The sequence below is a fragment of the Scardinius erythrophthalmus genome (assembly GCF_964197995.2).
Source record: "Scardinius erythrophthalmus genome assembly, chromosome: 14".
Lineage (NCBI taxonomy): Eukaryota > Metazoa > Chordata > Actinopteri > Cypriniformes > Leuciscidae > Scardinius > Scardinius erythrophthalmus.
The window spans coordinates 11,624,306-11,696,394 of NC_138234.1; positions in this window are offsets into that span (position 1 = coordinate 11,624,306).

The window sequence follows — 72,089 nt, forward strand, 5'->3', positions numbered from 1 at the left end:
ACTAAGATCAAGTAAAACTAGTATTGAGATACAGCCTTGGTCAGAAGCTAAAAGTAAATCATTTGTGATTTTAACGAGCGCAGTTTCTGTGCTATGGTGCGGCCTGAAACCAGACTGAAACTTCTCATAGATATCATTTTCTTGCAAGAAAGAACACAATTGAGCGGACACCACTTTTTCTAATATTTTAGACATAAATGGAAGATTTGAAATGGGTCTATAATTTGCTAGGTTATTATGATCTAATTGTGGTTTCTTAATGAGAGGTTTTATAACTGCCAGTTTAAATGTTCTTGGAACATGACCTAAAGATAAAGACGAGTTAATAATATTAAGGAGAGGCTCTTCCACTACAGGTAACACTTCTTTCAGTAGTTTAGTTGGTATCGGATCTAATAAACATGTTGTTGTTTTAGAGGAAGTGATAAGTTTATTTAACTCTATTTGTTCTATAGTTGTAAAGCACTGTAATTGTTCTTGCGGGGTGATAATTAAAGGAGAAGTTCACTTTCAAAAAAACTTTTGCTGATAATTTACTCACCCCCATGTCATCCAAGATGTCCATGTCTTTCTTTCTTCAGTCGCAAAGAAATTAAGGTTTTTGATGAAAACATTCCAGGATTTCCCCCCATGTAATGGATTCTATTGGGACCCAAACGGTAGAAGGTCCAAATGACAGTTTAAGTGCAGCTTCAAAGGGCTTTAAACGATACCAGATGATGAATAAGGGTCTTATCTAGCGAAACGATCGGTCATTTCCAAAATAAATAAAAAAGTTTAAGTTTTATAAGCACAAATGTTCGCCTTGCTCTGTTCTGTGATGCGCGTTCGTGACGTCACGTAATACGCAATTACGTTGAAAAGGTCACGCTTGAAAAATTTCTGTCCTGAAGAAAATGTTCTTTTTGGCTTTTTAATATTAAAACACCCAGGATACGCACACGAAATGGGCATTTTAAACGATAAACTGACACAAATACATTTGAAAATGTGTATATGGTCCTCCTCCTGCACATTTGTAAACACGTCAAGCGTGACCTTTTCAACGTAATTGCGTATTACGTGACGTCACGAACGCGCATCACAGAACAGAGCAAGGCGAGCGTTTGTGCTTATAAAACTTAAACTTTTTTATTTATTTTGGAAATGACCGATCGTTTCGCTAGATAAGACCCTTATTCATCGTCTGGTATCGTTTAAAGCCCTTTGAAGCTGCACTTAAACTGTCATTTGGACCTTCTACCGTTTGGGTCCCAATAGAATCCATTACATGGGGGGAAATCCTGGAATGTTTTCATCAAAAACCTTAATTTCTTTGCGACTGAAGAAAGAAAGACATGGACATCTTGGATGACATGGGGGTGAGTAAATTATCAGCAAAAGTTTTTTTGAAAGTGAACTTCTCCTTTAAGGCTGAATTATAAGGCGCAACTGAAGATTGAACGTTTACAATTGTGGTTCTGATGCTTTCTATTTTCTCAGTGAAGAACTTCATAAAATCATTACTACTAAACTGTAACGGGATATTTTGTTCGGGTGATGTCTGTTTATTTGTTAGTCTAGCCACGGTGTTAAATAAAAACCTTGGATTATTTTGGTTATTTTCTATTAGTTTGCGGAGGTGCTCAGCCCTGGCTGCTTTTAGGGCCTTTTTATAACGTGACATACTGTCTTTCCACGCGATTCTAAAGACCTCTAAATTAGTTTGTTTCCATTTACGCTCTAAAATACGGGTTTCTCTCTTTAGAACATGCGTAGTATTGTTGTACCACGGTGCTTTAATTTTCTCTCTGACCTTTTTTAATCTAATAGGTGCAACAACATCCAATGTTCTAGAGAGAATAGTGCTCATAGTGCTAGTTAGTTCTTCTAGTTCATCTGTTTGTTTGGGTTCAGGCAGCAGCTGAGACAGATCAGATAAGCAATTTGAGAAATTATCTATGGTGGATGGAAGGATTGTTCTGCCTGGTTGATAACGCGGCGCCGCATGACATATTACAGCAGTACGTAATATGCAAGTTACCATGTAATGGTCAGTGACTTCATCACTTTGCGGTATAATATCTATATCGGTTGGATCGGTTCCATGTGATATAATTAAATCGAGTGTATGATTAAGACGATGAGTTGGTCCGGTGACATTTTGCTTGACCCCAAATGAATTTAATAAATCTGTAAACGCAGCCCCTAACGCGTCATTTGGATTATCTACGTGTATGTTAAAATCTCCAACAATTAATGCTTTATCGACATTGACTAATAGGTCTGAGAGAAAATCTGCAAACTCTTTTAGGAAATCAGCGTAAGGCCCAGGCGGTCTATATACGGTAGCCAAGGCTAGAGATAATAGGGATGTTTTTCTAACATCTAAGAGCGTAACATTTAGTACAAGTACTTCAAACGAAATAAACTTATAACCCGCTTTCTGAGTAACATTGAGAATATCTCTATAAATTGTCGCAACACCACCGCCACGACCAATCAGACGGGGCTCATGCTTATAGGAGTATCCAGGAGGAGCAGACTCATTTAGACCGAAATAATCATTTGGTTTAAGCCAGGTTTCAGTTAGGCAAAGTACATCGAAGCTATTATCTGTGACTATTTCATTTACAATAACTGCCTTAGGTGTGAGTGATCTAATGTTTAGAAGACCTAGCTTTAGAAATTGTTTTTGTTTATTAATAGCAACATTTTCTGGTTTAATAACAATTAGATTTTTCCTAGATCCTGCAGTAGATTTGTTATTTGATCTCACTAAACGAGGAATAGACACGGTTTCTATGCAATATTCTACACTAGTATTTATATCAGTTAAATTGGTGCAGCAGAGACTATGATTTGGACTTTTGGTTACTAGTCAAAAGGTATTTAACATTTTGGAGATGTTATCCGACAGAAGATCTGCTCCGAATCTGCTTGGGTGTAAGCCATCGGCACGGAAAAGCCTAGGACGCTCCCAAAACAGATTCCAATTATTTACAAAGAGCAGTTTCTGCTCATTGCACCATGACATTAACCATTCATTTAGCGCAAATAATCTGCTAAACTTTTCATGTCCTAGTCGGTACGTGGGAAGCGGTCCTGACACTATGATCGTTGTTTCAGGCGATGTGCTGCGTACCGTATCGATCAGATTCCTGAAGTCTTTCTTCAGAATCTCTGTCTGGCGCATCCTGATGTCGTTCACTCCCGCGTGCAGGACAACAGTTCCGACGCGCTCGTCACCGTTCAGAATCTCGGGAACGTGAGTAGCGATTTCAGAAACACGAGCACCAGGAAAGCAGTGACTGTGCACCTTACTTTTACCTAACGTTGCGCGTACGTGCCGAATGATGGAATCGCCGATGATCACAGCATCGCGTTCTGTTTCGCGAAGAGGGGAGAAGCGGTTTTGTGTGGATAACTCGAAAACCGGGAGGGTCGGAGAGAGTCTTGGTCTAGACCTGACTCGCGTCTTCCACTGCGGAACCACCCAGGCTTCGTGGTGGCGTGTTGGAGCCGGAGTGAACGAGACCATGGCTGATCGCGACCTCGGCGCTCGGGACCTATGTTGAGAAACGCACGGAGTAGACGAAGTCGGAGTCAGCGGGTTAGTAACGTTAATCTCTGATTTGTGTGCATCGGCGCGTGATGTTTCAAGAGCTAACCGCCGGTCTATCAGCTCGGCTTGTCTCAATAAAAGGTCGTGGATCTGTTTCTCAACAGCTTCCAGCTCAGACTGCAGTGCGTGCAGCTCAAATGTGTCCTCACCTGCACCAAAAGGTAGACTACTTTCATCTGATATATTCGCCATTTTAACAGATGGACAGTAAGTTAGCAACGAAGCTACCAGTGATGCTATCAATATTAATACTAATTTATGACTGAAGTTTTAGATATAATCCGTCTTTTTAGTGGTACGGGTGTAGAGTAGACGCACGATAGGCGAAAAATGTTTGTAAGTGAGTGTTGAGAAGACGCGTTCAGCCGTGATCCACGGGAGTAACCTATAGGAGTATCCAGCGTTGGATCACTAATAGGCTTGAGACGCGTCTGCTCAACAGTCCGCGTTGTAACTATGAGGGTTGAGCAGTAGTGCTTCTCAGTGAGGTAAAGTAGAAAATGTTTGTTGTAAGTTTAAAGAATAAAATCAAGATTTATAAATCAAATCGATGGAGCTCCAAAGACAACAACGCGTTCAGACGCGACGCATGCGCATTCGAAAACAGGAAGTCAGAGAGAAAACCTGGAGAAACGTAAGCTCACCTGGAAGGATCTTTGGGAGATGGAAGGGAACAGACTGAGCTTCATCATCAGAGCCACCTACGATGTTCTTCCCACACACAAGAACATAAACCAGTGGACTGGAGAAGATCCATTATATCCTCTCTGTTAAACCCCAGCAACGCTAAGGCAGATCCTCGTCAACTGAGACAAGCTGAGACAGATCTTTTCCAGCCTTACACCTGGAGGCACAATCAGGTCCTGGGGCAACTGGTGATTATCCTGCAAGGAAGGAGAACCACCACCAATGTCCTTCCTCCTCCAAAGCATGGATTCTCAAAATCCACTGCCTTCATAAGAGCAGGACAACTTCCAGTGAAGCCAACAAGCGTGCCGCACAAGTCCTAAAAAGTGAAGCCAAAGTGTCTCAATCGCCCCCTGGTGGCTGGTCCCAGTATAGGTCAGGATATCACAGCTAAACTTCACGCTCACTACTGAGCAGAATCAGGTCCCAAATCAGTGCAAGATGTCAGCGCTATATTAGGACTTTGGCGGCTTCACTTTTCACCAATGAAAGAGAGTGAAGGGATGTCGTCCATCTTTTTTTATAGTCTATGGAACCCAACAACAAAAATTTAATTGACCCTACTGGACGCTGCCCGGGAATCAAAAATATGAAAGTTAACCAAGACGGGAAGCTCAGTTAATCACAACTAACCTCAGGCCGGACCTGATCCTGTGGTCAACCTCGCAAAAGTCCCTGTTCATTGTGGAATTAACTGTGCCATGGGAGGCTACAGTTAGTGAAGCGAATGAACGAGGCTGAAGTACTCAGACCTAGCAGCCGAAGCAGGACAACGGGGCTGCAAAACCCAGTTGCTCCCAGTAGAGGTTGATTGCAGAGGTTTTGTAGCTACAGGGTACTGAAGGGGTTCAGTCAGAGGACAGGCCTTCCGACAAGCTGTTAGGTCACTGTCAGAGAATGATGAGCAAAGCAGAAACCAGCTATGGATAAATCGGAAGGATCATGTGGATCATACAAAATGACCAAGAGAGGTAAAAGTCGAAGGTAGTGCACCTGGGACGCCAGTGTTGCTTTTGAGCCCTTTGGAGGTGTCGTGAGCCTATCAACGAAAACACCAAGGAATGAGGGTTCCGACCTGATGGCCCCAAGAAGTGATTACCCCTAATTAAGTGATTACCCCTACCCCCCACACCCAAGGTGTTAAGAAAGTACCAATTTTTCAAAGGGATTGTACTATCAAGTTCTAAACGCTCAACACACTGGGTTGAGTTTGGACTGAGTTGAACAGCTAGTTGGCTTCTACATTGATCATCAGTTGTATGATATCGCTTAAACTGATAAATGGCTCCATCTGGGGTGTTTTTGAGGAACAGCATCATCACTGTGAGCTCATCAGGAAATGAAGTTCCTAAACGCAAGTTAGGGAGGAGTGAGCCCATCTAATCTTTCAATCAACAGCCTGAGTATATAAGCAGCCGCTTACCTCTCTCTTGCATCAGCTGTTCCAGTATCCCTCCACCTCCCCAAACTCCACCTTCATCTCAGGTACCTTGCCCTTCAATTATCATATCCTACTTTTAGCCACTGGGGGGGTATATCAAAGCTCGAGTTGAAGCTGCTTCATCGAGCCCCTCTTCAGTGGACAGCAAGCCAAATAAGTTTAACCTAATATCTTAAAGATTTTATGGGCAAACAAACTCGTTAAACACTATTATACTGATGATATGTGTGACCAATCAGGATGTGCGTCCAACAATATATTTACATGAGTTAGGGCTTGAGCTTTACACTTGGAAGTATGATTTTGAGTATATTTTACAAGGAAATACTAATTCTGTCATTTCTAATTTATATTTATCTAAGTTATATGCTGATTATTAGTTTTTATTTATTTAGTATTTATTTATGGCATTTACTATCAATTTCTGAGTGAAATATAGTTTCAAAGACAGTTTCGGCAAAGGCAGCATTAATCTGATTGATTATTGGATTGCTATCAAAATACTAAAGTGTATTTTAACATTCCTTAAAGAAAAATGCAGTGAATGACTAAATTACACTTACTAACAACAGAAACACTGAAGCTCTTTATGATTCTGCTGTTGATCTGTAGTTTATATTCTTATAGTCTGTGTTTCTGGTGTTTGTGATGATCAGAGATCCAGTCTGATGATCCAGCTTCAGTCTGTAAATGTAACACATGCAAACAAACAGCAGAAGATCATCATTTATTCACACTTTCATTCTCAGATAAACATACATATACGTCTCATGATCTTGAACAACTTAATGATCATTCGACACACATCCTGATTTTTAAGCATCAATCTCTAGATAGAATGTGAAAGACTGTGTTTTTTCTTTACCAAATTGATATAAAATGATACATTTTTCAAACAAAAGAATAAATAACTTTTACAGACTAAACTTGTGAATGGCAGTGTTAAATATGATCATTGTGTTCCTATTGTTTTTCTGTCTCTGTAGATTAAAGTTTAAAGCTGTTCATATAGAAGTAGGACAGGAAGAAACTCTTCACCTACAAACTAACACACACAAACACACACACATACACACACACACACACACACGCTTTGAATTCTCACCTACAAGTTGTCTGTCCACCCAGTTTACACCAAATAACGAATAAAATCCCCGACCCCGCAGCAGGTTTCAGTTTGACTGATAATATGAGATGAGATATGATTAAATATACACAACCATTTTAAAATCATTAGAGTTATGCTTTTAGCCATTTAACACAGTTACAACTACTTTTCAAAAATGTATGTTAAATGCCAAAAATAAAGAATATTTTCAAACATTGAGAACAGTTAAAGTCTTAATAAGAGCTTGAAGAACATTATATCATATGCAAATGCAGCGAGTGAAACTATGAGGGCCAAACTGTGTTCTGGGAGGATTCACACATATAGACTGAGTGTTTTCAGTGGATAGTTTCATCATACACTGAACTACTGGAGAAAATGTTTCACATGTTTTTCACATGCGTTTTGTTCTGTCTGTGCTGGTGCCGTATGATTGGTAAGTTAGAAACACATTTTTATGGTTCAATTTTTTCCCCATTTCAGAGTAATACAGTATCTGCACAGTCAGAAAAAAAGGTACAAAAGCTGTCACTGGGGTGACACACTTTCAAAAGGTACTATCACAATTTAGGAACTAATATATACTTTTAAGGTACTAATATGCATCCTTTAGAGATTAATAAGTGAAAGGGTCTCGCTCCAGTCACAGCTTTTGTAACTTTTTGTCTGACAGTATCTGTTCAAATGAGATTATTTTCATATGCCGTTATGTTGAGATGAATATTGAATATTGTGAAATCTACTGACTTTGAATTCAGGGCTCTGTTCAGAATTTTAAATTGAAATTCCCAGGTCTGGGACGGTCATAATAATAATGGACATTTCTACAGCGAATGTAAATGTCTCTATTTTTTCTCAAATTTTTTTTTTATTTTTTAAATACTTCTGTAGTGATCATAAACTAAAGTCATAAAGTTCATCAAAATTAGTCAAAATGTGCGGGTGTCATTTATTTAAAATAATGTATTGAAAATATCCAGCACAATAAATTTATCATTTCAATCTGCAGTAATTATTTGCATTTTTTTATTATTTGCATTATGTAACTTTATACAGTAAATTGATTTTCTTCTAAAGCAGATCATTTTAAGACAAATTAAATATTAAGGATCTGTTGCTTTAATTTAGATTTAATCAAGGTTTATCTAATTATCGGCTACTGTTGCACCAAACTTTAAACTTTCTTTAAAAAATTACAGACTAACATTTAAACCATAATTTTTATCCAGGTTTTACTTTATTTAAAATATATATTCTTTAAACAAAGATATATTTCCAAGCAATCCGTAAGCGCCGCTGCAATGTTTTCTCTCTCTGCTTGATTCTGACAGTCTCTCTGTAACAGTAGAGGTTTATAAACACATTTTACACATTTATTTTTCTGTATCTGCAAAAGCTACTGATGTCAGAGAGAAGTTTCTGGTAAAAAGGAAATTGAATATTAACATTGTTGATGTTTAATTATAATGGTGAACAAAATAAACTGTAGATGAATAAACAAAATAATCTGTAGATCTACAAAATAAACTATAGATCTCGACTTCACATCTAAACAAGAATAAGCGGATGTCATGCTTTGTAAACCATCAGAAGTATTAATCTGTATAAATCTGTCTGTTCTCCAGGTGTGTTTGGTGATTCAGTGTCAGTGATGGAGGGAGATTCTGTTACTCTATACACTGATGTTACTGAAATACATGAAGATGAAGACATACAGTGGAAATATGGAGCTGAAAACTCTCTGATAGCGGAAATCAGCAAAGAGAACCGAATCTCCTCCACATATGATGATGTTCCTGATGAGAGATTCAGAGACAGACTGAACCTGGACAATCAAACTGGATCTCTGACCATCACAAACACCAGAACTGAACATACTGGAGATTATCAACTAGAGATAAGTGGAGCGACACTGACATCAAAATCATTCAGTGTTTCTGTCTATGGTGAGTCGAGATCATTTGTCCAAACGTTCACATATATTCTATTTACATATTCAGAAGTTACATCATTAGATGACAGACACATTCAGTGACCATCAACACACACTCCACACAAAATGCATTACATCGATTCACTACAATTCACAACGTTGAAAATAATCTGATTGTTGTGTTTATATTCCTCTTATTCTCTCATTTTTCAGCTCGTCTTCCTGTTCCTGTCATCATCAGTAACTCTTCACAATGTTCTTCATCATCAAATTGTTCATTGGTGTGTTCATCAGTGTTGAATGTGAGTGATGCCACTCTCTCCTGGTACGCAGGAATCAGTGTATTGTCCAGCATCAGTGTGTGTGATCTCAGCATCAGTCTCTCTCTACCTCTGGAGGTGGAATATCAGGATAAAAACACCTACAGCTGTGTGCTGAACAATCCCATCAGCAACCAGACCACACATCTGGACATCAACACACTCTGTCACACATGTGCAGGTACCACAGCACTGATGATATATGTGTGTGTGTTTACTGACCTGATCTCTGTCTTCTGTTCTAGATCAGACTGATGCGTTCACTCACACTAATGACTCTCTCCTTCAGTTCCTCCAGTCTCAGTGTCTCTGATAGTGTTGATCTCTGCTGGATCTCTGATGATTGTTGCTGGATTCGGGATCTTCTGGATCTTCAAGAAACACAGAAAAACTGATACAAAAGGCAAGTGTTTCCTACTGCTTTTAACAAGCATTATAACAAATAACAATAATAGCAATTATAATTAAAATAGACTCTTACAGCCCTAAAAACACATTGTAAAAAAATAATTTGAGTTTTGTAGTTTTTAATCTCTTCCTGTTGTTCAAACAGTTCAGATTCGTGAAGATGAGAAAACTTCTGCTGTTATGTTACTTCATCCATCGTTCTATGAAAGAAACACACACACATCGGTAAGATCATTTATCATTAGTTTCTGTTGTGTGTGTTTGTATCATTCAGCAGTGAGTCAGATGGAGATCAGTGTGTGATTGTGTTTCTGTAATCATCATCACGCATCAGATATTTTCTTTCTTTAATGTAGATCTTAAAAAAGCTAAATATAAATCTTAAGTATTTTATTATATAAAGATAAGATATTTGATTAAAAGTGACAGTTGATTTATTGTCTTGTGGCTTTGATGTAACAGAGATAAATACAAATAGTCAGATTATTTTACTTTCATATTGTGATTGATCACATTACATATTACATGTTTAGCAAATGGTCATTTGTACTGGAATTCATTTTTTAAAGCAACTGAGAAACACTAGAAGATTGGAGGATTTTTTAATATTATAATAAATTAATAAAATGTTCTAAAAGTGTTGCAGACAGCAGGGAAATATTAATAAAATACTAATCGTATGATTGTGCTAAAGAACAATAAATAAATAAAAACTTTTAAAGGGAGGAAGAAACTCAAAATGTATTCAGACACAAATTCCTTCATAAAACTCTTCAGTTCAGGCTAATATTAATATAACATTGGTCACACTTGTATTGTTATTTAGGCATTTACAAAATTGTCAATTTTCTCATTCATCTTGTGTTATGGTTATGATTTAACACAGTTAGGCCTGGGCTGCGTTTCCCAAAAGCATTGTAAGAGTAAGTTTATCATAGAGACCATTGGTGGCAATTGTTCTACGATCAATAGGCTTACGATGCTTTTGGGAAACACAGACCTGTGCAGTTTATGCTAATATTATTACATTGCAATATTTTATTTTATTATTTTTAATAATTTTATTATATCTTGTGTAATGTCATTTACAGAGAGCTGAAGAGGAGAGTATTGTGGAGTATGTGTCTGTCAGCATGAGAAGATGATTCATTTTCAGCAGGATTGAGTCTTTCCCTCTAGTTTTCCTTTGAGAATAATGAGAAAATCCCAGCGGACAAACAGCCGGATCATTCTGACGGGTTTGAAGTGAGATATTCAGAGATTGATGAAATGATCTCCTAAAACTTCAGGAGACTTTGCATTGTAACACAAAAACTTTTAACAAATTATGTAAATCTTATGGCCCACCATTTTCATGTTTGACTCTTAATTCAGACCATGTGCACAAAATACTCATCAAAAGAAGTGAAAGAGAGCCCTGAAAACCTTAAAAAATGATCTGAAATCAACTGTGATATTACAGTGAATTATGAAAATATTAGGCTTATTGATATTCAAAGGAATACATATATTCATTATCTTATCACGCTTTGATACGCAGTGTTACTGTAGTTTCAGTAGATATTTCCAGCAAGAGGAGCAAAGCTTCATATATAGCACACTATTTTTATAAAGATTATATCCTGTTTTTGTCTGTCAGTGTCACTTTAAGAATAAATTCAATGTCTGACTCGCTGTTGTATTATTTATGGCATCATGCAGATGATCAGTGGCTGTAGTTTTCATCAGTTTTGGGGAGTAACAAACTAAATGGAGAAACGCTGTTAATCTACACACTACACATTTTGTAATTTAATTTAGTTAATTAAGGCTGTGATCTATTCTGTGACAGATGAGTTTTGTTCACGAAACAAATCCACCAAAATTCAATAAAAACAAACACTACCTGCCAGTTCTTACTCTTTCGTCTTTGGCGTGTGTAGCGTGACTGCAGTCGTGAATGTCACGTGACTGATCACGTCATAATAAATCTCCGCACAAGACAACTAGGCCTACATATTAAAAACATTAAAAAGAAATAACCAGGAATTAACCTTTCAAAAATAAGCTCCATCATATAAGTTGGCAATATTAAATAAAAAGCAATTAAAATTACAGTTGATAAGACACTCATATTGCTAAGGACTGAGAGAACAACCTTTAGTATGTGAAAGTGTGTGTATATATGTATATATATATATATATATATACACACCGATCAGTGATACCATTATGACCACTAACAATTGAAGTGAATAACACTGATGATCTCTCCATCACAGCACCTGTTAGTGGATGGGATATATTAGGCAGCAAGTGAACATTTTGTCCTCAAAGTTGATGTGTTAGAAGCAGGAACAATGGGCAAGCGTGAGGATTTGAGTGAGTTTGACTCCTGGGTCAGAGCATCTCCAAAACTGCAGCTCTTGTGGGGTGTTCCCGGTCTGCAGTGGTCAGTATCTATCAGAAGTCACAACTTACAGGACTTAAAGGATCTGCTATTAACATCTTGGTGCCAGATCCCACATCACACCTTCAGGAGTCTAGAGGAGTCCATGCCTCCACGGGTCAGAGCTGTTTCAGCAGCAAAACGGGGAGCAACACAATATTAGGATGGTGGTCATAATGTTATGCCTGATCAGTGTATAGCAAATATCAAAATACCAATATGAAAAAAAAAAAAAAAAAACCTTTTACAGACTAAACTTGTGAATGGCAGTGTTAAATATGATCATTGTGTTTCTATTGTTTTCTGTTTCTGTGTGAAGCAGTTTCTCATCATGTTTCTGTAGATTAAAGTTTAAAGCAGTCTCACATATAAGATGTCCGTCCACCCAACTGATCAAACAAAAAGAAAGAAGAAAGAAAGAAAAAACTCACAGCAGGTTTCAGTTTGACTCAGAAGCAATGAGATGCAATGATAAATGGTTTTAAAGTTGTTCTTTTCCCCATACGCTATAACTGAGAACTGAATAAATATATACAACAATTTTAAATCACGAGTTACTCTCTATTTTACCATGAAATGTAGTGTTTATATGACATGTGTATATGTAACATGTGTATACGTGTGTGTGTGTGTGTGTGTGTGTGTGTGTGTGTGTGTGTGTGTGTGTGTGTGTGTGTGTGTGTGTGTGTGCATTAGGAGGGTCAGACTCTGTCAGGGGAGGATTCACAAGCTTGTGTTTGTTAAGATCTGTTGTGCGTTCATTGATAGTCTTATTAGATCAGGCGTTTCACTGAACAGCTGCAAATGTTTCACATGTTTGTTTTGTTCTGTTTGTGCTTCTGCCGTCTGATCGGTAAGTTATAAACATATTTGTGTTGTTTATTCACATATCAGAGTAATAAACTCCTGCGGCGGCTCAAATTAGATTATTTTCATCCACTGTGATCAAATCTCTCTTGTTGGTTTAGGTATTTTAATTTCAATGATTACAAATGCAAATCCTCCCATGAAATGTCTAAAAAATCATTTAAATAATTTTAAATACTTCTGCAGTAATCATAAACAACTACAAAAGTCATGGCAATTCAGTAATTAAAAATGTGTTGAATATATATAGCATATTTAAACTTGTACTTTCAAGCTGTATTTAATTTATCATATAATTTTTATTTGATTCTTCAGCAGTTCATTTTAAAACACATTAAAAGACGAAATGATTGATTCTCTCGAGTCTGCCTGTTCATTTATGTGACTTTCATTTAGTTTGGTGTTTTTGCTGCTGTTAAAGCTTACAAACTGAATTCAGGCTTTCTACACCAACAACAGCATTAATTAATCATGTCAAATCTGTTCATCAGGAGTGTTTGCTGCCGAAACAAATGAAATACAGTCGGTGTCAGTGATGGAGGGAGATTCTGTCACTCTAAAGTTTAAACACTGAAATACATGAAGAATACAATGCTGTGGAAATATGGAGCTAAAAAGTACGTTATTGCTGAAATCAGTAGAAAATATGGAATCTTCTCCACATATAACGGCACTGATGGGAGATTCAGAGACAGACTGAAGCTGGACGATCAAACTGGATCTCTGACCATCACAAACACCAGAACTGAACATACTGGAGTTTATCAACTAGAGATAATAGGAACTAAACTGACATTAAAATCATTCAGTGTTTCTGTCTATGATGAGTCGAGATCATTTGCTCAAACATTCACATATTATTTTTGTGGTTCAGTACAAATCAAGAAGAATCCACAGCATATGTGTTATAATGTTGATTTCCACACAAATTATTTGACTCGTCAGGAATTGAAAAGAAAAAAATTGAGGTTACGTTGATCCGCTTACAATGGAAGATAATGAGGTAAAAAAAAGATATAAAAGTAGAAATGCTTATAAATTCATAAAAACACATACATCAATTCTTCTGTCAAAACTAGTGTATTATTTGAGCTGTAAAGCTGTTTAAATCGTTTTAGGGTTCGCAGTGATAAGACAAAGTTAAGAATGTAACTTTACACAGGACCTAAACAGTATTTTAGTGTTTACAAATTGACGTCCATTGTAAGCGCCTCGCACTGTAACCTACATTTCTTCTTTAAAAAAATTATAATAATTAAAACAAGGAGCGAGTCATAATTACTTTTGTGGTAATCAACTTCATGCATCACAAATGCAGGTGACTGAGCTTAATTTGTACTGAACTCTGAATATTCTATATTTTGAGATGATGGAAACACTCACTGACTGGTAACACACTACACCAGATTGATGTTTAGATTTCTCTTTATTCCCTCATGTTTTCCAGCTCGTCTGCCTGTTCCTGTCATCATCAGTAACTCTTCACAATGTTCTTCATCATCAAATTGTTCATTGGTGTGTTCATCAGTGTTGAATGTGTGTGATGCGACTCTCTCCTGGTACAAAGGAATCAGTGTATTGTCCAGCATCAGTGTGTGTGATCTCAGCATCAGTCTCTCTCTACCTCTGGAGGTGGAATATCAGGATAAAAACACCTACAGCTGTGTGGTGGCTTATTCATTCATCAATCGGACTCAACATCTGGATATCAATAAACTCTGTCACACATGTGAAGGTACCACAGCACTAATTAGGGCCCAAGCCCTGAAAGGGCGAAGGCCCTATTGTTTCCGGTAGGATTATTAGGGGTTCAAGCACGAAGTGCTGAAACCCTATTGTAATTGCCCTGATTTTTATTAGGGGTTCAAGCACGAAGTGCTGAAACCCTATTGTAATTGTAAGGATTTTTATTATTAGGGGTTCAAGCACGAAGTGCTGAAACCCTATTGTAATTGTCCTGATTTTTAGGGGTTCAAGCACGAAGTGCTGAAACCCTATTGTAATTGTACTGATTTTTATTATTATTAGGGGTTCAAGCACGAAGTGCTGAAACCCTATTGTAATTGTAAGGATTTTTATTATTATTATTTTTCTTCTGCCGTAAAACGCATCGTGCAGCCCAAACCGTAAGTGCTAGAGACTTGAAACTTTGCCATATGGTAGTACAAAAATCGAGGAGAGGTTATCAAAATATGAGCCAGATTGGCCAATAGGTGGCGCTACAGTGCAAAAACCAAAAAAATGGCATATTTTTGCTTAAATCTCACCAACCCTTTGTCACAGACTCAATTGTCTTATATCATTGGAATCCTTGGCTCAAGCCGAACAAAAAAGGCCTCAAGGATTTCCTTTCCGGTATGCAAATTTTCCGCCATTTTGGATTTTGTCCAAAACCTACTTTTGCGAACTAGTCCTAGGTTTTTTGTCCGATCGGAACCAAACAAGTGCAGAAATGTTCTCTGGCGTCTGAATATCAATAACTATTAAAAAAAAGTTTAAATTTTGATTCACGGTCGCTAAGGGGCGCCAAAACGTTCGAAGGAGGCGGAGCTAGTTTTACTAAAATGGCTATAACTCCAGAAGTAAATGAGTTATCTTCACCAAACTTGGTACACATGTGTAAGAGGTCAATCTAAGGTCACAGTAAAGAAATCGCGGTGATTAGCCACATGGTGGCGCTATAACATTAAAAAAAACATAAAACAGGCTATAACCACCTGACCGTTTGTCCGATTGACTTGAAAATTGGTATGCAGTGTCTTGGTCCAAGGTGCCATGTATGTCTATGAGGACATTGGTGTATCTCGAAAAACATGGCCGCCATCGGCCAATGAAGTTTGAGCACCTATTAGACAAGGTTAACGGAGGCCAATCAGAACGAAACTCAGTGGGCATGTTCGGCTCAAGCCCCTAGAGGTCTGTAAGAATTTTGAAAGAAATCGGCCACTAGTTGGCGCTAACGAGTTTAATGGCTCTGTAATCATGTGGTGTTACACTTATTGTCACAAAATGCATATCATTTGATAGATCTGCTCATGCTGAACAACTTTGCCTCAAGAACTATTGCTGTCAATCAAACCGTTCATTAAATATTCGTAATTATGTTAAAAACCTACTTTTGCGAACTAGTCCCTGGTTTTTCGCCCGATCGGAACCAGACCAGTCTAGGACAATTCTCTGGACTCTGTAGATCAATAATTATCAAAAAAAAGTTGAACTTTTGCATTTGGATGGCTGTAATAGGGTCATTTATAAAATGGGCGGGGCAAAATAAATAAAAAAACCTATAAATCATAAATAAAAACTCAGAACTTCACAAAAATTGGTGAACATATGTGAAATAACATCATTAACAAGCATGCCAAATTTTATGGAGATCGGACCAAAGGTGGCGCTATAACTGTTAAAAAGCTTTAAAACCATATATTTCCTATGGTCTTTTTCATCTATTATGTCAGTAGTTACATGCTTGCTAAATAAATCTTAATAACTTTTGATGCTTTTATGCTTAAAGGCCTTAAAGGCCTTAATTGCTTGAACCCCGATAAATGCTGCTTGCAGCTTTAATTATTATTATTTTTCTTCTGCCGTAAAACGCATCGTGCAGCCCAAACCGTAAGAGCTGGAACCTTGAAACTTTGCCAGATGGTAGTACAAAAATCGAGGAGAGGTTATCAAATTATGACCCCGATTGGCCCATAGGTGGCGCTATAGCAACCAAAAGCGCGAAACTGCTCAGAACTCCTAGACCGTATGTCGTAGACTCAAGTGTCTTATATCATTGGAAAGCTGGACGCCTGACGAACAAAACGTATATCTCCGATTTCATTTCCGCCATGATGGATTTTCCGCCATTTTGAATTTTGTCAAAAACCTACTTTTGCGAACTAGTCCCTGGTTTTTCACCCGATCGGAACCAAACCAGTGCAGAAATGTTCTCTAGAAACTGAAGATCAATAATTATCGAAAAAAAGTCGAAATTTCGATTCACGGACGCTAAGGGGCGCCAAAACGTACGTTGTGGGAGGGGCCTATTTTACTAAAATGGCTATAACTCCAGAAGTAAATGAGGTATCTTCACTAAACTCGGTACACATATGTATGAGCTCAATATGAGGTAACAGTAAAAAAATCGCGGCGATTTGCCACATGGTGGCGCTATAATATGAAAAAAACATAAAACAGGCTTTAACCACCTGACCGTTAGTCCGATTGACTTGAAAATTGGAATGCAGTGTCTTGGTCCAAGGTGCCATGTATGTCTATGAGGACATTGGCGTATCTCAAAAAACATGGCCGCCATCGGCCAATGAAATTTGAGCACCTATTAGACAAGGTTTACGGAGGCTGATCGGAACAAAACTCGGTAGGCATGTTCGACTCATGGCCCTAGAGGTCTGTAAGAATTTTGAAAGAAATCGGCCACTAGTTGGCGCTAACGAGTTTAATGGCTCTGTAATCACGTGGTGTTACACTTATTGTCACAAAATGCATACCATTTGATAGATCTCCTCTTGTTGAACAACTTTGCCTCAAGAACCATTGCTGTCAATCAAACCGTTCATTAAATATTCGTAATTATGTTAAAAACCTACTTTTGCGAACTAGTCCCTGGTTTTTCGCCCAATCAGAACCAAACCAGTCTAGGACAATTCTATGGACTCTCTAGGTCAATAATTATCAAAAAAAAGTTGAACTTTTGCATTTTTCTTATGGGTATATTGGGTCATAAAGAAAATGGGCGTGGCAAAATGCACTCAAAAGCCTATAAAACCTAAACGAAAACACAGAACTTCACAAAAATGTATGCGCATATTTGTCATAACATGCTAAAGAAGCCTGGAAATTTGTATGGAGATCGGACCAAAAGTGGCGCTATAACTGTTAAAACACTTTAAAACCATATATTTCCTATGGTAAATTGCCTGTATTGGCTGTGAATGGTCTTTTTCTATGAAAAATTCCATAGGAAATAATTTGATCAAAATGAAATAATTTTCATATAATAATGTTCATGACTCTTAATAAGCATGAAACATTTCAGACAGATCAGACAAAATTTGCCTCTATAACAGTCAAAAAGGTAAAAATTATATAACATGTCATTAAGCCAATAAGTGGTATTTTACTGCTTTTATTCATGCCTGGTGTAAAAATTATGACTAGTACTATTATACAAAAGTTGAGAGTACAGGACATTAGGAACTTTAGACACAGAGATATTTCTTATAAAATAAAGCAGAGAGACAATCCTTGAGAGACCAGTGCATTCTTAGTATATTAGCTCTTCTATAACAGTTTAAATTGAGTCGTGTCGATCTGTTCTGGACAAATTATATTTTTCAATCAGTTCTTTTTTTTTTTCTTTACTTGATGCACTCGATTACACCACTGGGCAATAACACACGATTCATCCAATCACTGATTGTGCTGCTGTGACTGACACCCCTGAGAGCCAACAGAAGCGGCATATTCATAAGGGCCGCCCACAGGTCGCGCAGGCGCTGCCGCTGTCAGCATAAACAGAGAATCAGATGAGAACAGATCAAATGAGACACGGAGCATTTCTCCAGAAACTCCTTGCACTAAATGATAATCATAATCTATCGAGAACTGTGATTGTGTGCACTTGTAAACTTTGGATGCTTCGGCCTGGAGTGTTGTCGTCAGAGAGAGGTGAAGTGGAAATCGGAGTAAAGATTTAGTGGATCCCAGAGCGGTAATCTTTATTGAATACCGGTAGTCTTTTTTTTTATTGAATATGTGATGCAATCTCGTTTTGGTGAGTGACATTTTTTTATCATATGTTATCTTATGAAAGATATGTCAATTTCAGAAATGATTTGATATGAGCTGAGTGTAGGCCGCACAGCGCGAGCTGAACTAATTAGCCGTAGGCTAAAGCTATCACGTATAACAATGATCATGTGTCATGAGTTGAGACAATGGGTCTTATTCATGAAACACGAGCAGAACGAATTTTTGTGTAAATCGTGTGTAAAGTGGTTCTGACGTAAATTTTCGGATTCATTAAAATGTTCGTATTTTCCAAACGTTAGTTGGTACGAAAGAGATCTACACCTGCTCCAGCCACGCGTAAATAGTGCGCTTAACATCCGAACGTTTTGCTCATTAATAAGGCTGCATTTTAATTCACCTTAATCGTGTACATATTTACACAGCATTTTGAAAAAATATTAGGTAACACTTTACAATACGGGTGCACTAATCTGCATTAATTCATATTTAACTAATGCACAGATAATCATGTGTTAATGTATAACTCATGAAGAACTAAACCATTAATTAATGATTACTGCATCAGCAACTAATAAAGATTCTAAATGATTAATAGATTAAGTAATATATGAATTGTTATTAATTAAATGTGTCAATGTATTAATTAATTAATAACTTATTTTATTAACTAAAAGTGTAAATGAATGCGTTAATTACCACAGTTGGTCAAAGCAATGTACTTCAACTTCCAGTTGTCTGCTTTAATTAATCATTAACTAATGATTTGCAAATGCATCATTATGTTATGACTTTACTTGTTGAGGCACATGACTATTAACTAATTGTTAAGTAATATGCCATTTATGGGTTTTGACAGTTTGCACATGCAGTGAATGTAATGTCGGTGAACGTGTTTGAAGGATGGGGTGAGTTGGGCTGCACACAAATATCAGCACACCAGAATCTGAACTCCTGAAGCTGTTATACTGTGTTTACACTGGACGAGACCAGCTGTCTACACCTGGACATGACAGACCATCGCAAGTCCATTAGTCCTTCGTAACAGAACTAGCACAAGAGCTCAGAGTACGTCAGTAATAGAGTGTGGCATCGGTTTACTGACTGGGTTTTGTCGTGTAGTGTCGCGACGCATCCAGTGTAGTATCACTGACTATAATGGACGTTCTATTGTCTTTGTCCAGTCTAGACACAGTGTTATGAACTAGCAGCGCTCAACCGCATGTGCTCAGTGTATGTTAACCTGACATAGTCCTGTGCCATGAACAACAAAGTTCATCGGACTCAGTGAAATCTTGGTTGTACATGGTTGGAAATTGAAATCCATGGCTTAGTGTGGATGTCAAAACCAAAATGGCATATTACTTAACAATTAGTTAATAGTCATGTGCCTCAACAAGTAAAGTCATAACATAATGATGCATTTGCAAATCATTAGTTAATGATTAATTAAAGCAGACAACTGGAAGTTGAAGTACATTGCCTTGACCAATTGTGGTAATTAACGCATTGATTTAGACTTTTAGTTAATAAAATAAGTTATTAATGAATTAATACATTATGACACATTTAATTAATAACAATTCATATATTACTTTATATTAATCATTTAGAATCTTCATGATGCAGTAATCATTAATTAATGGTTTAGTTCTTCATGAGTCATACATTAACACATGATTATCTGTGCATTAGTTAAGCATGAATTAATGGTTATTAGTGCACCTGTATTGTAAAGTGTTACCAAATATTATATATATATAATATTTGGTAACACTTTACAATACAGGTGCACTAATAACCATTAATTCATGCTTAAATAAAAAAATTAAATAAAAAATTAAATAAAAAAAACTTGCGGACTTTTGTTCCGTTTGCATAGATGGCTCTCGTAATTACTGGCTGTCGTAATAAAAGTAAAAAGAAAAACCGTATGTAATTACTATATATAGTAATTACATACGGTTTTTCTTTTTACTTTTATTACGACAGCCAGTAATTACGAGAGCCATCTATGCAAACGGAACAAAAGTCCGCAAGTTTTTTTTATTTAATTTTTTTATTCAAGCTGTTTATTCTTTTACAAGTCCGCAAGTCACAAATAATGCAGTCAAGCTTCATGTCAAACCATTTTCTTTTCACTTCTAGGACTGTTCGATTAACAGATGAAACTCCATTAACTGCATCTATGCTGCCAAGCTTCCTTTTTTTTAGGCCTGATACGCCACTATGTACGCTTGAAAACAAAATGTGGCGTTTTGAATGAACTTCTGATAATAAACTTCAATTTCTGCATCTGAGAAATTTCTCTTCTTCATTCGTTTTTGAGAAGACAAGTTGAAATCCTTCGTTTGGTGTCATAATATGATGCCCATATAGCCTATAGTTTTCAGTCGGTTTTAATGGGCGGGATTTATGGTAATTTAGAGAATGAGCGTGCACACGCGTCCCATTTACAACTGATTGGAATTCATTAACACACACACACACACACATTTCACTATCACATCTGACGTTTACGAAGTATTTCTGAATCAGGAGAAGAATTTTCGGGAATGTCGCCTTTACGCGCAAATCACTCACATATTTACTCGTATATTTACGATTTCATGAATGAGACCCATTGAGTGATTGAGTGTCTGTGTTAAGTAACTGTCGAAAAGTTCGATTAATGTGTCATTTGAACTGCGCATGTATATGATTTGTTACTGAAATGTTGAATCAGAAATGAATTATTGTACGTTTGCCTTGTGTTTTCCAAGGCTGCGTTTTCTTGTTCTCTGTTTTTTTTCCTATGTGAACGTGATCGGCAAGTGTATCCTGTTTTGTGCCATAAATAATCCTGTGAAGGTGAATCGCCTGCCTATTGAATACAATTAAAGGAGAAGTTCACTTTTAAAATGAAACTCTGCCATCATATACTCACCCTCATGTTGTTTCAAACCTGTATGAATTTCTTTCTTCTGCTGAACAGAAAAGAAGATATTTAGAAGATTATCAGTAACCAGACAGTTTTTGGGTCCCACTGACTTCCATAGTAGGAAAAAAATATACTATGGAAGTCAATGGGACCCAAAAACTGTCTGGTTACTGATAATCTTCTAAATATCTTTCTTTCTGTTCAGCAGAAGAAAGAAATTCATACAGGTTTGAAACAACATGAGGGTGAGTATATGATGACAGAATTTTCATTTTAAAAGTGAACTTCTCCTTTAAATATGCACAAATGGCTAGCTGACCAGTGCCCATGGACCGGTTTCCACTTTGAACCATAATTTGAAACCATCAACTGGTAGGATAATTACAATTTTCTTTTGTTTTTCGGACTCACAGGACTTTTAATTTGTGAAATAAATTAATTTATTTTTACATCTGAAATGGAGAGACTTCAACTGATCGAGAGAAGTCTGAACAACTCTTTAAACTGAATCATTTGATTCACGAACTCTGGTCAGCTACGTCGTTATTCATGTTGTTGAACATACTATTTTACTATACAAAGATAAGGTGGTTAATTGGAAGGAATGATGAATCACATTGTCTTTTGAGTCAAATCCGATATCGGATTACTAGTATTTCTTTCGTCAACAAAAATTATAACTAAATATTGTCGTCAACGAACCACGTGACGAAAACGAGACGCAACGTAAATGCTGGTCATGTGACAATAACTATAATTAAATGTATAATGCAATATTGTTGACGAATAAAAACGAGACTAAATGTGGTTTACAAAATAAAAACTATGTTAAAATGTCTCTTCATTTTCGTTGACCAAAACGAGATGAAATGTTATGACGCTATTTCGTCTTGTTTAGTCACATTATTATTATTATTATTATTTTGCAGTATTTCTGTTTCCCGTGTCTCACTTCAGGGGCTGCATCAGGGCGCACTGCGCAGACGACGTCACTTCCTCAAGCCCCACTCGCGGCATTATTTAGAAGATGCAGCTGCGGTGAGTTAGCGTAAACGACAACAAACAAAGTTAAGTCTGACGCCCGTTTCACACATAGGGCCCGATTTTAACGATCTGAAACGCAAGTATCAAGCGCGAAACGCAAGTAACTTTGTGGCCGGGTCTTGGGCGCTGTTGCTATTATACCGGCGGGATAAATTACTCTTGCGCTCAACGCAAATCTAAAATGTGTTGGTCTGCAGTAGCTTCATTACTCATAGGTGTGGTTTGGGCGTAACGTGAAATAAACCAATCAGAGCGTCATCTCACATTCACTTTAAGAGCAGACGCGCTTATTCTATAGCGGATTCCTATTATAACGGTGGATTTGCCAGACGCGCGCCAGCAGCGATTCACAGCCGAGGAGACCGACGTTCTCGTCAGGGCCGTAAAACACAGAGAAGTGACATTGGGGATGGAGAAACACACCCAAATTAACTTCGGTTAAACAGGCGTATGATAATTTGGGTAAATGTGTAAACTAGAAGTATGCTTTTATAATTATCTATCTATCTATCTATCTATCGTAATGTATGATTTGCAAAAATGAAAACGGCTGCTTCTGTGTGAGAGAATCAAAGTGTATGTGCGTTGTGCACACGCTACATTGATTATGGCCAAGCATGCGCCCTTAAAATAGCATAAGAATAACATGTGCAACGCGCCACTGACTTTAAACTAGATTTTTTCAGTTAGTGGCGGAATTGTTTTCTAAACGTGCAAAATAGCATGAGGGAACGTTTGCGCCGGAACACGCCGCCTCTTTGCGCTGAACTGCCCCCGGGAGCGCAAGTGTATTTCTTAGTTAACCGACGTGCGTCTGTGGAGGGAAAAGTCAGCTGTGCGCGGGTGCAAAATAGGAATGATACATGCGTCGGTGTACAAAGTCAATTGCGCTGGGTGCAAGATAGGGCCCATACTCCGTGTGCAGTGCATATGCGGTGCAGGAGCAGCACTCGCTATAGTGCTTTCACATATGCTGCGTTTGCAGTGCGTAACTGATCCACGGCTGAACCACAAACACATACTCACTATTTTTATTTCAAATCCAGAAGTTATCAAATACTTTTATTTAAAAAAAGTTTTGTCAGCATTACGATTCTCTTTGTACACACATACTCTTTAATGGTCGTAATTCACTTTTAAGCACAATTTAAACAATGTATTCAATGCACTACTTCTATCTAGATTTATTAGCAAGTGGTAAAATATTTAGCCATATAGTTATATTAAAATGACAAATATTTTAAATTAAAACTTAAAATTGACAAAAACAACCGACTCTCATGCCTTTTCTTTTGCATTTAAATTAATACAGTAAATCTTGGATGTCAGAAAGAACTTGTTTTTCAACCTCCACGAATGAGACGAGTGTTACTTTTCTGTTCACTATTTTCGCTATTTTTCCATAGTGATACACTATATTGACTGGGTTAAATAGAATTGCATTTCTAAAAAGAGACTAAAATACAATTTTCATTGACTAAAACTAGACTAAGGGCGCTTTCACACTTGGTTCGATTGCCTGTTCCTAACCCGAGTTCGATTGCTCCCCCCCTGCCCCCGATGGACTTGTGTTCACATATTATTTGTATCCGAACCGCAGTATGCTTGTGTCATCAAGTTGCAGCTGGTGCGTAATCGTGTTGCTTGGTAATGAATGAAAAGGCGTCAAAATGGATAGAATTGCTCGCTTCACATTTGTTCTTTTTTTTTTTTAACCTTTGGTTTTGTTTTCAAAGAAAAGATCCAGAAAGAGAAACACATGTGTTTGTCTGCCGCAAAAGTACTAAAATCGTTCCAAAGACAGCGGGCTGTCCGCCGAAGACAATTTTTGCGGAGGCAGCCAGAAATCATCTCTCTGCTTGCAGTGCGTCAATCCCGCTTTTCATCAAGTTAAGTGTATACATGACGAGAATAATTCCTGTTAGTGATCCAGAGCGCGATCCATTTAGACGCCGACAAACTTTATTGCTGCGGATAAAACAATAAACCTCCGCAGAAGCATTCCAGAGGTACTCCGCGAGGAACAAAACATGTTCCAAACATAAAACAGGCTATAACCACCTGACTGTTAGTCCAATTGACTTGAAAATTGGTATGCAGTGTCTTGGTCCAAGGTGCCATGTATGTCTATGAGGACGTTGGCGTATCTCGAAAAACATGGCCGCCATCGACCAATGAAATTTGAGCACCTATTAGACAAGGTTAACGGAGGCCGATCGGAACGAAACTTGATGGGCATGTTCGACTCATGGCCCTAGAGGTCTGTAAGAGTTTTGAAAGAAATCGGCCACTAGTTGGCGCTAATGAGTTTTATGGCTCTGTAATCACGTGGTGTAAAACTTAACAACTTTTGATGCTTTTGTGCTTAAAGTCCTTAAAGGCCTTAACTGCTTGAACCCCGATAAATGCTGCTTGCAGCTTTAATTATTAGGGGTTCAAGCACGAAGTGCTGAAACCCTATTGTAATTGTACTGATTTTTATTATTATTATTATTATTATTCTCCCCTAAAACGCATCGTGCAGCCCAAACCGTAAGAGCTGGAACCTTGAAACTTGGCCAAATGGTAGTCCTCAATTTGGGGAGAACCTATCAAAGTATGACCCAGATTGGCCCATAGGTGGCGCTATAGCAACCAAAAGCGCGGAACTGCTCATAACTCCTAGACCGTATGTCGTAGACTCAAGTGTCCTATATCATTGGAAAGCTGGACGCCTGAAGGTCAAAACGTATATCTCCGATTTTATTTCAGGTATGCAAAATTTTCCGCCATTTTGAATTTTGTCAAAAACCTACTTTTGCGAACTAGTCCCTGGTTTTTCACCCGATCGGAACCAAAGCAGTGCAGAAATGTTCTTTGGAGTCTGAAGATCAATAATTATCGAAAAAAAGTAAAAATTTCGATTCCTGGTCGCTAGGGGGTGATAAATTAATGTTGTGGGAGGAGCCTATTTTACTAAAATGGCTATAACTCGAAAAGGAAATGAGATATCTTCACCAAACTTGGTACACATGTGTAAGAGTTCAATCTGGGGTCATAGTAAAAAAATGTCGACGATTGATCACTAGGTGGCGCTATAACATGAAAAAAAACATGAAAAGGGCTATGACCACGTGACCGTTTGTCCGATTGACTTGAAAATTGGTATGCAGTGTCTTGGTCCAAGGTGCCATGTATGTCTATGAGGACTTTGGCGTATCTCGAAAAACATGGCCGCCATCGACCAATGAAATTTGAGCACCTATTAGACAAGGTTAACGGAGGCCGATCGGAACGAAACTCGATGGGCATGTTCAACTCATGGCCCTAGAGGTCTGTAAGAATTTTGAAAGAAATCGGCCACTAGTTGGCGCTAACGAGTTTTATGGCTCTGTAATCACGTGGTGTTACACTTATTGTCACAAAATGCATATCATTTGATAGATCTGCTCATGCTGAACAACTTTGCCTCAAGAACCATTGCTGTCAATCAAACCGTTCATTAAATATTCGCAATTATGTTAAAAACCTACTTTTGCGAACTAGTCCTAGGTTTTTTGCCCGATCGGAACAAGACCAGTCTAGGGTAATTCTCTGGACTCTCTAGATCAATAATTATCAAAAAAAGTTCAACTTTAGCATTTTTCGCATGGGTATATTGGGTCATAATGAAAATGGGCGTGGCAAAATGCATTTAAAAGCCTATAAATCCTAAACGAAAACTCAGAACTTCACAAAAATTGGTGAGCATATGTACCATAACAGTCTAAACAAGCATGTAAAATTTCATGAAGATCGTACGATAGGTGGCGCTATAACTGTTAAAAAGCTTTGAAAACCATATATTTCCTATGGTAAATTGCCTGTTTTGGCTGTAAATGGTCTTTTCCATCTATTATTTCAGTGGTTAAAAGCTTTACAAATAAAACTTAATGTCTTAAATGCTTATGTGCTTAAAGGCCTTAAATGCTTGAACCCCGATAAATGCTGCTTGCAGCTTTAATTATTATTATTATTATTATTATTCTGCCGTAAAACGCATCGTGCAGCCCAAACCGTAAGGGCTAGAGCTTTGAAACTTTGCCATATGGTAGTACAAAAATCGAGGAGAGGTTATCAAATTATGACCCCGATTGGCCCATAGGTGGCGCTATAGCAACCAAAAGCGCGAAACTGCTCATAACTCCTAGACCGTAAGTCATAGACTCAAGTGTCTTATATCATTGGAAAGCTGGACGCCTGACGAACAAAACGTATATCTCCGATTTTATTTCCGCCATGATAGATTTTCCGCCATTTTGAATTTTGTCGAAAATCTACTTTTGCGAACTAGTCCCTGGTTTTTTGCCCGATCGGAACCAAACCAGTGCAGAATTGTTCTCTGGAGTCTGAATATCAATAATTATCAAAAAAAAGTTGAAATTTCGATTCACGGTCGCTAGGGGGTGCAAAATTAACGTTGTGGGAGGAGCCTATTTTACTAAAATGGCTATAACTCCAGAAGTAAAAGAGGTATTTTAACCAAACCTGGTACACATGTGTAAGACGTCAATATGAGGTCACGGTAAAAAAATCGCGGCGATTGGTCACATGGTGGCGCTATAACATGAAAAAAACATAAAACAGGCTATAACCACCTGACCGTTAGTCCGATTGACTTGAAAATTGGTATGCAGTGTCTTGGTCCAAGGTGCCATGTATGTCTATGAGGACATTGGTGTATCTCAAAAAACATGGCCGCCATCGGCCAATGAAGTTTGAGCACCTATTAGACAAGGTTAACGGAGGCCTATCGGAACGAAACTCGGTGGGCATGTTCGACTCATGGCCCTAGAGGTCTGTAAGAATTTTAAAAGAAATCGGCCACTAGTTGGCGCTAACGAGTTTTATGGCTCTGTAATCACGTGGTGTTACACTTATTGTCACAAAATGCATACCATTTGATAGATCTCCTCTTGTTGAACAACTTTGCCTCAAGAACCATTGCTGTCAATCAAACCGTTCATTAAATATTCGTAATTATGTTAAAAACCTACTTTTGCGAACTAGTCCTAGGTTTTTCGCCCGATCAGAACCAAACGAGTCTAGGACAATTCTATGGACTCTCAAGATCAATAATTATCAAAAAAAAGTTGAACTTTTGCATTTTTCGCATGGGTATATTGGGTCATAAAGAAAATGGGCGTGGCAAAATGCACTCAAAAGCCTATAAATCCTAAACGAAAACTCAGAACTTCACGAAAATTGGTGAGCTTATGTGCCATAACATCATTAACAAGCATGCAAAATTTCATGGAGATCGGACTATAGATGGTGCTATAACTGTTAAAAAGCTTTAAAAAACACATATTTCCTATGGTAAATTGCCTGTATTGGCTGTAAATGGACTTTTCCATCTATTATTTCAGTGGTTAAAAGCTTTCTAAATAAATCTTAATGTCTTAAATGCTTATGTGCCTAAAGGCCTTAAATGCTTGAACCCCGATAAATGCTGCTTGCAGCTTTAATTATTATTATTCTTCTGCCGTAAAACGCATCGTGCAGCCCAAACCGTAAGGGCTGGAGACTTGAAACTTTGCCAGATGGTAGTACAAAAATCGAGGAGAGGTTCAGAGATTATGACCCCGATTGGCCCATAGGTGGCGCTATAACAACCAAAAGCGCGAAACTGCTCATAACTCCTAGACCGTATGTCGTAGACTCAAGTGTCTTATATCATTGAAAAGCTGGAAACGTGATGAACAAAACGTATATCTCCGATTTCATTTCCGGTATGGAAATTTTTCCGCCATTTTGAATTTTGTCAAAAATCTACTTTTGCTAATTAGTCCTAGGATTTTTGTCCGATCGGAACCAAACCAGTGCAGAAATGTTCTATGGAGTCTGACGATCAATAATTATCAAAAAAAATTCGAAATTTCGATTCATGGTCGCAAGGGGGCATAAAATAAACATTGTGGGAGGAGCCTATTTTACTAAAATGGCTATAACTCAAAAAGTAAATGAGATAGCTTAACCAAACTCGGTACACCTGTGTATAGGTTCAGTCTGGGGTCACAGTAAAAAAATCGCGACGATTGAACAATAGGTGGCGCTATAACATGGAAAAAACATGAAAAGGGATATAACCACCTGACCGTTAGTCCGATTGACTTGAAAATTGGTATGCAGTGTCTTGGCCCAAGGTGCCATATATGTCTATGAGGAAATTGGCGTATCTCAAAAAACATGGCCGCCATTGGCCAATGAAGTTGAGCACCTATTAGACAAGGTTAACGGAGGCCGATCGGAACGAAACTCGATGGGCATGTTCATCTCATGGCCCTAGAGGTCTGTAAGAATTTTGAAAGAAATCGGCCACTAGTTGGCGCTAACGAGTTTTATGGCTCTGTAATCACGTGGTGTTACACTCATCCACACAATATGCATATCATTTGATAGATCTGCTCATGCTGAACAACTTTGCCTCAAGAACCATTGCTGTCAATCAAACCGTTCATTAAATAATCGCGAACATGTTAAAAACCTACTTTTGCGAACTAGTCCTAGGTTTTTCGCCCGATCGGAACCAGACCAGTCTAGGACAATTCTCTGGACTCTCTAGATCAATAATTATCGAAAAAAAGTTGAACTTTTGCATTTGGATGGCTGTAATAGGGTCATTTATAAAATGGGCGTGGCAAAATACATTAAACATCCTATAAATCCTAAATGAAAACTCAGAACTTCACAAAAATTGGTGAGCATATGTGACATAACATCATTAACAAGCATGCCAAATTTTATGGAGATCGGACCATAGGTGGCGCTATAACTGTTAAAAAGCTTTAAAACCATATATTTCCTATGGTACATTGCCTGTATTGGCTGTAAATGGTCTTTTCCATCTATTATGTCAGTGGTTACATGCTTGCTAAATAAAACCTGATAACTTTTGATGCTTTTGTGCTTAAAAACCCTTAAAGGCCTTAATAGCTTGAACCCCGATAAATGCTGCTTGCAGCTTTAATTAGGGGTTCAAGCACGAAGTGCTGAAACCCTATTGTAATTGTGCTGATTTTTATTAGGGGTTCAAGCACGAAGTGCTGAAACCCTATTGTAATTGTGCTGATTTTTATTATTATTATTATTATTATTATTCTGCCGTAAAACGCATCGTGCAGCCCAAACCGTAAGGGCTAGAGCTTTGAAACTTTGCCATATGGTAGTACAAAAATCGAGGAGAGGTTATCAAATTATGACCCCGATTGGCCCATAGGTGGCGCTATAGCAACCAAAAGCGCGAAACTGCTCATAACTCCTAGACCGTAAGTCATAGACTCAAGTGTCTTATATCATTGGAAAGCTGGACGCCTGACGAACAAAACGTATATCTCCGATTTTATTTCCGCCATGATAGATTTTCCGCCATTTTGAATTTTGTCGAAAATCTACTTTTGCGAACTAGTCCCTGGTTTTTTGCCCGATCGGAACCAAACCAGTGCAGAATTGTTCTCTGGAGTCTGAATATCAATAATTATCAAAAAAAAGTTGAAATTTCGATTCACGGTCGCTAGGGGGTGCAAAATTAACGTTGTGGGAGGAGCCTATTTTACTAAAATGGCTATAACTCCAGAAGTAAAAGAGGTATTTTAACCAAACCTGGTACACATGTGTAAGACGTCAATATGAGGTCACGGTAAAAAAATCGCGGCGATTGGTCACATGGTGGCGCTATAACATGAAAAAAACATAAAACAGGCTATAACCACCTGACCGTTAGTCCGATTGACTTGAAAATTGGTATGCAGTGTCTTGGTCCAAGGTGCCATGTATGTCTATGAGGACATTGGTGTATCTCAAAAAACATGGCCGCCATCGGCCAATGAAGTTTGAGCACCTATTAGACAAGGTTAACGGAGGCCTATCGGAACGAAACTCGGTGGGCATGTTCGACTCATGGCCCTAGAGGTCTGTAAGAATTTTAAAAGAAATCGGCCTCTAGTTGGCGCTAACGAGTTTTATGGCTCTGTAATCACGTGGTGTTACACTTATTGTCACAAAATGCATACCATTTGATAGATCTCCTCTTGTTGAACAACTTTGCCTCAAGAACCATTGCTGTCAATCAAACCGTTCATTAAATATTCGTAATTATGTTAAAAACCTACTTTTGCGAACTAGTCCTAGGTTTTTCGCCCGATCAGAACCAAACGAGTCTAGGACAATTCTATGGACTCTCAAGATCAATAATTATCAAAAAAAAGTTGAACTTTTGCATTTTTCGCATGGGTATATTGGGTCATAAAGAAAATGGGCGTGGCAAAATGCACTCAAAAGCCTATAAATCCTAAACAAAAACTCAGAACTTCACGAAAATTGGTGAGCTTATGTGCCATAACATCATTAACAAGCATGCAAAATTTCATGGAGATCGGACTATAGATGGTGCTATAACTGTTAAAAAGCTTTAAAAAACACATATTTCCTATGGTAAATTGCCTGTATTGGCTGTAAATGGACTTTTCCATCTATTATTTCAGTGGTTAAAAGCTTTCTAAATAAATCTTAATGTCTTAAATGCTTATGTGCCTAAAGGCCTTAAATGCTTGAACCCCGATAAATGCTGCTTGCAGCTTTAATTATTATTATTATTATTATTATTCTGCCGTAAAACGCATCGTGCAGCCCAAACCGTAAGAGCTGGAACTTTGAAACTTTGACAGATGGTAGTACAAAAATCGAGGAAAGGTTCAGAGATTATGACCCCGATTGGCCCATAGGTGGCGCTATAACAACCAAAAGCGCGAAACTGCTCATAACTCCTAGACCGTATGGCGTAGACTCAAGTGTCTTATATCATTGGAAAGCTGGATGCCTGACGAACAAAACGTATATCTCCGATTTTATTTCCGCCATGATAGATTTTCCGCCATTTTGAATTTTGTCAAAAATCTACTTTTGCGAACTAGTCCCTGGTTTTTTGCCCGATTGGAACCAAACTAGTGCAGAAATGTTCTCTGGAGACTGAATATCAATAATTATCGAAAAAAAGTGGAAATTTCGATTCACGGTCGCTAAGGGGCGCCAAAACGTACGTTGTGGGAGGGGCCTATTTTACTAAAATGGCTATAACTCCCGATGTAAATGAGGTATCTTCACCAAACTTGGTACACATGTGTATGAGCTTACTCTGGGGTCACAGTAAAAAAATCGCGACGATTGGCCTCATGGTGGCGCTATAAAATGAAAAAAACATAAAACAGGCTATAACCACCTGACCGTTAGTCCGATTGACTTGAAAATTGGTATGCAGTGTCTTGGTCCAAGGTGCCATGTATGTGTATGAGGACATTGGCGTATCTCAAAAAACATGGCCGCCATCGGCCAACGAAGTTTGAGCACCTATTAGACAAGGTTAACGGAGGCCGATCGGAACGAAACTCAATGGGCATGTTCGGCTCATGGCCCTAAAGGTCTGTAAGAATTTTGAAAGAAATCGGCCACTAGTTGGCGCTAACGAGTTTTACGGCTCTGTAATCACGTGGTGTTACAAATATCCACACAATATGCATATCATTTGATAGATCTCCTCATCCTGAACAACTTTGCCTCAAGAACCATTGCTGTCAATCAAACTGTTCATTAATTATTCATTAATATGTTAAAAACCTACTTTTGCGAACTAGTCCTAGGTTTTTTGCCCGATCGGAACCAGACCATTGTAGGACAATTCTCTGGACTCTCTAGATCAATAATTATCAAAAAAAAGTTGAACTTTTGCATTTGGATGGCTGTAATAGGGTCATTTATAAAACGGGCGTGTCAAAATACATTAAAAAGCCTATAAATCCTAAATAAAAACTCAGAACTTCACAAAAATTGGTCAGCATATGTGACATAACATCATTAACAAGCATGAAAAATTCTATGGAGATCGGACGATAGTTGGCGCTATAACTGTTAAAACGCTTTAAAACCATATATTTCCTATGGTAAATTGCCTGTATTTGCTGTAAATGATGTCTTCTATCTTTTATCATATAATGTTCATATCATAATGTTCAAAACCAGTGCAGCACAATTCTCTGAACTCTCTAGATCAATAATTATCAGAAAAAAAGTTTAACTTCTTCAAAAGGTGATTTTATATGAATATAATGACATATTAAGCCAATAAGTGGTATTTTACTGCCCCCTGCTGTCATTTCATCATACTACTCCCTAATATTGTTATAAAATTCATATTTAGACTTTTTAAAATCATTATTTTAACATTTACAATCACATTTTGTCAAAACTCATCTATTGAGTATTACTATTGACAATTGTGTTACACTGAGATATGGAAATGGACGAAAGTAAATGAATGAAATGAAACGAAAGTATAACGGCATTTAAGCCACGCCCCCGAATACAAATCCATTCATAACTCGAAAACGGAAAGTCGTTGCGCGCTCAAATTTTGATGGTGAGGACCTCTCCGGGCTCTTGATCGAAACGTGTCGTCGCGGGCCTCGGGAGCGCGCCCCCCGCGCATCGCGAATCCGCGGGACCCCCGATTTTGAACGGCCATTACTCCCGACCCAGACCACCCCGAACATTGTGTGAGAGCTCGTTGGAAAGGGCGCGTCCTTGGCTAGCTTCGATTCAAATGTGGTGTTATTTGCCCTGGGCATTCCAGAGATAATAGCCCGAACAGATATGCCTTATAACAGTCATAACTCCCAGCCCCAATCGCCCAAAAACACATTGATGGTCTCATTCAACAGGGCTCCTCAAGCACTATCTATGCTCTGAGTTTCAGAATTTTTCGCCTTTTGGTTCCTGAGATATAAGTAAAAAAACTAATTCCCATTCATTCAAACACTTCAACTGTAAAATGTAAGCTATAATACCACTGTTGTCCACTAGAGGGAGCAGCAGGATTACGCATGATCTTTTAATTCGCTTCAGTATTGGAAATAAACAAATGCTTTAAGAAGCAATCTTTTTTATTATGATGTTTTTTTTATTATTATGATATTTGTATATATTTTTTTTTTTTATTATGATTATGAACGGTTTGATTGACATTAGTGATTCTTGAGGCAAAGTTGTTCAAGATGAGGAGATGAAGATATTTTCACAATATCACATCCTAAAAACATTGAAAACATATTTGTCTGTGTGTGTGTGTGTGTGTGTGTGTGTGTGTGTGTGTGTGTGTGTGTGGGTTTGTGTGTGTGTCTGTGTGTGTGTAAGCATGCTTAATGGAAAGAACATGAAGAAACTGCTTTGTTTTACTGGTGGATAAAAAAGTATTTCAAATGAAAGTGAGTCAATTAGTGGTCTTCTACTGCCCTCTGCAGGACATTCTACTTAATAAAATATTTTCATCTGTGCTTTTGCATTAGTTTTTGGACTATATCAAATTACTTGCATGAAAATCACCTATTATAACACAGTCATGTTTTGTCAAAGTTTATCACTTCATTTTTACTGAGCTCTCAGTTTGAACAATTCTGCCTCTCAGTGATTAATTTGAAATCTGAAAATGGTGTTATACAGAGGAGATTTGCAATTATCATTTTGTTACCTATCTTTTATTTTAAATATCTCCATCTACAACAAAATGTGTGTGCATGTGTGTGTTCAAGCATGGTTAGTGTATTAAGTATTATTGTTTAAGTATTATTGTTTTCATTTACATTTTAACCACCAGAAGAAGAACACTCATTGGTTCATTCTGCTCACTAAAATATTATTTTTAATTTTTTTTTCCATTTGAAATATTGTTTAAACTTAATAAAATCATTAAAATAACATTTCAAATCATATTTTGTCTGTTTATAAATCCCACAGACTCACATTGGCTGCAATACTAATGTTTTTGTAAAACACAGACCTGATAGTCTAATCTGTGTGTATTGTGCATATATTATTGATATTATTACTATTGCAAATCATGTTATTGTAACTCATATCTTAATAGAATATTATTTGTAATTTTAATTCTTTATTTCTTAAGTGTTTTTTTTTATGATTACTACAGATATTATCACCAAAGATATCAACTACACCTTCACTTTTAGTATTGACACGCTGCACACACAGCACAATCACACACTCACTAATGCATTCAAATAAATGTAATCTTACTGTGCTACTTTATTTGTACATGATTAGAATGAACAGAAATCTAAGACTATTTTTCTTCTTTTGTTAAAGCCATTTCAGACTCCAAGTAAGCATTATATTACTAATCATCTATTTTACAGGTGCCATACAATTGAAAACTGTATTTATCTTGGCATAGTTGAATGATAAGAGTTCTGGACATGGAACTGACATACCGTGAGCCTCAAACACCATTGTTTCCTCCTTCTTGTGTAAATCTCCTGTTTGCAAAAGACCGCTGAAAAATGAGTGAATCCCACCATAACACCGACTGTGACGTTGGAGTCAGGATCATTAATATTTATACCCCCCAAATTTGCATTTTCCAGTCCATGTTCTAGGCCAGGCAGTGTTAATGTGGACCTGCACAGCCGAATCATCAGAAGATCTGCAGGTATTGTGAAGAAGCAAGCAAGGACAATAGTGAAAATGGCAGATCATGGATATAAATGTTATGTCTGAGGCTGTGCTGTGGATTTGAGAACTTTTCATTCCCTTCCCACAAAACTGTCAACAGGCATGGTTGATGTTTACAACAGGATACCTCACCATTTTAATTCAAAGCTGTTAGTTTGCTCTTAACGGAGGCCGATCAGAACGAAACTCGATGGGCATGTTCGACTCGTGGCCCTAGAGGTCTGTAAGAATTTTGAAAAATCAGCCACTAGTTGACGCTAACAGGTTTTACGGCTATGTAATCACGTGATGCATATCATTTGATAGATCTCCTCATACTGAACAACTTTGCCTCAAGAACTACTGCTGTCAATCAATTTGTTCATTAAATACTTGCTATTATGTTAAAAACCTACTTTTGCGAACTAGTCCTAGGTTTTTCGCCCGATCGGAAATATACCAGTGCAGTACAATTCTCTGGAAGCTCTAGATTATTAATTATATAAAAAACTTTAACTTTACCCATTGGGTAGCCATAACAGGATCATTTAGAAAATGGGTATGGCAAAAAACACTCAAAAGCCTGTAAATCCTAAACAAAAACTCAGACAACTCACTAGACTGCCTTATGTGCTTAAAGACCCTAAATGCTTGAACCCCGCTAAATGCTGCTTGCAGCTTTAATTATTATTATTATTATTATTCCGCCGTAAAACGCATCGTGCAGCCCAAACCGTAAGAGCTGGAACTTTGAAACTTTGACAGATGGTAGTACAAAAATCGAGGAAAGGTTCAGAGATTATGACCCCGATTGGCCCATAGGTGGCGCTATAACAACCAAAAGCGCGAAACTGCTCATAACTCCTAGACCGTATGTCGTAGACTCAAGTGTCTTATATCATTGGAAAGCTGGACGCCTGACGAACAAAACGTATATCTCCGATTTCATTTCCGCCATGATAGATTTTCCGCTATTTTGAATTTTGTCAAAAATCTACTTTTGCGAACTAGTCCCTGGTTTTTTGCCCGATTGGAACCAAACTAGTGCAGAAATGTTCTCTGGAGACTGAATATCAATAATTATCGAAAAAAAGTGGAAATTTCGATTCACGGTCGCTAAGGGGCGCCAAAACGTACGTTGTGGGAGGGGCCTATTTTACTAAAATGGCTATAACTCCCGATGTAAATGAGGTATCTTCACCAAACTTGGTACACATGTGTATGAGCTTACTCTGGGGTCACAGTAAAAAAATCGCGACGATTGGCCTCATGGTGGCGCTATAAAATGAAAAAAACATAAAACAGGCTATAACCACCTGACCGTTAGTCCGATTGACTTGAAAATTGGTATGCAGTGTCTTGGTCCAAGGTGCCATGTATGTGTATGAGGACATTGGCGTATCTCAAAAAACATGGCCGCCATCGGCCAACGAAGTTTGAGCACCTATTAGACAAGGTTAACGGAGGCCGATCGGAACGAAACTCAATGGGCATGTTCGGCTCATGGCCCTAAAGGTCTGTAAGAATTTTGAAAGAAATCGGCCACTAGTTGGCGCTAACGAGTTTTACGGCTCTGTAATCACGTGGTGTTACAAATATCCACACAATATGCATATCATTTGATAGATCTCCTCGTCCTGAACAACTTTGCCTCTAGAACCATTGCTGTCAATCAAACTGTTCATTAATTATTCATGAATATGTTAAAAACCTACTTTTGCGAACTAGTCCTAGGTTTTTTGCCCGATCGGAACCAGACCAGTCTAGGACAATTCTCTGGACTCTCTAGATCAATAATTATCAAAAAAAAGTTGAACTTTTGCATTTGGATGGCTGTAATAGGGTAATTTATAAAATGGGCTTGTCAAAATACATTAAAAATCCTATAAATCCTAAATAAAAACTCAGAACTTCACAAAAATTGGTCAGCATATGTGACATAACATCATTAACAAGCATGAAAAATTCTATGGAGATCGGACGATAGGTGGCGCTATAACTGTTAAAAAGCTTTAAAATCATATATTTCCTATGGTAAACTGCCTGTATTGCCTGTAAATGGTCTTTTCCATCTCTGATCATATAATTTTCATATCATAATGTTCAAAACTAGTGCAATACAATTCTCTGGACTCACTAGATCAATAATTGTCAGAAAAAGTTGAACTACTTCATTTGGATAGCTATAATAGGTTCACTTCAAAATGTGGCCTTTACCAAGTGTCCCCGAAAGCCTATATCTCTTTATAATCAATGCTCAGACCTTCTTAAAAACAAGTCAGAACGTGTGAAATATCACCCTGAACAAGCATGAAAATTTTCAGACAGATCGGACAAAATTTGCCTCTATAACAGTTAAAAAGGTGAAAATGATATGAATTAATGGCATGTTAAGCCAATAAGTGGTATTTTACTGCCCCCTGCTGTTTAAAATAGTCATTTTCTCATATTGGTATTGGTATCAGCCATGGTAAATCATGATAAATGATGGTGTGTGTGTGTGTGTGTGTGTGTGTGTGTGTGTGTGTGTGTGTGTGTGTGTGTGTGTGTGTGTGTGGTACAAATATAACAAAGGTTTTATTTTCCAACATGAAAACAAACATAACAGAGTGCTAGTGCACAAACAATAACCGACAATGATAATGGATGAGAGGGGAACTTAAATACACAGATCAAGACAAGGACAACAGGTGACGGTTATGATGATGAGGAGCAGGTGATGATGAGGAGGGTGATGAGGAGCAGGTGCAGGTGATGACGACAGATGGTGAATGTGATGAAGACAGAAGGTGAATGTGATGAAGGTGAATGTGACACCAATATCACTGAAACATTTGTGTGTGTGTGTGTGTGTGTGTGTGTGTGTGTGTGTGTGTGTGTGTGTGTGTGTGTAGCATTATTGTGTGTAGCATATGTAGCAAGTATGCATTATTGAGTTAACATGGAAACACTGGTTTGCTTTAGTGCAGAAAACTGGTCAAAATCATGAGGTTTAAAGTGAAAGTGAGCCAATAAGTGGTCTTCTACTGCCCTCTGCTGGCCATTCTACTTATTAATTAAATTTTTCCACATGTGCTTGCATTTATACTTGAATACACACTAAAAATCACTTATATAGCAATAACTATTATAACACAATCATATTTTGTCAGTGTTAATCACTTTATTTGCACTGACACTTCAAATAATTGCTAGTAATGTGGTAAATCATGGTAAATCATGGTTAACTATGCTGTGTGTGTGTGTGTGTGTGTGTGTGTGTGTGTGTGTGTGTGTGTGTGTGTGTGTGTGTGTGTGTGTGTGTGAGCATGCATTGAGTTAACATGGATAAACTGGTTTGCTTTAGTGCAGAAAACTGGTTTAAAGTGAAAGTGAGCCAATAAGTGGTCTTCTACTGCCCTCTGCTGGCCATTCTACTTATTAATGAAATATTTCAACATGTGCTTGCATTCATACTTGAATACACACTAAAAAAATCACTTATATAGCAATAACTATTATAACACAATCATATTTTGTCAGTGTTAATCACTTTATTTGCACTGACACTTCAAATAATTGCTAGTAATGTGATAAATCAGGCTAGAAACATGGTAAATCAAAGTAAATAATACTAGATTGTCGTTTATCTCCTGGTAAATAATACTAGAACGTGGTATATCATGGTAAATCATGGTTAACTATGCTGTGTGTGTATGTGTGTGTGTGTGTGTGTGTGTGTGTGTGTGTGTGTGTGTGTGTGTGTGTGTGTGTAAGCATGCATTGAGTTAACATGGAAAAACTGGTTTGCTTTAGTGCAGAAAACTGGTTTAAAGTGAAAGTGAGCCAATAAGTGGTCTTCTAGTGCCCTCTGCTGGCCATTCTACTTAATAATGAAATATTTTACATGTGCTTTTGCATTCATACTTGGACACACACTAAAAATCACGTATATAACTAACTATTATAACACAATAATATTTTGTCAGTGTTCATCACCTCATTTGCACTGACACTTCACATAATTGCTAGTAATGTGGTTAATCATGCTAGAAACATTGTAAATCATAGTAAATAATACTGAAATGAGGTGTATCAAGGTAAATCATGCTAGAATCCTAATAAATCATTCTGGAACATGGTATATGATAGTAAATCATGCTAGAATCATATTAAATAATTCTAGAATGTGGCAAATCGTTGTGGGAGGAGCCTATTTTACTCAAATGGCTATAACTCAAGAAGTGAATGAGATATCTTCACCAAACTCAGTACACATGTGTATGGGTTCAATTTGAGGTCACAGTAAACAATTTTATGGAGATCGGAGCATAGGTGGCGCTATAACTGTTAAAAAGCTTTAAAACCATATATATCCCATGGCAAATTGCCTGTATTGGCTGTAAATGGTCTTTTCCATCGATTATGTCAGTGGTTACATGCTTGCTAAATAAATCTTAATAACTTTTGATGCTTTTGTGCTTAAATGCCTTAAAGGCCTTAACTGCTTGAACCCCGATAAATGCTGCTTGCAGCTTTAATTATTATTATTATTCTTCCCTAAAACGCATCGTGCAGCCAAAACCGTAAGGCCTAGAGACGTGATACTTGGTCAAATGGTAGTAGTATTGCTCGCTACTCAGATACACGGACTTAGCCAAATCGGCCCATAGGTGGCGCTACAGCGACCAAAAGCGCGAAACTGCTCAGAACTCCTAGACCGTATGTCGTAGACTCAAGTGTCTTATATCATTGGAAAGCTGGATGACTGACGAACAAAACGTATATCTCCGATTTCATTTCCGCCATGATAGATTTTCCGCCATTTTGAATTTTGCCAAAAACCTACTTTTGCAAACTAGTCCTAGGTTTTTCGCCCGATCGGAACCAAACCAGTACAGAAATGTTCTCTGGAGTCTGAATATCAATAATTATCGAAAAAAAGTTGAAATTTCGATTCACGAACGCTAAGGGGCGCCAAAACTTACGTTGTGGGAGGGGCCTATTTTACTAAAATGGCTATAACTCCAGAAGTAAATGAGGTATCTTCACCAAACTCGGTACACATGTGTAAGAGGTCAATCTGAGGTCACAGTAAAAAAATCGCGGCGATTGGCCACATGGTGGCGCTATAACATGAAAAAATCATAAAACAGGCTTTAACCACCTGACCGTTAGTCCGATTGACTTGAAAATTGGTATGCAGTGTCTTGGTCCAAGGTGCCATGTATGTGTATGAGGACATTGGCGTATCTCGAAAAACATGGCCGCCATCGACCAATGAATTTTGAGCACCTATTAGACAAGGTTAACGGAGGCCGATCGGAACGAAACTCGATGGGCATGTTCAACTCATGGCCCTAGAGGTCTGTAAGAATTTTGAAAGAAATCGGCCACTAGTTGGCGCTAACGAGTTTTACGGCTCTGTAATCACGTGGTGTTACACTTATTGTCACAAAATGCATATCATTTTATAGATCTGCTCATGTTGAACAACTTTGCCTCAAGAACCATTGCTGTCAATCAAATCGTTCATTAATTATTCGCGAATATGTTAAAAACCTACTTTTGCGAACTAGTCCCTGGTTTTTTGCCCGATCGGAACCAGACCAGTCTAGAACAATTCTCTGGACTCTCTTGATCAATAATTATCGAAAAAAAGTTGAACTTTTGCATTTTGCGCATGGCTATAATAGGGTCATAAAGAAAAGGGGTGTGGCAAAATGCACTAAAAAGCCTATAAATCATAAATGAAAACTCAGAACTTCACAAAAATTGGTGGGAATATGTGTCATAACATCTTTAACAAGCATGCCAAATTTTATGGAGATCGGACCATAGTTGGTGCTATAATTGTTAAAAAGCTTTAAAACCATATATTTCCTATGGTAAATTGCCTGTATTGGCTGCAAATGGTCTGTTTCATCTATGATCAAATAATTTTCATATCATAATGTTCAAAACTAGTGCAGTACAATTATCTGGACTCTCTAGATCAATAATTATCAGAAAAAGTTGAACTACTTAATTTGGATGACTATAATAGGGTCACTTCAATATGTGGCCTTGACCAAGTGTCCCTGAAAGCTTATATCTTTTAAGATGCTCAGACCTTCTTAAAAACAAGTCAGAACATGTGAAATATCACTCTAAACATGCATGAACATTTTCAGACAGATCGGACAAAATTTGCCTCTATAACTGTTAAAAAGGTGAAAATGATAAGAATATAATGGCATATTGAGCCAATAAGTGGTATTTTACTGCCCCCTGCTGTTTAAAATTGTCATTTTGTCATATTGTTCTATAATTTATATTTAGACTTTATAAAATCACTATTTTAACATTTACAATTACATTTAGTCAAAATCCATCTGTTAAAGTATTAGTATTGACAGTTTGATCACATCATAATATCCAAATGTCTGCATCTACAACAGAATGTGTGTGTGTGTGGTCTTAGGTTTCTGAATGAATTCTGAATAATCTGATTAATAGTTTACAAAGACTTTGTGAAATGTTTATAGACCATTCAAATATATTTTAATAATGACATATCCCAATAGCATTGAAAAAACAACATTTGTGTGTGTGTGTGTGTGTGTGTGTGTGTGTGTGTGTGTGTGTGTGTGTGTGTGTGTGTGTAAGCATGCATTATTGAGTTAACATGGAAAAACTTTTTTTCTTTAGTGCAGAAAACTGGTGAAAATCAAGAGGTTTAAAGTGAAAGTGAGGCAATAAGTGGTCTTCTACTGCCCTCTGCTGGCCATTCTACTTATTAATGAAGTCTACTCACATATGCTTTTGCATTCATTACACACTAAAAAATCACTTATATAAAAATAAGACACTAAAAAATCACTTATATAACAATTACTATTGTAGCACAATCATATTTTGTCAGAGTTTATCACTTCATTTGTATTGATACTTCACATAATTGCTAGCAATGTGGTAAATCATGGTAAATCATGCTGAAAACATGGTAAATCATAGTAAATAATACTACAATGTGGTGTATCAAGGTAAATCATACTAGAATCCTGATACATCATTCTAGAACGTGGTATATCATGGTACATCATGCTAGAACATGGTAAATCATGGTAAACTATGCTAGAACAGGGTAAATCATGGTAAACTATGATAAATCATGGTAAACTATGATAAACTATGGTAAACCATGCTAGAATCACATTAAACAATGGTAAATCATACTAGAATGTAGTATATCATGGTAAATCATGCTAGAATATGGCAATATCTTCTCCAGACTCAGTACACATGTGTATGGGTTCAATTCGGAGATCGGACCATAGTTGGCGCTATAACTGTTAAAAAGCTTTAAAACCATATATTTCCTATGGTACATTGCCTGTATTGGCTGTAAATGGTCTTTTTCATCTATTATGTCAGAGGTTACATGCTTGCTAAATAAAACTTAATAACTTTTGATGCTTTTGTGCTTAAAAACCCTTAAAGGCCTTAATAGCTTGAACCCCGATAAATGCTGCTTGCAGCTTTAATTTATTATTATTATTATTAGGGCCCAAGCCCTGAAGGGGCGAAGGCCCTATTGTTTTCGTTAGGATTATTATTAGGGCCCAAGCCCTGAAGGGGCGAAGGCCCTATTGTTTTCGTTAGGATTATTATTAGGGCCCAAGCCCTGAAGGGGCGAAGGCCCTATTGTTTTCGTTAGGATTATTATTAGGGGTTCAAGCACGAAGTGCTGAAACCCTATTGTAATTGTACTGATTTTTATTATTAGGGGTTCAAGCACGAAGTGCTGAAACCCTATTGTAATTGTGCTGATTTTTATTAGGGGTTCAAGCACGAAGTGCTGAAACCCTATTGTAATTGTACTGATTTTTATTATTATTATTATTATTATTATTATTATTATTAGGGGTTCAAGCACGAAGTGCTGAAACCCTATTGTAATTGTACTGATTTTTATTATTATTATTATTATTATTCTCCCCTAAAACGCATCGTGCAGCCCAAACCGTAAGAGCTGGAACCTTGAAACTTGGCCAAATGGTAGTCCTCAATTTGGGGAGAACCTATCAAAGTATGACCCAGATTGGCCCATAGGTGGCGCTATAGCGACCAAAAGCGCGAAACTGCTCATAACTCCTAGACCGTATGTCGTAGACTCAAGTGTCCTATATCATTGGAAAGCTGGACGCCTGAAGGTCAAAACGTATATCTCCGATTTTATTTCAGGTATGCAAATTTTTCCGCCATTTTGAATTTTGTCAAAAACCTACTTTTGCGAACTAGTCCCTGGTTTTTCGCCCGATCGGAACCAAACCAGTGCAGAAATGTTCTTTGGAGTCTGAAGATCAATAATTATCGAAAAAAAGTCGAAATTTCGATTCCTGGTCGCTAGCGGGTGATAAATTAATGTTGTGGGAGGAGCCTATTTTACTAAAATGGCTATAACTCGAAAAGGAAATGAGATATCTTCACCAAACTTGGTACACATGTGTATGAGTTCAATTTGGGGTCATAGTAAAAAAATTTCGACGATTGATCACATGGTGGCGCTATAACATGAAAAAAACATGAAAAGGGCTATGACCACGTGACCGTTTGTCCGATTGACTTGAAAATTGGTATGCAGTGTCTTGGTCCAAGGTGCCATGTATGTCTATGAGGACATTGGCGTACCTCGAAAAACATGACAGCCATCGACCAATGAAATTTGAGCACCTATTAGACAAGGTTAACGAAGGCCGATCGGAACGATACTCGATGGGCATGTTCAACTCATGGCCCTAGAGGTCTGTAAGAATTTTGAAAGAAATCGGCCACTAGTTGGCGCTAACGAGTTTTATGGCTCTGTAATCACGTGGTGTTACACTTATTGTCACAAAATGCATATCATTTGATAGATCTGCTCATGCTGAACAACTTTGCCTCAAGAACCATTGCTGTCAATCAAACCGTTCATTAAATATTCGCAATTATGTTAAAAACCTACTTTTGCGAACTAGTCCTAGGTTTTTTGCCCGATCGGAACAAAACCAGTCTAGGGTAATTCTCTGGACTCTCTAGATCAATAATTATCAAAAAAAAGTTCAACTTTAGCATTTTTCGCATGGGTATATTGGGTCATAATGAAAATGGGCGTGGCAAAATGCATTTAAAAGCCTATAAATCCTAAACGAAAACTCAGAACTTCACAAAAATTGGTGAGCATATGTACCATAACAGTCTAAACAAGCATGTAAAATTTCATGAAGATCGTACGATAGGTGGCGCTATAACTGTTAAAAAGCTTTGAAAACCATATATTTCCTATGGTAAATTGCCTGTTTTGGCTGTAAATGGTCTTTTCCATCTATTATTTCAGTGGTTAAAAGCTTTACAAATAAAACTTAATGTCTTAAATGCTTATGTGCTTAAAGGCCTTAAATGCTTGAACCCCGATAAATGCTGCTTGCAGCTTTAATTATTATTATTATTATTTTTCTTCTGCCGTAAAACTCATCGTGCAGCCCAAACCGTAAGAGCTGGAGCTTTGAAACTTTGCCAGATGGTAGTACAAAAATCGAGGAGAGGTTCAGAGAATATGACCCCAATTGGCCCATAGGTGGCGCTATAGCAACCAAAAGCGCGAAACTGCTCATAACTCCTAGACCGTATGACGTAGACTCAAGTGTCTTATATCACTGGAAAGCTGGAAACCTGAAGGTCAAAACGTATATCTCCGATTTCATTTCCTGTATGCAAATTGTCCGCCATTTTGAATTTAGTTAAAAACCTACTTTTGCGAACTAGTCCTAGGTTTTTTGTCCAATTGGATCCAAAACAGTGCAGAAATGTTCTCTGGAGTCTGAATATCAATAATTATCGAAAAAAAGTCGAAATTTCGATTCCTGATCGCCAGGGGGTGATAAATTAATGTTGTGGGAGGAGCCTATTTTACTAAAATGGCTATAACTCGAGAATGAAATTAGATATCTTCACCAAACTTGGTGCACATGTGTATGAGTTCAATCTGGGGTCACAGTAAAAAAATCGCGACGATTGATCACTAGGTGGCGCTATAACATGAAAAAAACATGAAAACGGCTATGACCACGTGACCGTTAGTCCGATTGACTTGAAAATTGGTATGCAGTGTCTTGGTCCAAGGTGCCATGTATGTCTATGAGGACATTGGCGTATCTCGAAAAACATGGCCGCCATCGACCAATGAAATTTGAGCACCTATTAGACAAGGTTAACGGAGGCCGATCGGAACGAAACTCGATGGGCATGTTCGACTCATGGCCCTAGAGGTCTGTAAGAGTTTTGAAAGAAATCGGCCACTAGTTGGCGCTAACGAGTTTTATGGCTCTGTAATCACGTGGTGTTCAACTTATCGTCACAAAATGCATATCAACTGATAGATCTGCTCATGCTGAACAACTTTGCCTCAAGAACTAATGCTGTCAATTAAACCGTTTATTAAATATTCGTAATTATGTTAAAAACCTACTTTTGCAAACTAGTCCTAGGTTTTTCGCCCGATCGAAACCAGACCAGTCTAGGACAATTCTCTGGACACTCTAGATCAATAATTATCAAAAAAAAGTTGAACTTTTGCATGTAGATGGCTGTAATAGGGTCATTTAGAAAAGGGGCGTGGCAAAAAAACACTAAAAAGCCTATAAATCCTAAATGAAAACTCAGAACTTCACAAAAATTGGTGAGCATATGTGACATAACATCATTAACAAGCATGCCAATTTTTATGGAGATCGGACCATAGGTGGCGCTATAACTGCTAAAAAGCTTTAAAACCATATATTTCCTATGGTATTTCCTGTAAATGGTCTTTTCCATCTATTATGTCAGTAGTTACATGCTTGCTAAATAAAACTTAATCACTTTTGATGCTTTTGTGCTTAAAGGCCTTAACTGCTTGAACCCCGATAAATGCTGCTTGCAGCTTTAATTATTAGGGGTTCAAGCACGAAGTGCTGAAACCCTATTGTAATTGTAAGGATTTTTATTATTATTATTTTTCTTCTGCCGTAAAACGCATCGTGCAGCCCAAACCGTAAGTGCTAGAGACTTGAAACTTTGCCATATGGTAGTACAAAAATCGAGGAGAGGTTATCAAAATATGAGCCAGATTGGCCAATAGGTGGCGCTACAGTGCAAAAACCAAAAAAATGGCATATTTTTGCTTAAATCTCACCAACCCTTTGTCACAGACTCAAGTGTCTTATATCATTGGAATCCTTGGCTCAAGCCGAACAAAAAAGGCCTCAAGGATTTCCTTTCCGGTATGCAAATTTTCCGCCATTTTGGATTTTGTCCAAAACCTACTTTTGCGAACTAGTCCTAGGTTTTTTGTCCGATCGGAACCAAACAAGTGCAGAAATGTTCTCTGGAGTCTGAATATAAATAATTATTAAAAAAAAGTTTAAATTTTGATTCACGGTCGCTAAGGGGCGCCAAAACGTTCGAAGGAGGCGGAGCTAGTTTTACTAAAATGGCTATAACTCCAGAAGTAAATGAGTTATCTTCACCAAACTTGGTACACATGTGTAAGAGGTCAATCTAAGGTCACAGTAAAGAAATCGCGGTGATTAGCCACATGGTGGCGCTATAACATTAAAAAAACATAAAACAGGCTATGACCACCTGACCGTTTGTCCGATTGACTTGAAAATTGGTATGCAGTGTCTTGGTCCAAGGTGCCATGTATGTCTATGAGGACATTGGTGTATCTCGAAAAACATGGCCGCCATCGGCCAATGAAATTTGAGCACCTATTAGACAAGGTTAACGGAGGCCAATCAGAACGAAACTCAGTGGGCATGTTCGGCTCAAGCCCCTAGAGGTCTGTAAGAATTTTGAAAGAAATCGGCCACTAGTTGGCGCTAACGAGTTTAATGGCTCTGTAATCACGTGGTGTTACACTCATCCACACAATATGCATATCATTTGATAGATCTGCTCATGCTGAACAACTTTGCCTCAAGAACCATTGCTGTCAATCAAACCGTTCATTAAATATTCGTAATTATGTCAAAAACCTACTTTTGCGAACTAGTCCTAGGTTTTTCGCCCGATCGGAACCAAACAAGTCTAGGACAATTCTATGGACACTCTAGATCAATAATTATCAAAAAAAAGTTGAACTTTTGCATGTAGATGGCTGTAATAGGGTCATTTAGAAAAGGGGCGTGGCAAAAAAACACTAAAAAGCCTATAAATCCTAAATGAAAACTCAGAACTTCACAAAAATTGGTGAGCATATGTGACATAACATCATTAACAAGCATGCCAATTTTTATGGAGATCGGACCATAGGTGGCGCTATAACTGCTAAAAAGCTTTAAAACCATATATTTCCTATGGTATTTCCTGTAAATGGTCTTTTCCATCTATTATGTCAGTAGTTACATGCTTGCTAAATAAAACTTAATCACTTTTGATGCTTTTGTGCTTAAAGGCCTTAACTGCTTGAACCCCGATAAATGCTGCTTGCAGCTTTAATTAGGGGTTCAAGCATGAAATGCTGAAACCCTATTGTAATTGTGCTGATTTTTATTATTATTATTATTATTCTTCCCTAAAACGCATCGTGCAGCCCAAACCGTAAGGCCTAGAGACGTGAAACTCGGTCAGATGGTAGTAGTCTTGCTCGCTACTCAGATACCCGGACTCGTCCCAATCGGCCAGATGGTGGCGCTACAGCGCAAAAAACAAAAAAATTGCACATTTTTGCTTAAATCTCATTAACCGTTTGTCACAGACTCAAGTGTCTTATATCATTGGAATCCTTGGGTCAAGCCGAACAAAACTGGCCTCAAGGATTTCATTTCCGGTATGCAAATTTTTCCGCCATTTTGGATTTTGTCCAAAACCTACTTTTGCGAACTAGTCCTAGGTTTTTTGCCCGATCGGAACCAAACCAGTGCAGAAATGTTCTCTGGAGTCGGAATATCAATAATTATCGAAAAAAAGTTGAAATTTCGATTCACGGTCACTAAGGGGCGCCAAAACGTTCGAAGAAGGCGGAGCCTATTTTACTAAAATGGCTATAACTCCAGAAGTAAATGAGGTATCTTCACCAAACTCGGTACACATGTGTAAGAGATCAATCTGAGGTCACAGTAAAAAAACCGCGGTGATTGACCACATGGTGGCGCTATAACATGACAAAAACATAAAACAGGCTATAACCACCTGACCATTAGTCCGATTGACTTGAAAATTGGTATGCAGTGTCTTGGTCCAAGGTGCCATGTATATCTATGAGGACATTGGTGTATCTCGAAAAACATAGCCGCCATCGGCCAATGAAGTTTGAGCACCTATTAGACAAGGTTAACGGAGGCCAATCGGAACGAAACTCGATAGGCATATTCGACTCATGGCCCTAGAGGTCTGTAAGAATTTTGAAAGAAATCGGCCACTAGTTGGCGCTAACGAGTTTAATGGCTCTGTAATCACGTGGTGTTACACTTATTGTCACAAAATGCATATCATTTGATAGATCTGCTCATGCTGAACAACTTTGCCTCAAGAACCATTGCTGTCAATCAAACCGTTCATTAAATATTCGTAATTATGTTAAAAACCTACTTTTGCGAACTAGTCCTAGGTTTTTCGCCCGATCGGAACCAAAAAAGTCTAGGACAATTCTATGGACTCTCCTGATCAATAATTATCGAAAAAAAAGTTGAACTTTAGCATTTTTCGCATGGGTATATTGGGTCATATAGAAAATGGGCGTGGCAAAATGCACTCAAAAGCCTATAAATCCTAAACGAAAACTCAGAACTTCAAAAAAATTGGTGAGCATATGTGCCATAACATTCTAAACAAGCATGTAAAATTTCATGAAGATCGGACGATAGGTGGCACTATAACTGTTAAAAAGCTTTGAAAACCATATATTTCCTATGGTAAATTGTCTGTTTTGGCTGTAAATGGTCTTTTCCATCTATTATTTCAGTGGTTAAAAGCTTTCCAAATAAAACTTAATGTCTTAAATGCTTATGTGCTTAAAGGCCTTAAATGCTTGAACCCCGATAAATGCTGCTTGCAGCTTTAATTAGGGGTTCAAGCACGAAGTGCTGAAACCCTATTGTAATTGTACTGATTTTTATTATTATTATTATTATTATTCTCCCCTAAAACGCATCGTGCAGCCCAAACCGTAAGAGCTGGAACCTTGAAACTTGGCCAAATGGTAGTCCTCAATTTGGGGAGAACCTATCAAAGTATGACCCAGATTGGCCCATAGGTGGCGCTATAGCGACCAAAAGCGCGAAACTGCTCATAACTCCTAGACCGTATGTCGTAGACTCAAGTGTCCTATATCATTGGAAAGCTGGACGCCTGAAGGTCAAAACGTATATCTCCGATTTTATTTCAGGTATGCAAATTTTTCCGCCATTTTGAATTTTGTCAAAAACCTACTTTTGCGAACTAGTCCCTGGTTTTTCGCCCGATCGGAACCAAACCAGTGCAGAAATGTTCTTTGGAGTCTGAAGATCAATAATTATCGAAAAAAAGTCGAAATTTCGATTCCTGGTCGCTAGCGGGTGATAAATTAATGTTGTGGGAGGAGCCTATTTTACTAAAATGGCTATAACTCGAAAAGGAAATGAGATATCTTCACCAAACTTGGTACACATGTGTATGAGTTCAATTTGGGGTCATAGTAAAAAAATTTCGACGATTGATCACATGGTGGCGCTATAACATGAAAAAAACATGAAAAGGGCTATGACCACGTGACCGTTTGTCCGATTGACTTGAAAATTGGTATGCAGTGTCTTGGTCCAAGGTGCCATGTATGTCTATGAGGACATTGGCGTACCTCGAAAAACATGACAGCCATCGACCAATGAAATTTGAGCACCTATTAGACAAGGTTAACGGAGGCCGATCGGAACGATACTCGATGGGCATGTTCAACTCATGGCCCTAGAGGTCTGTAAGAATTTTGAAAGAAATCGGCCACTAGTTGGCGCTAACGAGTTTTATGGCTCTGTAATCACGTGGTGTTACACTTATTGTCACAAAATGCATATCATTTGATAGATCTGCTCATGCTGAACAACTTTGCCTCAAGAACCATTGCTGTCAATCAAACCGTTCATTAAATATTCGCAATTATGTTAAAAACCTACTTTTGCGAACTAGTCCTAGGTTTTTTGCCCGATCGGAACAAAACCAGTCTAGGGTAATTCTCTGGACTCTCTAGATCAATAATTATCAAAAAAAAGTTCAACTTTAGCATTTTTCGCATGGGTATATTGGGTCATAATGAAAATGGGCGTGGCAAAATGCATTTAAAAGCCTATAAATCCTAAACGAAAACTCAGAACTTCACAAAAATTGGTGAGCATATGTACCATAACAGTCTAAACAAGCATGTAAAATTTCATGAAGATCGTACGATAGGTGGCGCTATAACTGTTAAAAAGCTTTGAAAACCATATATTTCCTATGGTAAATTGCCTGTTTTGGCTGTAAATGGTCTTTTCCATCTATTATTTCAGTGGTTAAAAGCTTTACAAATAAAACTTAATGTCTTAAATGCTTATGTGCTTAAAGGCCTTAAATGCTTGAACCCCGATAAATGCTGCTTGCAGCTTTAATTATTATTAGGGGTTCAAGCACGAAGTGCTGAAACCCTATTGTAATTGTGCTGATTTTTATTAGGGGTTCAAGCACGAAGTGCTGAAACCCTATTGTAATTGTACTGATTTTTATTATTATTATTATTATTATTCTCCCCTAAAACGCATCGTGCAGCCCAAACCGTAAGAGCTGGAACCTTGAAACTTGGCCAAATGGTAGTCCTCAATTTGGGGAGAACCTATCAAAGTATGACCCAGATTGGCCCATAGGTGGCGCTATAGCGACCAAAAGCGCGAAACTGCTCATAACTCCTAGACCGTATGTCGTAGACTCAAGTGTCCTATATCATTGGAAAGCTGGACGCCTGAAGGTCAAAACGTATATCTCCGATTTTATTTCAGGTATGCAAATTTTTCCGCCATTTTGAATTTTGTCAAAAACCTACTTTTGCGAACTAGTCCCTGGTTTTTCGCCCGATCGGAACCAAACCAGTGCAGAAATGTTCTTTGGAGTCTGAAGATCAATAATTATCGAAAAAAAGTCGAAATTTCGATTCCTGGTCGCTAGCGGGTGATAAATTAATGTTGTGGGAGGAGCCTATTTTACTAAAATGGCTATAACTCGAAAAGGAAATGAGATATCTTCACCAAACTTGGTACACATGTGTATGAGTTCAATTTGGGGTCATAGTAAAAAAATTTCGACGATTGATCACATGGTGGCGCTATAACATGAAAAAAACATGAAAAGGGCTATGACCACGTGACCGTTTGTCCGATTGACTTGAAAATTGGTATGCAGTGTCTTGGTCCAAGGTGCCATGTATGTCTATGAGGACATTGGCGTACCTCGAAAAACATGACAGCCATCGACCAATGAAATTTGAGCACCTATTAGACAAGGTTAACGGAGGCCGATCGGAACGATACTCGATGGGCATGTTCAACTCATGGCCCTAGAGGTCTGTAAGAATTTTGAAAGAAATCGGCCACTAGTTGGCGCTAACGAGTTTTATGGCTCTGTAATCACGTGGTGTTACACTTATTGTCACAAAATGCATATCATTTGATAGATCTGCTCATGCTGAACAACTTTGCCTCAAGAACCATTGCTGTCAATCAAACCGTTCATTAAATATTCGCAATTATGTTAAAAACCTACTTTTGCGAACTAGTCCTAGGTTTTTTGCCCGATCGGAACAAAACCAGTCTAGGGTAATTCTCTGGACTCTCTAGATCAATAATTATCAAAAAAAAGTTCAACTTTAGCATTTTTCGCATGGGTATATTGGGTCATAATGAAAATGGGCGTGGCAAAATGCATTTAAAAGCCTATAAATCCTAAACGAAAACTCAGAACTTCACAAAAATTGGTGAGCATATGTACCATAACAGTCTAAACAAGCATGTAAAATTTCATGAAGATCGTACGATAGGTGGCGCTATAACTGTTAAAAAGCTTTGAAAACCATATATTTCCTATGGTAAATTGCCTGTTTTGGCTGTAAATGGTCTTTTCCATCTATTATTTCAGTGGTTAAAAGCTTTACAAATAAAACTTAATGTCTTAAATGCTTATGTGCTTAAAGGCCTTAAATGCTTGAACCCCGATAAATGCTGCTTGCAGCTTTAATTATTATTATTATTATTATTATTCTGCCGTAAAACGCATCGTGCAGCCCAAACCGTAAGAGCTGGAACTTTGAAACTTTGACAGATGGTAGTACAAAAATCGAGGAAAGGTTCAGAGATTATGACCCCGATTGGCCCATAGGTGGCGCTATAACAACCAAAAGCGCGAAACTGCTCATAACTCCTAGACCGTATGGCGTAGACTCAAGTGTCTTATATCATTGGAAAGCTGGATGCCTGACGAACAAAACGTATATCTCCGATTTTATTTCCGCCATGATAGATTTTCCGCCATTTTGAATTTTGTCAAAAATCTACTTTTGCGAACTAGTCCCTGGTTTTTTGCCCGATTGGAACCAAACTAGTGCAGAAATGTTCTCTGGAGACTGAATATCAATAATTATCGAAAAAAAGTGGAAATTTCGATTCACGGTCGCTAAGGGGCGCCAAAACGTACGTTGTGGGAGGGGCCTATTTTACTAAAATGGCTATAACTCCCGATGTAAATGAGGTATCTTCACCAAACTTGGTACACATGTGTATGAGCTTACTCTGGGGTCACAGTAAAAAAATCGCGACGATTGGCCTCATGGTGGCGCTATAAAATGAAAAAAACATAAAACAGGCTATAACCACCTGACCGTTAGTCCGATTGACTTGAAAATTGGTATGCAGTGTCTTGGTCCAAGGTGCCATGTATGTGTATGAGGACATTGGCGTATCTCAAAAAACATGGCCGCCATCGGCCAACGAAGTTTGAGCACCTATTAGACAAGGTTAACGGAGGCCGATCGGAACGAAACTCAATGGGCATGTTCGGCTCATGGCCCTAAAGGTCTGTAAGAATTTTGAAAGAAATCGGCCACTAGTTGGCGCTAACGAGTTTTACGGCTCTGTAATCACGTGGTGTTACAAATATCCACACAATATGCATATCATTTGATAGATCTCCTCATCCTGAACAACTTTGCCTCAAGAACCATTGCTGTCAATCAAACTGTTCATTAATTATTCATTAATATGTTAAAAACCTAGTTTTGCGAACTAGTCCTAGGTTTTTTGCCCGATCGGAACCAGACCAGTGTAGGACAATTCTCTGGACTCTCTAGATCAATAATTATCAAAAAAAAGTTGAACTTTTGCATTTGGATGGCTGTAATAGGGTCATTTATAAAACGGGCGTGTCAAAATACATTAAAAAGCCTATAAATCCTAAATAAAAACTCAGAACTTCACAAAAATTGGTCAGCATATGTGACATAACATCATTAACAAGCATGAAAAATTCTATGGAGATCGGACGATAGTTGGCGCTATAACTGTTAAAACGCTTTAAAACCATATATTTCCTATGGTAAATTGCCTGTATTTGCTGTAAATGATGTCTTCTATCTTTTATCATATAATGTTCATATCATAATGTTCAAAACCAGTGCAGCACAATTCTCTGAACTCTCTAGATCAATAATTATCAGAAAAAAAGTTTAACTTCTTCAAAAGGTGATTTTATATGAATATAATGACATATTAAGCCAATAAGTGGTATTTTACTGCCCCCTGCTGTCATTTCATCATACTACTCCCTAATATTGTTATAAAATTCATATTTAGACTTTTTAAAATCATTATTTTAACATTTACAATCACATTTTGTCAAAACTCATCTATTGAGTATTACTATTGACAATTGTGTTACACTGAGATATGGAAATGGACGAAAGTAAATGAATGAAATGAAACGAAAGTATAACGGCATTTAAGCCACGCCCCCGAATACAAATCCATTCATAACTCGAAAACGGAAAGTCGTTGCGCGCTCAAATTTTGATGGTGAGGACCTCTCCGGGCTCTTGATCGAAACGTGTCGTCGCGGGCCTCGGGAGCGCGCCCCCCGCGCATCGCGAATCCGCGGGACCCCCGATTTTGAACGGCCATTACTCCCGACCCAGACCACCCCGAACATTGTGTGAGAGCTCGTTGGAAAGGGCGCGTCCTTGGCTAGCTTCGATTCAAATGTGGTGTTATTTGCCCTGGGCATTCCAGAGATAATAGCCCGAACAGATATGCCTTATAACAGTCATAACTCCCAGCCCCAATCGCCCAAAAACACATTGATGGTCTCATTCAACAGGGCTCCTCAAGCACTATCTATGCTCTGAGTTTCAGAATTTTTCGCCTTTTGGTTCCTGAGATATAAGTAAAAAAACAAATTCCCATTCATTCAAACACTTCAACTGTAAAATGTAAGCTATAATACCACTGTTGTCCACTAGAGGGAGCAGCAGGATTACGCATGATCTTTTAATTCGCTTCAGTATTGGAAATAAACAAATGCTTTAAGAAGCAATCTTTTTTATTATGATGTTTTTTTTATTATTATGATATTTGTATATATTTTATTTTTTTTTATTATGATTATGAACGGTTTGATTGACATTAGTGATTCTTGAGGCAAAGTTGTTCAAGATGAGGAGATGAAGATATTTTCACAATATCACATCCTAAAAACATTGAAAACATATTTGTCTTTGTGTGTGTGTGTGTGTGTGTGTGTGTGTGTGTGTGTGTGTGTGTGTGTGTGTGTGTGTGTGTGTGTGTGTGTGTGTGTGGGTTTGTGTGTGTGTCTGTGTGTGTGTAAGCATGCTTAATGGAAAGAACATGAAGAAACTGCTTTGTTTTACTGGTGGATAAAAAAGTATTTCAAATGAAAGTGAGTCAATTAGTGGTCTTCTACTGCCCTCTGCAGGACATTCTACTTAATAAAATATTTTCATCTGTGCTTTTGCATTAGTTTTTGGACTATATCAAATTACTTGCATGAAAATCACCTATTATAACACAGTCATGTTTTGTCAAAGTTTATCACTTCATTTTTACTGAGCTCTCAGTTTGAACAATTCTGCCTCTCAGTGATTAATTTGAAATCTGAAAATGGTGTTATACAGAGGAGATTTGCAATTATCATTTTGTTACCTATCTTTTATTTTAAATATCTCCATCTACAACAAAATGTGTGTGCATGTGTGTGTTCAAGCATGGTTAGTGTATTAAGTATTATTGTTTAAGTATTATTGTTTTCATTTACATTTTAACCACCAGAAGAAGAACACTCATTGGTTCATTCTGCTCACTAAAATATTATTTTTAATTTTTTTTTCCATTTGAAATATTGTTTAAACTTAATAAAATCATTAAAATAACATTTCAAATCATATTTTGTCTGTTTATAAATCCCACAGACTCACATTGGCTGCAATACTAATGTTTTTGTAAAACACAGACCTGATAGTCTAATCTGTGTGTATTGTGCATATATTATTGATATTATTACTATTGCAAATCATGTTATTGTAACTCATATCTTAATAGAATATTATTTGTAATTTTAATTCTTTATTTCTTAAGTGTTTTTTTTTATGATTACTACAGATATTATCACCAAAGATATCAACTACACCTTCACTTTTAGTATTGACACGCTGCACACACAGCACAATCACACACTCACTAATGCATTCAAATAAATGTAATCTTACTGTGCTACTTTATTTGTACATGATTAGAATGAACAGAAATCTAAGACTATTTTTCTTCTTTTGTTAAAGCCATTTCAGACTCCAAGTAAGCATTATATTACTAATCATCTATTTTACAGGTGCCATACAATTGAAAACTGTATTTATCTTGGCATAGTTGAATGATAAGAGTTCTGGACATGGAACTGACATACCGTGAGCCTCAAACACCATTGTTTCCTCCTTCTTGTGTAAATCTCCTGTTTGCAAAAGACCGCTGAAAAATGAGTGAATCCCACCATAACACCGACTGTGACGTTGGAGTCAGGATCATTAATATTTATACCCCCCAAATTTGCATTTTCCAGTCCATGTTCTAGGCCAGGCAGTGTTAATGTGGACCTGCACAGCCGAATCATCAGAAGATCTGCAGGTATTGTGAAGAAGCAAGCAAGGACAATAGTGAAAATGGCAGATCATGGATATAAATGTTATGTCTGAGGCTGTGCTGTGGATTTGAGAACTTTTCATTCCCTTCCCACAAAACTGTCAACAGGCATGGTTGATGTTTACAACAGGATACCTCACCATTTTAATTCAAAGCTGTTAGTTTGCTCTTAACGGAGGCCGATCAGAACGAAACTCGATGGGCATGTTCGACTCGTGGCCCTAGAGGTCTGTAAGAATTTTGAAAAATCAGCCACTAGTTGACGCTAACAGGTTTTACGGCTATGTAATCACGTGATGCATATCATTTGATAGATCTCCTCATACTGAACAACTTTGCCTCAAGAACTACTGCTGTCAATCAATTTGTTCATTAAATACTTGCTATTATGTTAAAAACCTACTTTTGCGAACTAGTCCTAGGTTTTTCGCCCGATCGGAAATATACCAGTGCAGTACAATTCTCTGGAAGCTCTAGATTATTAATTATATAAAAAACTTTAACTTTACCCATTGGGTAGCCATAACAGGATCATTTAGAAAATGGGTATGGCAAAAAACACTCAAAAGCCTGTAAATCCTAAACAAAAACTCAGACAACTCACTAGACTGCCTTATGTGCTTAAAGACCCTAAATGCTTGAACCCCGCTAAATGCTGCTTGCAGCTTTAATTAGGGGTTCAAGCACGAAGTGCTGAAACCCTATTGTAATTGTGCTGATTTTTATTAGGGGTTCAAGCACGAAGTGCTGAAACCCTATTGTAATTGTGCTGATTTTTATTATTATTATTATTATTATTATTCTGCCGTAAAACGCATCGTGCAGCCCAAACCGTAAGGGCTAGAGCTTTGAAACTTTGCCATATGGTAGTACAAAAATCGAGGAGAGGTTATCAAATTATGACCCCGATTGGCCCATAGGTGGCGCTATAGCAACCAAAAGCGCAAAACTGCTCATAACTCCTAGACCGTAAGTCATAGACTCAAGTGTCTTATATCATTGGAAAGCTGGACGCCTGACGAACAAAACGTATATCTCCGATTTTATTTCCGCCATGATAGATTTTCCGCCATTTTGAATTTTGTCGAAAATCTACTTTTGCGAACTAGTCCCTGGTTTTTTGCCCGATCGGAACCAAACCAGTGCAGAATTGTTCTCTGGAGTCTGAATATCAATAATTATCAAAAAAAAGTTGAAATTTCGATTCACGGTCGCTAGGGGGTGCAAAATTAACGTTGTGGGAGGAGCCTATTTTACTAAAATGGCTATAACTCCAGAAGTAAAAGAGGTATTTTAACCAAACCTGGTACACATGTGTAAGACGTCAATATGAGGTCACGGTAAAAAAATCGCGGCGATTGGTCACATGGTGGCGCTATAACATGAAAAAAACATAAAACAGGCTATAACCACCTGACCGTTAGTCCGATTGACTTGAAAATTGGTATGCAGTGTCTTGGTCCAAGGTGCAATGTATGTCTATGAGGACATTGGTGTATCTCAAAAAACATGGCCGCCATCGGCCAATGAAGTTTGAGCACCTATTAGACAAGGTTAACGGAGGCCTATCGGAACGAAACTCGGTGGGCATGTTCGACTCATGGCCCTAGAGGTCTGTAAGAATTTTAAAAGAAATCGGCCACTAGTTGGCGCTAACGAGTTTTATGGCTCTGTAATCACGTGGTGTTACACTTATTGTCACAAAATGCATACCATTTGATAGATCTCCTCTTGTTGAACAACTTTGCCTCAAGAACCATTGCTGTCAATCAAACCGTTCATTAAATATTCGTAATTATGTTAAAAACCTACTTTTGCGAACTAGTCCTAGGTTTTTCGCCCGATCAGAACCAAACGAGTCTAGGACAATTCTATGGACTCTCAAGATCAATAATTATCAAAAAAAAGTTGAACTTTTGCATTTTTCGCATGGGTATATTGGGTCATAAAGAAAATGGGCGTGGCAAAATGCACTCAAAAGCCTATAAATCCTAAACAAAAACTCAGAACTTCACGAAAATTGGTGAGCTTATGTGCCATAACATCATTAACAAGCATGCAAAATTTCATGGAGATCGGACTATAGATGGTGCTATAACTGTTAAAAAGCTTTAAAAAACACATATTTCCTATGGTAAATTGCCTGTATTGGCTGTAAATGGACTTTTCCATCTATTATTTCAGTGGTTAAAAGCTTTCTAAATAAATCTTAATGTCTTAAATGCTTATGTGCCTAAAGGCCTTAAATGCTTGAACCCCGATAAATGCTGCTTGCAGCTTTAATTATTATTATTATTCCGCCGTAAAACGCATCGTGCAGCCCAAACCGTAAGAGCTGGAACTTTGAAACTTTGACAGATGGTAGTACAAAAATCGAGGAAAGGTTCAGAGATTATGACCCCGATTGGCCCATAGGTGGCGCTATAACAACCAAAAGCGCGAAACTGCTCATAACTCCTAGACCGTATGTCGTAGACTCAAGTGTCTTATATCATTGGAAAGCTAGACGCCTGACGAACAAAACGTATATCTCCGATTTCATTTCCGCCATGATAGATTTTCCGCCATTTTGAATTTTGTCAAAAACCTACTTTTGCGAACTAGTCCCTGGTTTTTTGCCCGATTGGAACCAAACTAGTGCAGAAATGTTCTCTGGAGACTGAATATCAATAATTATCGAAAAAAAGTGGAAATTTCGATTCACGGTCGCTAAGGGGCGCCAAAACGTACGTTGTGGGAGGGGCCTATTTTACTAAAATGGCTATAACTCCCGATGTAAATGAGGTATCTTCACCAAGCTTGGTACACATGTGTACGAGTTTAATCTGGGGTCACAGTAAAAAAATCGCGACGATTGGCCTCATGGTGGCGCTATAAATTGAAAAAAACATAAAACAGGCTATAACCACCTGACCGTTAGTCCGATTGACTTGAAAATTGGTATGCAGTGTCTTGGTCCAAGGTGCCATGTATGTGTATGAGGACATTGGCGTATCTCAAAAAACATGGCCGCCATCGGCCAATGAAGTTTGAGCACCTATTAGACAAGGTTAACGGAGGCCGATCGGAACGAAACTCAATGAGCATGTTCGACTCATGGCCCTAAAGGTCTGTAAGAATTTTGAAAGAAATCGGCCACTAGTTGGCGCTAACGAGTTTTATGGCTCTGTAATCACGTGGTGTTACACTTATCGTCACAAAATGCATATCAATTGATAGATCTGCTCATCCTGAACAACTTTGCCTCTAGAACCATTGCTGTCAATCAAACCGTTCATTAAATATTCATGAATATGTTAAAAACCTACTTTTGCGAACTAGTCCCTGGTTTTTCGCCCGATCGGAACCACACCAGTCTAGGACAATTCTCTGGACTCTCTAGATCAATAATTATCAAAAAAAAGTTTAACTTTTGCATGAGTATGGCTGTAATAGGGTCATTTAGAAAAGGGGCGTGGTAAAATGCACTCAAAAGCCTATAAATCCTAAACGAAAACTCAGAACTTCACAAAAATTGATGAGCATATGTGTCATAACCTGCTAAAGAAGCATGGGAAATTTTATGGAGATCGGACCATAGTTGGCGCTATAACTGTTAAAACGCTTTAAAACCATATATTTCCTATGGTAAATTGCCTGTATTTGCTGTAAATGGTGTCTTCTATCATCATATAATGTTCATATCATAATGTTCAAAACCAGTGCAGCACAATTCTCTGAACTCTCTAGATCAATAATTATCAGAAAAAAAGTTTAACTTCTTCAAAAGGTGATTTTATATGAATATAATGACATATTAAGCCAATAAGTGGTATTTTACTGCCCCCTGCTGTCATTTCATCATACTACTCCCTAATATTGTTATAAAATTCATATTTAGACTTTATAAAATCATTATTTTAACATTTACAATCACATTTTGTCAAAACTCATCTATTGAGTATTACTATTGACAATTGTGTTACACTGAGATATGGAAATGGACGAAAGTAAATGAATGAAATGAAACGAAAGTATAACGGCATTTAAGCCACGCCCCCGAATACAAATTCATTCATAACTCGAAAACGGAAAGTCGTTGCGCGCTCAAATTTTGATGGTGAGGACATCTCCGGGCTCTTGATCGAAACGTGTCGTCGCGGGCCTCGGGAGCGCGCCCCCCGCGCATCGCCAGTCCGCGGGACCCCCGATTTTGAACGACCATTACTCCCGACCCAGACCACCCCGAACATTGTGTGAGAGCTCGTTGGAAAGGTCCCGTCTTTGGCTAGCTTCGATTCAAATGTGGTGTTATTTGCCCTGGGCATTCCAGAGATAATAGCCCGAACAGATATGCCTTATAACAGCCATAACTCCCAGCCCCAATCGCCCAAAAACACCTTGATGGTCTCATTCAACAGGGCTCCTCAAGCACTATATATGCTCTGAGTTTCAGAATTTTTCGCCTTTTGGTTCCTGAGATATAAGTAAAAAAACAAATTCCCATTCATTCATTCAAACACTTCAACTGTAAAATGTAAGCTATGATACCACTGTTGTCCACTAGAGGGAGCAGCAGGATTACGCATGATCTTTTAATTCGCTTTCAGTATTGGGAAATAAACAAATGCTTTAAGAAGCAATCTTTTTTATTATGATTTTTTTTTTTTATGATATTTGTATATATTTTATTTTTTTATTATGATTATGAACGGTTTGATTGACATTAGTGATTCTTGAGGCAAAGTTGTTCAAGATGAGGAGATGAAGATATTTTCACAATATCACATCCTAAAAACATTGAAAACATATTTGTCTTTGTGTGTGTGTGTGTGTGTGTGTGTGTGTGTGTGTGTGTGTGTGTGGATGTGTTTGTGTGTGTGTCTGTGTGTGTAAGCATGCTTAATGGAAAGAACATGGAGAAACTGCTTTGTTTTACTGGTGGATAAAAAAAGTCTTTCAAATGAAAGTGAGTCAATTAGTGGTCTTCTACTATGGAAGCAGGACATTCTACTTAATAAAATATTTTCATCTGTGCTTTTGCATAAGTTTTTGGACTATATAAAATTATTGCATGAAAATCACCTATTATAACACAGTCATGTTTTGTCAAAGTTTATCACTTCATTTTTACTGAGCTCTCAGTTTGAACAATTCTGCCTCTCAGTGATTAATTTGAAATCTGAAAATGGTGTTATACAGAGGAGATTTGCAATTATCATTTTGTTACCTATCTTTTATTTTAAATATCTACATCTACAACAAAATGTGTGTGCATGTGTGTGTTCAAGCATGGTTAGTGTATTAAGTATTATTGTTTAAGTATTATTGTTTTCATTTACATTTTAACCACCAGAAGAAGAACACTCATTGGTTCATTCTGCTCACTAAAATATTATTTTTCATTTTTTTTCCATTTGAAATATTGTTTAAACTTAATAAAATCATTAAAATAACATTTCAAATCATATTTTGTCTGTTTATAAATCCCACAGACTCACATTGGCTGCAATACTAATGTTTTTGTAAAACACAGACCTGATAGTCTAATCTGTGTGTATTGTGCATATATTATTGATATTATTACTATTGCAAATCATGTTATTATAACTCATATCTTAATAGAATATTATTTGTAATTTTAATTCTTTATTTCTTAATTGTTTTTTTATGATTACTACAGATATTATCACCAAAGATATCAACTACACCTTCACTTTTAGTATTGACATGCTGCACACACAGCACAATCACACACTCACTAATGCATTCAAATAAATGTAATCTTACTGTGCTACTTTATTTGTACATGATTAGAATGAACAGAAATCTAAGACTATTTTTCTTCTTTTGTTAAAGCCATTTCAGACTCCAAGTAAGCATTATATTACTAATCATCTATTTTAAAGGTGCCATACAATTGAAAACTGTATTTATCTTGGCATAGTTGAATGATAAGAGTTCTGGACATGGAACTGACATACCTTGAGCCTCAAACACCATTGTTTCCTCCTTCATGTGTAAATCTCCTGTTTGCAAAAGACCGCTGAAAAATGAGTGAATCCCACCATAACACCGACTGTGACGTTGGAGTCAGGATCATTAATATTTATACCCCCCAAATTTGCATTTCCCAGTCCATTTTCTAGGCCAGGCAGTGTTAATGTGGACCTGCACAGCCAAATCATCAGAAGATCTGCAGGTATTGTGAAGAAGCAAGCAAGTACAATAGTGAAAATGGCAGATCATGGATATAAATGTTATGTCTGAGGCTGTGCTGCGGATTTGAGAACTTTTCATTCCCTTCCCACAAAAGAGAACTGTCAACAGGCATGGTTGATGTTTACAACAGGATACCTCACCATTTTAATTCAAAGCTGTTAGTTTGCTCTTAACGGAGGCCGATCAGAACGAAACTCGGTGGGCATGTTCGACTTCGTGGCCCTAGAGGTCTGTAAGAATTTTGAAAAATCAGCCACTAGTTGACGCTAACAGGTTTTACGGCTATGTAATCACGTGATGCATATCATTTGATAGATCTCCTCATACTGAACAACTTTGCCTCAAGAACTACTGCTGTCAATCAATTTGTTCATTAAATACTTGCGATTATGTTAAAAACCTACTTTTGCGAACTAGTCCTAGGTTTTTCGCCCGATCGGAAATATACCAGTGCAGTACAATTCTCTGGAAGCTCTAGATTATTAATTATATAAAAAACTTTAACTTTACCCATTGGGTAGCCATAACAGGATCATTTAGAAAATGGGTATGGCAAAAAACACTCAAAAGCCTGTAAATCCTAAACAAAAACTCAGACAACTCACTAAACTGCCTTATGTGCTTAAAGACCCTAAATGCTTGAACCCCGCTAAATGCTGCTTGCAGCTTTAATTATTATTATTATTATTAGGGGTTCAAGCACGAAGTGCTGAAACCCTATTGTAATTGTAAGGATTTTTATTAGGGGTTCAAGCACGAAGTGCTGAAACCCTATTGTAATTGTGCTGATTTTTATTATTATTAGGGGTTCAAGCACGAAGTGCTGAAACCCTATTGTAATTGTGCTGATTTTTATTATTAGGGGTTCAAGCATGAAATGCTGAAACCCTATTGTAATTGTAAGGATTTGTAAAACGCTTCGTGCAGGACAAACCGTAAGGCCTAGAGACGTGAAACCTGGCCAGATGGTAGGCCTCAATTTGGGGACAACCTATCAGAGTATGACCCCGATTGGCCCATAGGTGGCGCTACAGCAACCAAAAGTTCAAAATCGCCCATAACTCTTAGACCGTTTGTCCCAGGATCAAGTGTCTTATATCGTTGGAATCCTTGGCTCAAGGCGGACCAAATGGCTATCTCCGATTTGGATGTAGGCAGGGAAAATTTTCTGCTATGTCGAATTTTGTCCGAAACCTACTTTTGCGAACTAGTCCCTGGTTTTTGGCCCGATCGGAACCAAACCAGTCTAGGACAATTCTCTGGACTCTCTAGATCAATAATTATCAAAAAAGAGTTGAACTTTGGCATTTGGGTGGCTGTAACAGGGTCATTTAGAAAAGGGCAGTGGCAAAATACACTCAAAAGCCTATAAATCCCAAAGGAAAACTCAGAACTTCACCAAAATTGATGCGCATGTGTGTCAGAACATGGTGAGGAAGCATGCAGAGTTTCATGGAGATCGGACCATAGGTGGCGCTATAACTGGCAAAAAGCCTTCATTCTTATTAGGGGTTCAAGCATGAAATGCTGAAACCCTATTGTAATTGTAAGGATTTGTAAAACGCATCGTGCAGGACAAACCGTAAGGCCTAGAGACGTGAAACCTGGCCAGATGGTAGGCCTCAATTTGGGGACAACCTATCAGAGTATGACCCCGATTGGCCCATAGGTGGCGCTACAGCAACCAAAAGTTCAAAATCGCCCATAACTCTTAGACCGTTTGTCCCAGGATCAAGTGTCTTATATCGTTGGAATCCTTGGCTCAAGGCGGACCAAATGGCTATCTCCGATTTGGATGTAGGCAGGGAAAATTTTCTGCTATGTCGAATTTTGTCCGAAACCTACTTTTGCGAACTAGTCCCTGGTTTTTGGCCCGATCGGAACCAAACCAGTCTAGGACAATTCTCTGGACTCTCTAGATCAATAATTATCAAAAAAGAGTTGAACTTTGGCATTTGGGTGGCTGTAACAGGGTCATTTAGAAAAGGGGCGTGGCAAAATACACTCAAAAGCCTATAAATCCCAAAGGAAAACTCAGAACTTCACCAAAATTGATGCGCATGTGTGTCAGAACATGGTGAGGAAGCATGCAGAGTTTCATGGAGATCGGACCATAGGTGGCGCTATAACTGGCAAAAAGCCTTCATTCTTATTAGGGGTTCAAGCATGAAATGCTGAAACCCTATTGTAATTGTAAGGATTTGTAAAACGCATCGTGCAGGACAAACCGTAAGGCCTAGAGACGTGAAACCTGGCCAGATGGTAGGCCTCAATTTGGGGACAACCTATCAGAGTATGACCCCGATTGGCCCATAGGTGGCGCTACAGCAACCAAAAGTTCAAAATCGCCCATAACTCTTAGACCGTTTGTCCCAGGATCAAGTGTCTTATATCGTTGGAATCCTTGGCTCAAGGCGGACCAAATGGCTATCTCCGATTTGGATGTAGGCAGGGAAAATTTTCTGCTATGTCGAATTTTGTCCGAAACCTACTTTTGCGAACTAGTCCCTGGTTTTTGGCCCGATCGGAACCAAACCAGTCTAGGACAATTCTCTGGACTCTCTAGATCAATAATTATCAAAAAAGAGTTGAACTTTGGCATTTGGGTGGCTGTAACAGGGTCATTTAGAAAAGGGCAGTGGCAAAATACACTCAAAAGCCTATAAATCCCAAAGGAAAACTCAGAACTTCACCAAAATTGATGCGCATGTGTGTCAGAACATGGTGAGGAAGCATGCAGAGTTTCATGGAGATCGGACCATAGGTGGCGCTATAACTGGCAAAAAGCCTTCATTCTTATTAGGGGTTCAAGCATGAAATGCTGAAACCCTATTGTAATTGTAAGGATTTGTAAAACGCATCGTGCAGGACAAACCGTAAGGCCTAGAGACGTGAAACCTGGCCAGATGGTAGGCCTCAATTTGGGGACAACCTATCAGAGTATGACCCCGATTGGCCCATAGGTGGCGCTACAGCAACCAAAAGTTCAAAATCGCCCATAACTCTTAGACCGTTTGTCCCAGGATCAAGTGTCTTATATCGTTGGAATCCTTGGCTCAAGGCGGACCAAATGGCTATCTCCGATTTGGATGTAGGCAGGGAAAATTTTCTGCTATGTCGAATTTTGTCCGAAACCTACTTTTGCGAACTAGTCCCTGGTTTTTGGCCCGATCGGAACCAAACCAGTCTAGGACAATTCTCTGGACTCTCTAGATCAATAATTATCAAAAAAGAGTTGAACTTTGGCATTTGGGTGGCTGTAACAGGGTCATTTAGAAAAGGGGCGTGGCAAAATACACTCAAAAGCCTATAAATCCCAAAGGAAAACTCAGAACTTCACCAAAATTGATGCGCATGTGTGTCAGAACATGGTGAGGAAGCATGCAGAGTTTCATGGAGATCGGACCATAGGTGGCGCTATAACTGGCAAAAAGCCTTCATTCTTATTAGGGGTTCAAGCATGAAATGCTGAAACCCTATTGTAATTGTAAGGATTTGTAAAACGCATCGTGCAGGACAAACCGTAAGGCCTAGAGACGTGAAACCTGGCCAGATGGTAGGCCTCAATTTGGGGACAACCTATCAGAGTATGACCCCGATTGGCCCATAGGTGGCGCTACAGCAACCAAAAGTTCAAAATCGCCCATAACTCTTAGACCGTTTGTCCCAGGATCAAGTGTCTTATATCGTTGGAATCCTTGGCTCAAGGCGGACCAAATGGCTATCTCCGATTTGGATGTAGGCAGGGAAAATTTTCTGCTATGTCGAATTTTGTCCGAAACCTACTTTTGCAAACTAGTCCCTGGTTTTTGGCCCGATCGGAACCAAACCAGTCTAGGACAATTCTCTGGACTCTCTAGATCAATAATTATCAAAAAAGAGTTGAACTTTGGCATTTGGGTGGCTGTAACAGGGTCATTTAGAAAAGGGGCGTGGCAAAATACACTCAAAAGCCTATAAATCCCAAAGGAAAACTCAGAACTTCACCAAAATTGATGCGCATGTGTGTCAGAACATGGTGAGGAAGCATGCAGAGTTTCATGGAGATCGGACCATAGGTGGCGCTATAACTGGCAAAAAGCCTTCATTCTTATTAGGGGTTCAAGCATGAAATGCTGAAACCCTATTGTAATTGTAAGGATTTGTAAAACGCATCGTGCAGGACAAACCGTAAGGCCTAGAGACGTGAAACCTGGCCAGATGGTAGGCCTCAATTTGGGGACAACCTATCAGAGTATGACCCCGATTGGCCCATAGGTGGCGCTACAGCAACCAAAAGTTCAAAATCGCCCATAACTCTTAGACCGTTTGTCCCAGGATCAAGTGTCTTATATCGTTGGAATCCTTGGCTCAAGGCGGACCAAATGGCTATCTCCGATTTGGATGTAGGCAGGGAAAATTTTCTGCTATGTCGAATTTTGTCCGAAACCTACTTTTGCGAACTAGTCCCTGGTTTTTGGCCCGATCGGAACCAAACCAGTCTAGGACAATTCTCTGGACTCTCTAGATCAATAATTATCAAAAAAGAGTTGAACTTTGGCATTTGGGTGGCTGTAACAGGGTCATTTAGAAAAGGGGCGTGGCAAAATACACTCAAAAGCCTATAAATCCCAAAGGAAAACTCAGAACTTCACCAAAATTGATGCGCATGTGTGTCAGAACATGGTGAGGAAGCATGCAGAGTTTCATGGAGATCGGACCATAGGTGGCGCTATAACTGGCAAAAAGCCTTCATTCTTATTAGGGGTTCAAGCATGAAATGCTGAAACCCTATTGTAATTGTAAGGATTTGTAAAACGCATCGTGCAGGACAAACCGTAAGGCCTAGAGACGTGAAACCTGGCCAGATGGTAGGCCTCAATTTGGGGACAACCTATCAGAGTATGACCCCGATTGGCCCATAGGTGGCGCTACAGCAACCAAAAGTTCAAAATCGCCCATAACTCTTAGACCGTTTGTCCCAGGATCAAGTGTCTTATATCGTTGGAATCCTTGGCTCAAGGCGGACCAAATGGCTATCTCCGATTTGGATGTAGGCAGGGAAAATTTTCTGCTATGTCGAATTTTGTCCGAAACCTACTTTTGCGAACTAGTCCCTGGTTTTTGGCCCGATCGGAACCAAACCAGTCTAGGACAATTCTCTGGACTCTCTAGATCAATAATTATCAAAAAAGAGTTGAACTTTGGCATTTGGGTGGCTGTAACAGGGTCATTTAGAAAAGGGCAGTGGCAAAATACACTCAAAAGCCTATAAATCCCAAAGGAAAACTCAGAACTTCACCAAAATTGATGCGCATGTGTGTCAGAACATGGTGAGGAAGCATGCAGAGTTTCATGGAGATCGGACCATAGGTGGCGCTATAACTGGCAAAAAGCCTTCATTCTTATTAGGGGTTCAAGCATGAAATGCTGAAACCCTATTGTAATTGTAAGGATTTGTAAAACGCATCGTGCAGGACAAACCGTAAGGCCTAGAGACGTGAAACCTGGCCAGATGGTAGGCCTCAATTTGGGGACAACCTATCAGAGTATGACCCCGATTGGCCCATAGGTGGCGCTACAGCAACCAAAAGTTCAAAATCGCCCATAACTCTTAGACCGTTTGTCCCAGGATCAAGTGTCTTATATCGTTGGAATCCTTGGCTCAAGGCGGACCAAATGGCTATCTCCGATTTGGATGTAGGCAGGGAAAATTTTCTGCTATGTCGAATTTTGTCCGAAACCTACTTTTGCGAACTAGTCCCTGGTTTTTGGCCCGATCGGAACCAAACCAGTCTAGGACAATTCTCTGGACTCTCTAGATCAATAATTATCAAAAAAGAGTTGAACTTTGGCATTTGGGTGGCTGTAACAGGGTCATTTAGAAAAGGGGCGTGGCAAAATACACTCAAAAGCCTATAAATCCCAAAGGAAAACTCAGAACTTCACCAAAATTGATGCGCATGTGTGTCAGAACATGGTGAGGAAGCATGCAGAGTTTCATGGAGATCGGACCATAGGTGGCGCTATAACTGGCAAAAAGCCTTCATTCTTATTAGGGGTTCAAGCATGAAATGCTGAAACCCTATTGTAATTGTAAGGATTTGTAAAACGCATCGTGCAGGACAAACCGTAAGGCCTAGAGACGTGAAACCTGGCCAGATGGTAGGCCTCAATTTGGGGACAACCTATCAGAGTATGACCCCGATTGGCCCATAGGTGGCGCTACAGCAACCAAAAGTTCAAAATCGCCCATAACTCTTAGACCGTTTGTCCCAGGATCAAGTGTCTTATATCGTTGGAATCCTTGGCTCAAGGCGGACCAAATGGCTATCTCCGATTTGGATGTAGGCAGGGAAAATTTTCTGCTATGTCGAATTTTGTCCGAAACCTACTTTTGCGAACTAGTCCTAGGTTTTTTGCCCGATCGGAACCAGACCAGTCTAGGACAATTCTCTGGACTCTCTAGATCAATAATTATCAAAAAAAAGTTGAACTTTTGCATTTGGATGGCTGTAATAGGGTAATTTATAAAATGGGCGTGTCAAAATACATTAAAAAGCCTATAAATCCTAAATAAAAACTCAGAACTTCACAAAAATTGGTCAGCATATGTGACATAACATCATTAACAAGCATGAAAAATTCTATGGAGATCGGACGATAGGTGGCGCTATAACTGTTAAAAAGCTTTAAAATCATATATTTCCTATGGTAAACTGCCTGTATTGGCTGTAAATGGTCTTTTCCATCTCTGATCATATAATTTTCATATCATAATGTTCAAAACTAGTGCAATACAATTCTCTGGACTCACTAGATCAATAATTGTCAGAAAAAGTTGAACTACTTCATTTGGATAGCTATAATAGGTTCACTTCAAAATCTGGCCTTTACCAAGTGTCCCCGAAAGCCTATATCTCTTTAATCAATGCTCAGACCTTCTTAAAAACAAGTCAGAACGTGTGAAATATCACCCTGAACAAGCATGAAAATTTTCAGACAGATCGGACAAAATTTGCCTCTATAACAGTTAAAAAGGTGAAAATGATATGAATTAATGGCATGTTAAGCCAATAAGTGGTATTTTACTGCCCCCTGCTGTTTAAAATAGTCATTTTCTCATATTGGTATTGGTATCAGCCATGGTAAATCATGATAAATGATGGTGTGTGTGTGTGTGTGTGTGTGTGTGTGGTACAAATATAACAAAGGTTTTATTTTCCAACATGAAAACAAACATAACAGAGTGCTAGTGCACAAACAATAACCGACAATGATAATGGATGAGAGGGGAACTTAAATACACAGATCAAGACAAGGACAACAGGTGACGGTTATGATGATGAGGAGCAGGTGATGATGAGGAGGGTGATGAGGAGCAGGTGCAGGTGATGACGACAGATGGTGAATGTGATGAAGACAGAAGGTGAATGTGATGAAGGTGAATGTGACACCAATATCACTGAAACATTTGTGTGTGTGTGTGTGTGTGTGTGTGTGTGTGTGTGTGTGTGTGTGTGTGTGTGTGTGTGTGTGTGTGTGTGTGAGCATTATTGTGTGTAGCATATGTAGCAAGTATGCATTATTGAGTTAACATGGAAACACTGGTTTGCTTTAGTGCAGAAAACTGGTCAAAATCATGAGGTTTAAAGTGAAAGTGAGCCAATAAGTGGTCTTCTACTGCCCTCTGCTGGCCATTCTACTTATTAATTAAATTTTTCCACATGTGCTTGCATTTATACTTGAATACACACTAAAAAAATCACTTATATAGCAATAACTATTATAACACAATCATATTTTGTCAGTGTTAATCACTTTATTTGCACTGACACTTCAAATAATTGCTAGTAATGTGATAAATCAGGCTAGAAACATGGTAAATCAAAGTAAATAATACTAGATTGTCGTTTATCTCCTGGTAAATAATACTAGAACGTGGTATATCATGGTAAATCATGATTAACTATGCTGTGTGTGTGTGTGTGTGTGTGTGTGTGTGTGTGTGTGTGTGTGTGTGTGTGTGTGTGTGTGTGTGTGTGTGTGTAAGCATGCATTGAGTTAACATGGAAAAACTGGTTTGCTTTAGTGCAGAAAACTGGTTTAAAGTGAAAGTGAGCCAATAAGTGGTCTTCTAGTGCCCTCTGCTGGCCATTCTACTTAATAATGAAATATTTTACATGTGCTTTTGCATTCATACTTGGACACACACTAAAAATCACGTATATAACTAACTATTATAACACAATAATATTTTGTCAGTGTTCATCACCTCATTTGCACTGACACTTCACATAATTGCTAGTAATGTGGTTAATCATGCTAGAAACATTGTAAATCATAGTAAATAATACTGAAATGAGGTGTATCAAGGTAAATCATGCTAGAATCCTAATAAATCATTCTGGAACATGGTATATGATAGTAAATCATGCTAGAATCATATTAAATAATTCTAGAATGTGGCAAATCGTTGTGGGAGGAGCCTATTTTACTCAAATGGCTATAACTCAAGAAGTAAATGAGATATCTTCACCAAACTCAGTACACATGTGTATGGGTTCAATTTGAGGTCACAGTAAACAATTTTATGGAGATCGGACCATAGGTGGCGCTATAACTGTTAAAAAGCTTTAAAACCATATATATCCCATGGCAATTTGCCTGTATTGGCTGTAAATGGTCTTTTCCATCTATTATGTCTGTGGTTACATGCTTGCTAAATAAATCTTAATGACTTTTGATGCTTTTGTGCTTAAATGCCTTAAAGGCCTTAACTGCTTGAACCCCGATAAATGCTGCTTGCAGCTTTAATTAGGGGTTCAAGCACGAAGTGCTGAAACCCTATTGTAATTGTGCTGATTTTTATTATTATTATTATTATTATTATTCTGCCGTAAAACGCATCGTGCAGCCCAAACCGTAAGGGCTAGAGCTTTGAAACTTTGCCATATGGTAGTACAAAAATCGAGGAGAGGTTATCAAATTATGACCCCGATTGGCCCATAGGTGGCGCTATAGCAACCAAAAGCGCAAAACTGCTCATAACTCCTAGACCGTAAGTCATAGACTCAAGTGTCTTATATCATTGGAAAGCTGGACGCCTGACGAACAAAACGTATATCTCCGATTTTATTTCCGCCATGATAGATTTTCCGCCATTTTGAATTTTGTCAAAAATCTACTTTTGCGAACTAGTCCCTGGTTTTTTGCCCGATCGGAACCAAACCAGTGCAGAATTGTTCTCTGGAGTCTGAATATCAATAATTATCAAAAAAAAGTTGAAATTTCGATTCACGGTCGCTAGGGGGTGCAAAATTAACGTTGTGGGAGGAGCCTATTTTACTAAAATGGCTATAACTCCAGAAGTAAAAGAGGTATTTTCACCAAACTTGGTACACATGTGTAAGAGGTCAATCTGAGGTCACGGTAAAAAAATCGCGGAGATTGGCCACATGGTGGCGCTATAACATGAAAAAAACATAAAACAGGCTATAACCACCTGACCGTTAGTCCGATTGACTTGAAAATTGGTATGCAGTGTCTTGGTCCAAGGTGCCATGTATGTCTATGAGGACATTGGCGTATCTCAAAAAACATGGCCGCCATCGGCCAATGAAGTTTTAGCACCGATTAGACAAGGTTAACGGAGGCCGATCGGAACGAAACTCGATGGGCATGTTCGTCTTATGGCCCTAGA